The sequence below is a fragment of the Cervus canadensis genome, chromosome 23 (assembly GCF_019320065.1).
Source record: "Cervus canadensis isolate Bull #8, Minnesota chromosome 23, ASM1932006v1, whole genome shotgun sequence".
Lineage (NCBI taxonomy): Eukaryota > Metazoa > Chordata > Mammalia > Artiodactyla > Cervidae > Cervus > Cervus canadensis.
The window spans coordinates 5,966,755-6,038,329 of record NC_057408.1 but is presented as its reverse complement, the minus strand read 5'-3'; the positions used below and the strand labels follow the sequence as shown (position 1 = coordinate 6,038,329).

General features: G+C 44.7%; 1 protein-coding gene and 1 non-coding gene across 6 annotated transcripts; one reads left to right on the top strand and one right to left on the bottom strand.

Annotated features, from left to right (window-relative positions):
• Positions 1 to 28,858: 28,858 nt before the first annotated feature.
• MRO (maestro) lies at positions 28,859 to 68,699 on the top strand. Of its 5 annotated transcripts, none has more exons than XM_043443896.1 (8): positions 28,859 to 28,914; positions 45,074 to 45,194; positions 49,565 to 49,683; positions 58,619 to 58,721; positions 59,985 to 60,131; positions 61,180 to 61,362; positions 65,037 to 65,192; positions 66,832 to 68,699. In XM_043443896.1, the coding sequence occupies exons 4-8, from the start codon at positions 58,623 to 58,625 to the stop codon at positions 67,036 to 67,038; spliced, it is 792 nt and encodes a 263-aa protein (XP_043299831.1). In that variant the 5' UTR covers positions 28,859 to 28,914; positions 45,074 to 45,194; positions 49,565 to 49,683; positions 58,619 to 58,622; the 3' UTR covers positions 67,039 to 68,699. The 5 variants fall into 5 exon arrangements, with proteins under 5 accessions (XP_043299831.1, XP_043299833.1, XP_043299835.1 ...); XM_043443898.1 differs by lacking the exon at positions 28,859 to 28,914 and having other exon boundaries at positions 45,079 to 45,194; positions 66,832 to 66,939; positions 67,528 to 68,699; XM_043443900.1 differs by lacking the exons at positions 28,859 to 28,914; positions 65,037 to 65,192 and having other exon boundaries at positions 45,094 to 45,194; positions 66,832 to 66,939; positions 67,528 to 68,699.
• LOC122425957 lies at positions 37,346 to 37,451 on the bottom strand. The gene has a single exon (XR_006265098.1). It is a non-coding gene; the product is annotated as a U6 spliceosomal RNA (small nuclear RNA).
• Positions 68,700 to 71,575: the final 2,876 nt, after the last annotated feature.

The following is a 71,575-nucleotide window of genomic DNA, read 5'->3' as shown; positions in this document are numbered from 1 at the left end:
GAGAGTCTGGTGAAGTTTACAGACTCTTCTGAATTTTTTTTTTTAATGCATAAAATAAAATACATGGAATCACTGAAGATCTAATTATAATGAAATAAAGCTACAAAATATTTTTAAACCTCAAATTTCTGGCATAATGATACATATGCTACTTTATAATGCATTAAATAAAAACCTAGTGATAGGCTGAATAACTAGTAATGATGAGTGTAAATCGTGTTACATAGTACCTGCAATAGTTGGAAGGTGGTACAGAAATTCATGGTTTCTATAATCCTAGCAGTTTGTTACCTACGTCCATAATTGAAGAGAATGCTAAATTCCAGGTAGAGTTTACTGAAATGAATAAACTTTTCTCAGTCCGAGTTCACATACTCTCTGTACTAGGCTGTTTTTGTCCGAGTTCAGCTAAGAACCTCGTTCCACCTGTTGGCAATTTATGAGTTCAACTCTCACTACTGGAAAATAGTCTTCTGTAGCAATTTCTTTCATCAGAGCTCCAATTTCACGGTTATGTTGAGACATTCTCTGTCAAAAGGTCTTCCGTGACTTTCAGTAAATTTCCCTCCGTTTTCACCTGTTGAGCGTTGCTTGAGACACTGTTGCCTGGGATTTCCCTCACTCTGGTGATTCAGCCTTATGGCACAAAAGCAGATTTACCTGGCTAGCATTGTAGGGGTTGCTTTCAGGTTGAAACTTGGGTAGATTTCCCAGCCTCCAAGGTGTATAATTTAGAAAACTCCTGTTAGTCATCTTCTGATCCTTCTTAAGAGGCATTTGTTCACGTCTCTCCCTGTTGCCAGAGGCACATACTGTTAGACATGTTAAGAAAGTAATGTATTCTCTACGTTCTTACTCATGGAGTAAAACTGCTCTAGAATACATTTTTTAAAGAGTCCATGAAGATATTTTTAAAAAGCATTTAAAATTTTTTTCTCTTGGTAGAAGAATGTATGTTAGCACCTTTTGTGGAAAAAAAAAAAGAATTTATGTTTTTAGATTTCATTCACAATTTCTGAATAGACATGAAAAGCCACCAGAGTCCTTATGTAAGTCTGGGGAAGGAAGAGAATGTTATTTTATGCCAGCTGTGAAAATAGCATTCAATAAACATTATGCTAACAGCAAGAAATGGGAAACTGAACTCTCTGTCATGAATTCAACCTATTCTGTACTTCTAAGGGCAGAAAGAGAAGGGAGAAGAAAACGTGAGAAGGAGTCTACTGGAGCTCCTTTTACTTTATCCAAATAGGGGAGCTAGACTCGCCTCCATGCTGCTAAGCTCTTTCAAGAAACAGCCCACGTCTCTGCTCTCTTCTGGGAAATCATTCCCGTCTTCATTTCATAAATCTGGCTTCCATTGCCACAATGTTTTTTAAAACTGTGTAGAACTTCCTCCTTTTAGAGGAATTCACCGCCGCCCCTTTTTTTTAAGTCCTCAACTTCCTCATTCTTTCAGCAAAATATGACCCAGTGGACTTGTCCTTCCTTCTTGAAACTCTTTTTTTTTTTAACGTCCCTGGCACAGTAATCCTCTGGATCTCTGGCCTTGCCTTTGCTATCTCCTCTCCCTCCTGCCCCTCAATGAAGGTTGACCCCCAAAGCTCAATCTTAAATCATCATCATTGAGATGATGCACAGATCTGGATCCTACGATGAATTCCCACTTCTGGTCCTGTTCTTTTCCCCTCAAGAGGCTCCATTCATTCAGTAAACATTTTTTCTTGAGTGCTTGCATGCGTGCTCAGTTGCTAAGTGACATCTGACTCTCTGTGATCCCATGGACTGGGAAAAAACCCTGATGCTGGGAAAGATTGAGGGCAGGAGGATAAGGGGACAGCAGAGGATGAGATGGTTGGATGGCATCACCAATTCAATGGACACGAGTTTGAGCAAGCTCAGGGAGACAGTGAAGGACAAGGAAGCCTGGTGTGCTGCAGTCCATGGGGTCACAAAGAGTCAGAGATGACTGAGCAACTGAACAACAACCATGTATAATGGGGACACAGAGAGGACACACCTAACCCATGTGGGATAAGGGTGAGGAAACATTAATTTCATTTGATTGTGTCGTATTCTTTTTTATTCCAGTGTTACTGAGATATAATTGACACAGAGCATTGCGTAAGTTCAAGGGGTTCAGCATAAGGACCAGACTTATGTACATTATGAAACGGTTACCGCAATAAATTTAATGATCATCCATCATCTCATATAGAGATTAAATTAAAGGAAAGCATTCATTTTAATTCAAACATTAATTGGCATTCATCCAACAAACTGTAGCAAGAAACAAACCATAGCCAGGCCCTACTACGTGCTGGATATCAAGTCAGGCACTAAGGCTTCAAGACAAGCCTAGTCCTTGCCTCTGTGGAGCTTGCAATCTACCAAGTGGGAGAAACAGGCCTTAGACAAGTCATACAATTTTATACCTGAGACATTTTCTCCAAAGAGAGAAGCATAAAGTGACAGAGAGTGTTTAAGACGGGGAGGTGAACTGGCTTAGAAATCCATGAAGGGACTTCCCTAACGGTCCAGTGGTTGACTCCATGCTCCCAATGCAGGGGGCACAGGTTCCAGCCCTGGTTGGGAAACTCAGCTCCCTCATGCCACACAGTGTGGCCCCCCAAAATGAAAAAGAATCAGTGAAGGCTTTCCTGGGGAAATAAACATTTATGCTGAGGCCTGAAGCAGAGTAGAAAATGGGCAAAGTGAAGAAAGAGTATTCAGGGTGTATGATGACCCAGCAGAAGGAGACTTTTGAGGAAGGACTATTTGGTTGATACCAAGATGATGAGCTGAGGACAGACCCAACATGATTTGCAGGACTTTGAAGTTAAATAATTTAGCCTTTAAATTTTTAAAGACAAATTACTATTTAAAAACAAAGATCAACCAACCAACAGTTTTTAAACAGCTGATTGACAAGATCAGATTTCCATTCCAAAAAGGTCAGTTTGACCCTTACTGCTGCTGCTGCTAAGTCACTTCAGTCGTGTCCGACTATGTGCAACCCCATAGACGGCAGCCCACCAGGCTCCCCTGTCCCTGGGATTCTCCAGGCAAGAACACTGGAGTGGGTTGCCATTTTCTTCTCTAATGACAGAAAGTGAAGTCGCTCAGTCGTGTCTGACTCTTAGCAGCCCCATGGACTGCAGCCCACCAGGCTCCACCATCCATAGCATTCTCCAGGCAAGAGTACTGGAGTGGGTTGCCATTGACTACAGAATAAGAAATTGAGGGAGGCAGGAACCAGCAAGGAGAGAGACTATTAACAGTCTTCTAGATTGTTCCTGGAGAACTGTTCAGATTGAGATGTGTGTTGGAGGGAGAAACTCTAAAGTCTGGAGGTTGGATGTGCTGGTAAAGGAGAGGTGTACATAGAAAACTTCACAGGAGAATCTGCTTCGACAAGAAGTTAGGGGAACAAGACCTGGAAGAGCTAGAATATTGCGGGGGCAGAGTGGGATGTGGACAGGGTGCCGTGATTCTGGAGGTGAAAAACTGAAAGAGGAGCCCAAGCTCTGGTCCTCTTTGAAGAAAGAATTCAGCAAAGAGACTAAAATTATGAAAATGATAAAAGCACTTATTACAGGCAAAGTATGTGTGGAAGAAGCGACGTACGTGTGGGAAAAAACAAAATACATGTGGAAGAGCACACAAGTGAGCTTGGAGTGAGCTGCCCACAATAAGGTTGGCTTAGGTTGTTTATATAGGGGGCAGTTTTCTGGGTGTTTTTCTAGCCAGTCATCTCCAGGTTTGGCCCTGGTGTGAGCAGGCATCTGTCAGCCAAGGTGGCTTCCAGTTGGCATCGTCCCCCTCCTTTAGGAACTTCCCCTAGACTGAGGGCTTCTCTGCACAAGGGTCAGGCAGGGAAACCCACAAGAATGCACGCAGTCAGGGCCAGTGCTCCTGCTGGTGTCCCATCCTGAAGCACCAGCGGCTGCTCAGCCTCAGGCCTGTCCGTCTCCTACCCCAGCAGGACTGGGCCACCCGCGAGTCCAGTCTGGCTCTGACAGTGGGGATGGAGCAGCCTGGGGACCAGTGACTGGAGGGTGGAGACACCTCTCTGCCTGCCTCAACACTTGTCATGCCTCACGACTCCAGCATCTTCTGAGTGCTGGGGAAGGGTTTCGGGGGGAGGCATCTGCCCTGAGTTTGTCTGCTTGCCGTGAGTTTTAAATGAGTAGCCTTAGTTCCAAGGGGCTATGAAGGAGGAAAGGTTTTCCAGGCAGAGGAAATAAAAGATGAGAAACAGCATGCATGCGGTTCTTTACCACTAGCACCACCTGGGAAGCCCAAGAAATAGCATAGCTCGAGCAATTCAGAATTGCTGGAGCAGGCGACAGGATGGGGAGGGGCAAGAGATGATGCCGGGGAGGAGGCAGGGCCGGAGGAGGGAAGGACAGGAGCGAGCCACCGAAGGCTTTATTACAGGAAGGGAGAGACATGGGTTTGAGTGGACCACTTAGGCAGCTGTGTGAGTTTAAGGGGGGCAAGAAGAAACAGAACATTGAGGAGGTTATGGAATCGCCAGGGGCAACCGAATGGCGGCCTAAACTGGGACCATGGAGCAGAGATGGAGCAGAAGGGAGGGAGGATCTGAAGAGATATCTGAGAGGCAAAGAAGCCATTGAGAGGAGGAGCCTGCAGGCTTCTGGATGAGCTAATGGGCTTAGGTGGAGCCTGGTGGAGCCAAAGAATGCAGGGTTAGAAGCAGGCTGAGGAGGAAAGATGACAAGTCCAGTTTGTAGCCTGTTCAATTTGTGAGCCACCGCCCTGGAGATTTCCAGCAAGCAACTGAAGAGAAAAACATGTCTGAAGTTCAGTAGAAAGATACAAGTTTGGGTGTCACCATAAGAGTTTACTGGGGCTTCCCAGGTGGCGCTAGTGTTAAAGAACCCTCCTGTCAATGCAGGAGACTGAAGAGATGCATGTTTGATCCCCGGGTCAGGAAGATCCACTGGAGGAGGGCATGGTAACCCACTCCAGTATTCTTGCCTGGAGAATGCCATGGACAGAGGAGCCTGGCGGGCTACAGGTTCATAGGGTTGCAAAGAGTCAGATACGACTGGATGCAACTTAGCTTGGTATGGCAGCAGGTAAGAGTTTACTACTAGAAAATTGAAAAGCCTCCTCTCAAGTGGGTTTAGTAGAATGGTGGGCCCAGGCTAGAACCCCAGGCTCAGCGTTCATGCAATGTCTCCAGCTCCACATCCGCCCTCTAGACTCTTCGCTGAGGCTACTGCTGGGATTTCCGGTCCCCCCCCTCCCCCTCGCCCCCCTGGTCCCCCTCCTCCCTTAACAGCTGGATTCCTGCTGGCTTCTGCCAGTGAGACCACTAAAGGGAGACAGGGAGGCCTGAAGGGAGCAGAATGGACTTTCTTCCTGCTTGTAATTGTTAACATTGTCTCTCAAGTCTCAGCACTGAGCAGCTCTGGTGAGGGTCCAGGTACCAGCTGGACTGCATGGAAGGGGCCCTCTGAGAACTTCTAGTTGCCCCTTGGGGATGTGGGGGAGGGGACATTTCCCCTTACTCTTCTTGTGCACTTTTGGCTGGCCCAATAATTAAAATGGATATAACACAGTTTAACAGGAGAAAAAAAAAAAACAACACAGGTTCAATTTATACATGGAGGTCTTATAGACACGGTCAAAGCACTTTTATACTTTTTAGAGAAATGATAAATGTGTGAAGAATTGACAGGACAAAGAAACCTAGACTTTAGGTACGTAATTAGTGAAGAATCTAAACAGAGTTTGGGCTTGGGGTAGTACATTAAAGAAGTAACAAGGTTTGTGTGTATAGAACTGTCTGCCTGAATTCCCAACTCTGGCAACAAGGGTGTCCTTCTCCTTCCAGGTGCAAGGAGGGAACTTTTCACAGGGGAGATTCATTTCCTGCTTTTAGGGAGGAGCGTCCAAGTGTCTCTCTCTCATAGGCTGTTCCTTTCCTGTTTTGGCCACACCTTGGAGCAGGCAGGATTTAGTACCCTGACCGGGGAACGAACCCGCAAGCGGTGGAAGCATGAATCTTAACCACTGGAGCACCAGGGACGTCCCCATAGGCTGTTTCTTAAGTAATTTTGATTCAAAATAATATGCCATGGTGGCAAATTTTGGGGAGGCCCACCCTGAGCCCCAGCGATGATGAGAGTTCACCTCATCTCTTCCTTTGTTCCCCAGTTCTGGGAGTGGGAGTGGTTTCCTATGGCTACTGAGCTGGGCTACCTTGACATCCCCCTTCACATCTTCTCAACTTTCCATTGACTGTGTAACCGACCATCTTTCTGCATCAAAGACCCTCTCTTTGAAAGGCAGTTTCTATTTTTCTGAATGGACCCTGATAGGTGCAGACCCCGTAGGGCAGGCAGAGGGAGAACCAGAGAGGAAATGGAGAAAGAAGGATACAAAGAGAACTGGATGTGAAAACAAGGATGGTGTCTCACAGAAGCAGTGCAGCAGAGAGCCTCAGGAAGGAGGAAAACGACAGGCTTTAAAAATGGAGCAGATGATCTGATCTAACAATCCCACTTCTCTGGGTATCCAAAAGAATGGAAAGCAGGGTCTCTGAGAGATATTTTTGTACCTGTATTTGCAACAAACAGTAATCTAAGGTGGAAGCAACTGAAATGTCCATCAACAGATGAATGGATCAAGAAAATGTGGTCTCTCCATACAATGAAATGGTGTGCTGTGCTGGGCTGTTGCTCAGTCGTGTCTAACTCTTTGCGACCCCATGGACCATAGCCCACCAGGCTCCTCTGTCTATGGGGATTCTCCAGGCAAGAATGCTGGAGTGGGTTTCCATGTCCTCCTCCAGGGGATCTTCCCAACCCAGGGATTTAAGCCAGGTCTCCTACATTGCAGGCAGATTCTTCACCATCTGAGCCACCAGGGAAGCCCACAATGAAATGGTAGTCAGCCTTAAATAGAAAAGAAATTTTGACCCATGCTATAGGATGGATGAACTCTGAGAACATTGTGCTAAGTGAAATAAGTCACACACACACAGAGACACAGACACTTATATACGTTATCTAGAGTTGCCAGATTTAAAGAAATAAAGTGGAATGGTGGTTGCCAGAGGCTGAGGGGAATGGGGAGTTGTTTCACTGTTACAGAGTTTCAGTTTTACAAAATGGTTGCACAATGCATATACTTAACACTACTGAACACTAAAGATGGTAAGACAGTACATTTTATGTTATGAGTGTTTTGCCACACCCCGACACAGAATAGAGCAGAGAGGTCCGGGAAGATAAAAACTCTCTCAGTTCAGACCGTTGTTTTATGAGCTGGTTGGAGGTGAAAGTCAGGCTGCAGCGGGTTGAGGGGCAAGTGTGAAGTGAGGAAGTGGAGACTGACTCTCGAGCAGTCTGAGTGAGCAGCGGAGAAGTTGGGCAACAGCTAAGGGGACAAGTGAGGGCAGGGGAGGTCTAGGAGGAGAAGCTGGAGCAGGTTTAGAAGCTGAAGGAAAAGAGTCGGCTGAGGAAGAGAGATGACGTGTAGCCTGCGTGGGAGCAGAGGAGGCTGGGGCCTGGCCTTGGGCAGAAGGGACAGTCCATTCTCTGTGGTGGGAGGAAACACAGTAAAGAAGGGAGTGTGTGTTGATTCATTTCTAGACGGGAGGGTGACAGGGAGAGCATGCGTGGCGCTCCTAAGGTTTTCTCTGTAACAGGAGGCAAGAGAGAAGGAGGGCTTCCTTGGTGACTCAGTGGTAAAGAATCCGCCTGCCAATGTAGGAGACTTGGGTTCGATCTCTGGGTGAGGAAGAGCCCCTGGAGAAGGAAATCGCAACCCGCTCCAGTTACTCTTGCCTGGGAAATCCCATGGACAGAGGAGCCTGGTGGGCTACAGTCCAATGGGTCACAAAAGAGTTTGAAACAACTTAGTGGCTAAATAACAACAGTTGACAGGGAAACCAGGCAGGGAAAGGATTGAGGAGGTACTTGCTGAGGGCCCAGCTGAAGCTGGAGGATTTGTAAGTGTTCTCTGCAAGATTGAGACATTTTTCTCTAGTAATTAAGTAAGCAGGAAGGCAGATTGTAACACTGAGCTAGGCTTGAAGTGTTGTTTGAGATGCCACAGAGGAAGAGGGTGCAAGGGAATAAAAGGTGCTGGTAACAGCAGGATCTAAATGATCAGCCAAGAAGTCTGGGGTCATTTGAGGAGATGGAGGAGCCAAGAAGAGTAAAAGAAAAGAAATCAGGAAGATCAAGGGATCAATGTTTCCAGAAAGTCAAAGCATATGTAATGGGACATTACTTTGCCAACAAAGGTCCATCTAGTCAAAGCTATGGTTTTTCTAGTAGTCATGTATGGATGTGAGAGTTGGACCATAAAGAAAGCTGAGCACCAAAGAAGTGATGCTTTTGAACTGTGGTGTTGGAGAAGACTCTTGAGAGTCCCTTGGACTGCAAGGAGAGCCAACCAGTCCATTCTAAATGAAATCAGTCCTGAATATTCATTGGAAGAACTGATGCTGAAGCTGAAACTCCAATACATTGTCCACCTGATGTTAAGAACTGACTCATTAGAAAAGACCCTGATCCTGGGAAAGATTGAAGGCAGGAGGAAAAGGGGACAACAGAGGATGAGATGGTTGGATGGCATCCTTGACTTAATGGACATGAGTTTGAGCAAGCGCCAGGAGTTGGTGATGGACAGGGAAGCCTGGCGTGCAGCAGTCCATGGGGTCACAAAGAGTTGAACATGACTGAGCAACTGAACTGAGCTGAATGGGAATGAGAAAACTGCAAACCCGGGAGGCTCAGCAGTCATGGGCAACAGGTAGGGTAACTGGGTGGAGCAGCTGCTTGAAATGGCTGAATCCAGTGTGACCTGGGGAAGAGGTGCAGTGGAGGCCCGGACTCTGGGGAAGGACTGCGTTTAAGTGAGTGGGGATGGAAAGCAAGACTGTGAGCCAGGTCAGCACTGAACATCTATCTCCAGGATGTCCCATCATGGCTCACATTCATGGATCCAGAATCAAACCCAGCCTATGTCCCTTCTGTGGGCTGCTCCTCCAGCTGTGCCGTTTCTGTAAATCCCGCTTCTCTAGATCCATAATGTCTTTTTATAAAAATTTATTTTTTTTGTTTACTTTTGGCTGTACTGGGTCTTTGCTTCTGTGCATGTGAGGGCTTTCTCTAGTTGCCATGCGTGGGCTTCTTATATTACTGAGAATGGGCTCTAGGGTGCGTGGGTTTCAGTAGTCACAGCACACAGCCTCAGTAGTTGTGGCATGTGGACTCCAGATTGCTCAGTAGTTGTGGCACATGGATCTAGTTGCCATGAGGCATGTGGGATCTTCTGGGATCAAGGATAGAACCTGTGTCCTCTGCTGGCAGGCAGATGCTTCATCACTGGACCACCAGGGAAGTCCCATAGATCCATAATGTCTTGAAAAAAACCTGAAACTCGGAGTTAAGACATTTAGATTCAAATTCTATCATTTCCTAGCCATGGACCATGGTGATTTCCTCAATATCTCTTATAAAACTTCTTTCTTCAGGGTTGTTCTGAAGAGCAAATTAAATGGGCATGTGAAAGCACCTACCCAAGTATAAAACCAGAAATATAATCAATGCTCAGTAGATAACAGTGGAGTCTGAATATGATATTTCCTCCATCTCCTATAATCCAGTTATCACCGAGACTCAATTCTTTCTCTTTATATTGCCTTCTCTAGCCTTCAGGAATTGCCACAACTCCTACCTGGTCACAATTCTGTCTCCCTTCTCTTCCAGAGCTCCTCCATCTCACTAATGGTTGTCTAATTTATCTTTCAAAAACAACACTTTTGTCACATTATGCCCCCATGTCAGGGTAGTGGGAAGAAGCAATGAACTTCAAGTCATAAGTCTAGAAAATATTTTGTTATTTTTAGATTCTTCATCTTTCTGGAATCCAGGCAGTCACAGAGTAAAGCCGGCAACCAGCAGCAAGCCAGTACAAATTACAGGAGCCTAAAGGCGCAGAAGGGGGCTTGTCAAGATTTGTTCAAGGACTTTATTGATGGAGTGGGGTCCTGAAATATTTTATTCACCTGTAGATGAACCTGCTCACCATCCTTTTATCTCACACAACTCTTAAGGTACTTACTGTGAAGATCAGATGAGATAAGGGAGGTTTTGTAAAAGTCTGAAGTCCAGTATTTTCTGCCCTCTTCCCCTTTCCCGTATCAAGATCAGATTTTATAGCCCAACTCTCCAGACTTTCCATAAGTGGAGCTCATTTTGTTTCATCCCCACTTTGTTAATTTTTTTCAACTGTGTTAGTCTTAGTTTCCCTTTATACTTCGCACAGATGCAACAAAGTCATGCACTCGGAATATCTGATCAAGTGAAGGGACTGCTCCAGATTGCAGCATTAGGGTTAGAAGGGGAACCGTGGTTCCCTCAGTGGCTGAGGAGCAGCTAACACCCAGCTCCTCTGAATGCCGGGCCAGAACTCACCCAGGAGGTACCGCACTGCTGGGACAGTCGTCTGCCCGCTAGATACCTTTCTTTAGTGTCATGTGCAAGATGCTGGTCAAATCACCTTGTTTATCAGTTGGCACCTTCATCAGCTGCTTCATCAGCTGGCACACCAGGGAGCTCCGCAAGAACCTTTCCTTCAACCTTGCAAAGTTCTAAATCTAATCTCATCCCTCATTTGCTGGGACCTTGAATTTGTTCCTTATCTGTCTGGTTTCCTTTCTTCCTCTGACTCAGGGAATGCAAAAGAACTGTGTAAAATGCCAGATAAGCATACAGTTATCAGGAATAGAACATACTTGGATTTATCATTAAGTTTATCTTTGTATAGATTAACCTTTGAACTGAGAGTACAGTTATATGAGAAATGATTAACATAATTCCTGGCAAAGCTATTTATTGATACACAAAGTTGTGGACGAAACTCAACACTGGTGTATTAAAGGAGTTAACAAATAGTGTTTAAGGAAATTTATGTAAGGAGATGTGTTAGATGTTGAAAGACATAAAAATCATGGACTTCCCCTGGTGGTCCAGTGGTTGGAACTCTGCTCCCAATGCAGGGGTCCCGGTTACATCCCTGGTCGGAAACCCTGGATCCTGATCCCCAACTAAGGATCCTGCATAAGGCAGCGAGGATCCCACCTGCCAAAACTGGGACCTGGCGCAGTCAAATAAATTCTTAAAAAATCAATAGTACTTCCTTGGGCCTTTGGAGTTTGTGGTTTGGAAGAGGAAACAGGATGTGAATACGCTGCTGCTGCTGCTGCTAAGTCGCTTCCGTCGTGTCCGACTCTGTGCGACCCCACAGACGGCAGCCCACCAGGCTCCCCCGTCCCTGGGATTCTCCAGGCAAGAACACTGGAGTGGGCTGCCATTTCCTTCTCCAATGCATGAAAGGAAAAGTGGACGTGAAGTCGCCCAGTCGTGTCCCCCTCCTAGCGACCCCATGGACTGCAGCCTACCAGACTCTTCCATCCATGGGATTTTCCAGGCAAGAGGACTGGAGTGGGGTGCCATTGCCTTCTCTGGTGAACATGTCACTGTGATACAAAGAGCAGGTGAGGGCTCTGGAGAAGGTGTGTGGAGGTGCTGTGAGCACAGAGTACGGAGAAAGCATCTCAGGTGGTGAAAATCAAGGGAGGCTTGGGAAGGAGCGTCATTGTTTCTGAGCCTTGAAGGATTGCCCAGGTTTGTCTTTTAAATAGACTGTTTATTTTAGAGTAGTTTCAGGTTCACAGCAAAGCAGAGAGGAGGGTACAATGTTTCCATACACTGTGACCCCACACTTGGCACAGCACACACAGGTTCAACCCCACCCCAGAGCGGTCCATTTGTTGCAACTGATGAACCAAAGTCAGTACATCATTATCACCTAAAGTCCATAGTTTACGTTAAGGTTCACTCTTGGTGTACATTCTATGGGTTTGTGCAAATGGATAACATATATCCACGGTTATGATGTTATGCAGAGTTACTTTTGTTGCTGAATTGAACTTGGGTCCACTTGCCCATCGTGCACCAAAGCCAGTTGACTGACACCACGTTGTGGTGAAGGAAAGTACAGTGTTTATTGCACACACCAAACAGGGAGAATGCGTAATTAAGATCCGAGTACCTTGCTCAACCATTTTGGTGCAGTAGACCCATTAAAAGAAGGAGGAAGAGTGACAACCCAAACTTCAATAAATCTTGGGAAAACAGATCTCATTCCCTGAGGAATTCAGGAAAATAAGTCTGAGATTCAATCTGGACCTGGTGTTTCTGGGGAAATTTTGTTGTAGCCAGGTAGTCAGTTGCCTAATTTTATCTAAACTAGCTTTTAACTTCTTAAGTGGTATTATACACATAACAGAAGTTATGGCCATTACACATATGTCTTATTTTTATGCTGAAATCTAATCTAAAGCAAAAAATTTAATAATTACACGAGGAGACCTTGAGACCATAAGGTTTCATTTCAGCTGCCAGCTGCCAGGGGACACTGCTTGAAAGCAACTGGTAGTGTGCCCAAGTCCAACAGAGTTCAGAAAATTCAAGTCCTCAGCAATACAATGTGTCCAAAATCTTATCCACAGTGGCCACACAGCCCCACTTTGGATGCCTGAACCACAGCCACTCCATTTTGACTTTCAAATGCGTTCCCTTCCTCAAGAGCCAAAGCAGATGTACAAAGCATGATCAGTGGGCACCAAACAGGCTACTCTGGTCATTATTAAGTTCAAGTTAAATTAGAAGGACTTCCCTATACTTCAGAATGTGAGTTTTTCTCCTATCATTTCCCCTTTTGTTTGCAAATCTTTCAATATTTATCCCTTGACCCCAGGGTGATTACTTCCTGTCCCGTGTCCATCCTATCCCTCGGTGCTAAGTAGGCCTTCTCTGTGTGTGTGTTTACACACACATACACATTTGTGTAATTATCCACTTTAGGGGAAAACTAATCAGACATTGTGAAGAACCTCAGAGGTATGCTAATTTAGAGGCTATGCATGTTATCAGTCGTACCTGATTATAGCACCAATATTTTACATAGGCAGACGCTTTACCGTCTGAGCCACCAGGGAATCTCACATGGGCTTTTAGCAGTGGACTTAAAGCAAGCGATGATACATGTCATGAGTAGTACATACTCTGTGACTGGAGAATTTTCTTTTCATCCTAAACACTGGGGGCAACAGTAAGATTAGAAGTAAAGCAATACCACTCAATGTTACAGGGAGACAAACATTTGTTAAACAGTTCGATTGAGTTAGGAGGATGGGTCTTACAGGCCTGGTCTGGGTTTCGGTTTCAACTCCCTACCACTGCTATCTTCTTCTTGCTCTGATATGGGTGTCATTTCAGGTCAGCAGTCCTTTCTATAGACCAGTCCAGGGCAGAGGCCCTTTCAAACTGGGAATTCACAATAAGCTAGTTAAGAGTACCCAGTTGTTGTTGTTGTTGTTGAGTAGCTAAGTCATGACTGACTCTTTTGCGACACCATGGTCTGTAGCCTGCCAGGCTTCTCTGTCCACAGGTTTCTCCACGCAAAAACAGTGGAGTGGTTGCCATTTCCTTCTCCCAGTAAGGGTCTTTAGCTAGGATGGAGACAGTTCTTCAAATTATGCCCTTTCCAGTATGCATAATCTCCTGGTTGCAGGTTGTGGGGCATCTGATTTTTATCCAAAGATAGATCATTGTGATAAGCTTCAGAAACAAATTTGGAAACAAATTATCTTTTAATAATTCAATTAAACTTTACAATTGTGTAACATAACAAAGAATTAGCTCGGAGGTGAGTCTTAGATATGGACCTCAACTAAGAAAACTAGAATTTAATATCCTTTGAAACAATCTTTTCCTCTCTAAAATTGCCTTCATTTTTTGCCAAATATAGCCAAATTAAGATTAATTTGTTTGCTCAGACTGAACTTTTAAAAGGCCTCTCAAAAGCCATGCCAAGGGCTTTGCCTCCAGGTTCTATAGATTTGGGTGAATTCATCTCTTTTCAGGGTCTCCCAAATCTCTTGAGATTCCTTCAGCTGTCAGGCAGTGACCTTTCTTATTCACCTTAAGGCTGCTGGGAACCTAAGTTTCCAATTTCTGGAGGGATGGGTACACAGAAAAGATAAATGTCTCAATTTTACCTACAAAGTTACAATTTACCAAGTTGCTGTGAGTCATAATGAGTTTGAGGGAAGAGGTTTCCTTATATCTGGAAAACATATTAAAAGCCAGTAATATTTCACAACCCCACTGGTAGGAGAGAAAGGACCCCCCTAGCCAGGGCCCAAACCAAGATTCCCTGGTTATGAATAAAGTTGCTATAGAACACCCATGTGCGGGGTTTTGTGTAAATGATTGCTAGGGCTTTGATAAGTAAAAATGTATTCCAGGCAGAGAGGTAGATTTGGAATCTTAGATCGTGTTCCAATAGCTGGAATGTAGACTATGAGAATGTAAGAGTGGCAGGTTGGGGCTTGGATGTGGAAGCCTAGAATACCATGCTCAGTAAGTTTGTCCTTGTTTTGTAACCAATGGAGTTGCCCAAAATTTTAGGGGAGGTCATATCTGGATGGAGAGACAGTAGTCACATAATGAAAATGTGCTTTACATTGAAACATGTGTATTATCATATGTGAAATACATCGCCAGTCCAGGTTCAATACATGAAACAGGGTGCTCCGGGCTGGTGCACTGGGATGACCCTGAGGGGAGGGATGGGATGGGGAGGGGGGTGGGAGGGAGGGCCAGGATGGGGAACACATGTACACCCACGGCTGATTCATGTGAACATATGGCAAAAACCACCACAATATTGTAAAGTAATTAGCCTCCAATTAAAATTTTTTTAAAAATCCAAAAAAAGAAAAAAAATGTGCTTTAGAAGTATCATTCTGGGATGATATCAGAGATCAAGTGACCACTTAGGAGGACAGAGGGATAAGCTAGACTAGTTCACCTATTAATATTAAGAGAACCTAAAACAGGACAATGGGGATGGAATGGAAAGGAAGGGATAGAGGACAGAGCTTGCAGTTTTGCGGGAGATGGAGGAATTATTCTAAACTTTAAGACCAGTTAGCTAAAAAAATAGACCTAAGAAAATGGAAAGTGGTCACTCTTTGGCCAGAGACATGGAACAGGAGAGTCTTAGAAATGCAAACCACCTCTTCATAGAGGACAGTGAAACAGTTCTGTGAGCCCTGTCCACTCCTGGGGTGAAGATCCAGCCAGAAGAAGGGGGTGGGTGTGAGCTTTGCCTCTAGAAACAGAGCCTGGGAACCCCCTACAGCTGTGACTTTTGAACACTGAAAACTATGCAGTGTTTATTTATAGATAGCTAGTGTTCCTGTGCAGGGAGTGGCTACCAAACTCTTCCTAGGAAAAATGATTAAGCTTTGTTTTGTTTTGTGTGGTATGAATAGTCATTATCTTTTTTTTTTTTTTTTAACTTTTATTGAGGTAGAATTGATGCTGAAGCTGAAGCTCCAATACTTTGGCCACCTGATGTGAAGAACTGACTCCTTAGAAAAGACCCTGATGCTGGGAAAGATTGAAGGTGGGAGGAGAAGGGGATAACAGAGGATGAGATGGTCGGTTGGCATCACCAACTCGATGGACATGAGTCTGAGCAAGCTCCAGGAGTTAGTGATGGCCAGGGAAGCCTGGCGTGCTGCAGTCCATGGGGTCACAAAGAGTCGGACATGACTGAGCGACGGAACTGAGTTGATTTATAATGTGTTAGCTTCAGGTATGCAGTAAAGTGGTTCAGATATATAGACAGGTAAACGTGTAGATACATATATATATATATTCGTTCTCAGATTCTTTTCCATTGTAGGTTAGTATATGATAGTGAGTATAGCTCCCTGTGCTATATGGTAGGTGTGATTTTTTTTCTTTTTTTTTTTTTTTTTTACTTAATTTTGGCTTCAGTGGCAACTTTTGCATAAGGAGGGGAACTCTGGCTTCATCCCTGGAGTTTACAGCAGAGATGGGTGGAGATCCTGGCATCTGATTAGGCCCAAGAGAGAAAGAGCCTTTAGGGCTGGTTAGTAGATAGGTCTGAAGGCTTCCTGACCTGGGAGAGTGAGGTTAAATCAAGGCTTGAGGAATCAGGAAGAAAAGCAAACGATATGTGAAAAGGCAAAAGGTTCTATTCTGGACACTTGAGTCTGGGGTGCTGGCTCTAAGAAGACCAGACCTGAACTGATGTACTCAATGGTTGGAACGAAGCTAGTGTCAAATGAACATAGCTCTGAGTTGGCAAGGATGATCACACAGCAGTGTGTGGGTGATATGCCTCTATCTAAGACAGAAGGTTCTGCCCCACCCCCCACTGACCCAGGCTAAGATGATTTATCCAGACAGTGTCCCGGGTGAGCGAAAGACAGCCTGGCATTGTAAGAACTGGCTTCGACTTTGTTGAAGAAGAAATGATTTGGCTGAACAAGATGTTCCAGTGATTTCTCTGTAGGAATGAATCTGCTCACAGACAGTTGAGAAAAATTCCTGAGTCAGTCAGTTGATTGCTCTCAGAGGAATAGTCCTTACATTCTAGGGAAGGAATTAACTTGGCTTCTCAGAGTGCAAGCCTGAGATTACCACATATACATGCCTAGCTCTCACTTCTTTCTGCTGGCAAGTCAACACATTGAGCAAGCGGACCCAACAAGCAGAAGGAGAGACAAGGGAAGGTCATGAAACAAAGTATCTCCCATAAAGAAAATGTTCCCAGCTGCATCCCTCTCCCCCCTTTCTCTGTCCCTTGTTTGTTTAGATATAATCCCTTTCTCTTATCTGTTGGCTTTTTTTTTTCCATTTATTTTTATTAGTTGGAGGCTAATTACTTTACAATATTGTAGTGGTTTTTGCCATACATTGACATGAATCAGCCATGGATTTACATGTATTCCCCATCCCGGTCCCCCCTCCCACCTCCCTCTCTACCTGATCCCTCTGGGTCTTCCCAGTGCACCAGGCCCGAGCACTTGCCTCATGCATCCAACCTGGGCTGGTGATCTGTTTCACCCTAGATAATATACATGTTTCGATGCTGTTCTCTCGAAACATCCTACCCTCGCCTTCTCCCACAGAGTCCAAAAGTCTGTTCTGTACATCTGTGTCTCTTTTTCTGTTTTGCATATAGGGTTATCGTTACCATCTTTCTAAATTCCATATATATGTGTTAGTATACTGTAATGGTCTTTATCTTTCTGGCTTACTTCACTCTCTGTTGGCTTTTTAACCCAGCTCTCTTTCCTTTTCTGCTTCTACACTTTCTCTTGAATACTCCCTTAGAGGACCTCTCCAGGTAGAAAATCCTTTCCTTTAACTTACAGACTTAAAGTTTTGTTAGTTTTTTTTTTTCCTTCTTCCCTTGCTTCATTCTTCCTTGAGTTTACTGAGAATCCATTTCTTGTAGGATCTTCTGCTAAATGTGCCTAGCTACACATGAAGTCCAAAGACTATTCTCAACACCGAGGACTTTACAACTGAATAGAGCAAGCAATATTTTTTTACATCTTTTACTATAATATTCAGGTAGCACTAGTGGTAAAGAACCTGCCGGCTAATGCAGGAAACTTAAGAGATGCAGTTTCGATTGCTGGGTTGGGAAGGTCCCCTGGAGGAGGGCATGGCAACCCATTCCAGTATTCTTGCCTGGACAATCCCATGGACAGAGGAGCCTGGTGGGCTACAGTCCATGGGGTCACACAGAATCAGACGTGACTGAGCACCTTGCATAGCACAGCACTATAACACTAAATGCAAAGTTGGAAGAAACTGAAAAGTGAGATAAAATAGTATGAAACAAGACAGGAAGTTCAAAAAAGGGCAGATTGCTTCTGGCTGTGTTATGCCCGATGTCCGAATCCCAGAGTGGGAAGAGAGAAGGCCTCCAAGACAATGCAACTCGCAGGAAGGGAAGTTTATTACTGACTCGAGCCAGGACTCTCCGCCCGCAACCAACTCAGTGGTGTGAGTCAGAGAGCCCCGAGCCCAAGCTGTTACACAAATTTATAGGGTGAGAAGCGGATTGGTTACACGTTTGCAAAGCAATTTCATTGGTCAATACTTTCGCGCGCGCGGGACTTTCCTGGGGGTTTCCGCCCCGTTCCTAATTTCCTAATTGACAAACATCGGTGAAAGCTAATTGGTCCTAATTGGCAAACAGTGGTCATTGTTAAGCAAAAGCTACCTGATAGTAGGAAGGCCTACTCCTAATCTAAGTTGCCTTACTTCTGCTCGCCTCACAGCTGGAAGGGGTGGGGAAGACTTCTTGAAGGGGGAGGACATTTGCATTAAGCCTTGAAAATTAGAGACAAGTGAAACATGTACTGTGTAGATTATAAAAAGCTATGGAAAATTCTTCAAGAGATGGGAATCCCAGGCCACCTTACCTGCCTCCTGAGAATTCTGTATGCTGGTCAAGAAGCAACAGTTAGAACTGGTCATGGAACAACAGACTGGTTCTAAATCGAGAAAGTACGTCAAGGCTGTATATTGTCACTCTGCTTATTTAACTTATATGCAGAGTACATCATGCAAAATGCTGGGCTGGATGAAGCACAAGCTTGAATCAAGATTGCCGGGAGGAATAGCAATAACCTCAGATATGCAGATGACACCACCCTTATGGCAGAAAGTGAAGAGGAACTAAAGAGCCTCTTGATGAAAGTGAAAGAGGAGAGTGAAAAAGCTGGCTTAAAACTAAATATTCAAAAAACAAAGATCATGGCATCTAGTTCTGTCACTTCATGGCAGATAGATGTGGAAACAATGCAAACAGTGAGAGACTATTTTTTGGGCTCCAAAATCCCTGCAGATGGTGACTGCAGCCATGAAATTAAAAGACACTTGCTCTTTGGAAGAAAAGCTGTGACCAACCTAGACAGCATATTAAAAAGCAGAGACATTACTTTGCTGACAAAGGTCCGTCTAATCAAAGCTATCATTTTCCCAGTAGTTGTGTATGGTTGTGAGAGTTGGACTATAAAAAAAGAATTGATGCTTTTAAACTGTGGTGTTGGAGAAGACTCTTGAGTCCCTTGGACTGCAAGGAGATCCAACCAGTCCATCCTAAAGGAAATCAATCCTGAATATTCATTGGAAGGACTGATGCTGAAGCTGAAACTCCGATACTTTGGCCACCTGATGCAAAGAACTGACTCATTGGAAAAGACCCTGATGCTGGGAAAGATTGAAGGCAGGAGGAGAAGGAGACGACAGGGGATGAGATGGCTGGATGGCATCACCGACTCGATGGACATGAGTTTGAGTAAACTCCGGGAGTTGGTGATGGACAGGGAGGCCTGGTGTGCTGCGTGGGGTTCATGGGGTCTCAGAGTCAGACACGACTGAGCACTGAGCGACTGAACTGAACTGAACTGAACCTTACTTCTTGTTTTATTGAAACATTGTTGACTTATAACATCATATTAGTTTCAAGTGTGAGCACAGTGATTCAGTATTTTTACAGAGTTTACTCTGTAAAAGAGGTTTACTCTCTTTAAACCTATCACAATGGAGAAGGAAATGGCAACCCACTCCAGTATTCTTGCCTGGGAAATCCCATGGACAGAGAAGCCTGGCCGTCTACAGTCTATGGGGTCATGAAGAGCTAGACATGACTGAGCGACTGAACAACAAATTTTTTTTTTTACTCTGAAAGATAATGTCATGTTTTTCAAAGGTGCTTTTGTAGCTGGAGGGGTGGTTTGATGCCTTTCAAATCTGAACACGTAATGCACGTCTCAGCTCCTCCTGGAACCCCATCCCTTCATCACATGCAAGTGTCCAGGCTGCCAGCGGCCACTGGGGCTGGAATGCAATCTCCACTGTCTCCGCTTATGCTGGTGGACAGAATACACCCTCCTTTTTTTCTATATCAGCTGCAGTTTAGAAAGAAATTAGTTTCCAGTGGCTACTGTAACAGGACCTTAATTATGGACTTTGCGAGGCAGTAATCTACTCATTATAGCTAAAAAAAAAAAAAAAAAAGTATCACAGGGTAGTGGCTGTAATTCCTTGTTCTGTATTCTTGTTGCTTATCTATTTATATACAGTAGTTTATATCACTTAATCCATACTCCTAATTTGCCTTTCCCTCATTCTCTCTTCCCTTTGGTAACCACTAATTTTTTCCTATGTCTGTGAGCCTATTTTGCATATACAATTGTTTGTATTATTTTTTTAGATTCCACATGTAAGTGATATCATGCAGTATTTTATTTCACTAAGTTTAATAGTCTCAGATTTATCCATGTTGCTGCAAAGGCATTGTTTCATTTTTTATGGCTGAGTGATATTCCATTGTGTATATGTTAGGTTGGTGCAAAAATAATTTCAGTTTTGCATTGTTGAACTTTGCCATTAGATACTGGAATACTTTCTTAAATAAATGTGGTTGTGTTATACATCATTTTAATGCACATTTTTTGCTTTATGTTTTTTTGCTAATGAATTATTACTTGCTGTTTCTTTTATATATATATATTAGACTATGGAAATGGTGTTAGACAAAAAGAAAATTCGAGCGATTTTTTTATTCAAGTTCAAAATGGGTCATAAAGCAGCGGAGACAACTCACAACATCAACTATGCATTTGACTCAAGAACTGTTAAGAAATATACAGTGCAGTGGTGGTTCAAGAAGTTTGGCAAAGGAGACGAGAGCCTTGAAGATGAGGAGGCCGGCCATTGGAAGTTGACAATGACCAAGTGCAAACAGTCAATGAAGGTGGTCCTCTCACAACTACACAAGAGGTTGCTGAAGAACTCAACATCGACCATCCCATGGTCATTTAGCATTTGAAGCAAATTGGAAAGGTGAAAAAGCTCCATAAGTAGGTGCTGCATGAGCTGGCCACAAATCAAAAAAATTGTCATTTTGAAGTGTCATCTTCTCTTATTCTATGCAACAGCAACAGACCATTTCTGGACTGGATTGTTATATGCAACAAAAAGCAGATTTTATATGACAACCAGTGGCCACCAGCTCAGTGGTTAGACCAAGAAGAAGCACCAAAGCACTTCCCAAAGCCAAGCTTACGCCAAAAACAGTCACGGGCACTGTTTGATGGTCTGCTGTTGGTCTGATCCACTACAGCTTTCTGAATCCCGGCGAGATCATTACATTTGAGAAGTATATTCAGCAAATGGGTGAGCTTCACCAAAGACTGCAAGGTCTGCAGCCAGCATTGGTCAACAGATAGGGCCCAATTCTTCTCCATGACAATTCCCAACTGCACGTTGCAAATCAGTGTTTCAAAAATTGAATAAATTGGGCTACAAGGTTTGCCTCATCTGCCATATTTACCTGACCTCTTGCCCACTGACCACCACTTCTTCAAGCATTTCAACAACTTTTTTCAGAGAAAATGCTTCCACATTTTCCACACAGAAAATACTTTCCAAGAGTTCATTGAATCTTGAAACATGGATTTTTTTGCTGCAGGAATAAACAAACTTATTTCTTGTTGGCAAAAATGTGTTGATTGTAATAGTTCCTATTTTGATTAATAAAGTGTATTTGAGCCTAGTTATAATGATTTTAAATTCAGGTTCAAAACCATAATTACTTTTGCACCAGGGTTATACCATATCTTTATCCATTCATCTGTTGATGGGCATTTGGGTTGCTTCCGTACCTTGGCTGTTGTAAATAGTGCAGCTATAAACATTGGGGTGGAGAAGGAAATGGCAACCCACTCCAGTATTCTTGCCTGGAGAATCCCATGGACAGAGGAACTTGGCAGGCTATAGTTCATGGGGTTGCAAAGAGTTGGACACGACTGAGCCGACTGTCACTCATAAACATTGGGGTGAAATATGTCGTTTGGTTCTTCCATTTAATACATATTCCAATGCCAAAATTTTATATTTTCTATTTATAGATGATGAAATGGTGGACTTACTTGTGCCCTTATGTGCAGATGGGGAAGCTGGATTTAATACATCCTAGGTCACACAGAGGAAAAGAAATGATGTCAGGATGATAACAGATATCAGTCTGTGACTAAGTTTTCATCAGTCTGTGGTGAAATGAGACAAAGAGGTTGCAATGTGTTTTTAAAAATAAAGTAAATGTTTTAAACATAAGGTTTATCTTTTATCCGGAGACTAAGTTTTTGGCTTTAAAATGTCTTCTTAAAATCATATGATGGTAATGATTGGCAGCATGGTGTTGCTTGAAATAAAAAAACCTCCTTCCTTATCAAAGTAAATAGCTTCCAACCCTCTGAATATTCCATTGAAATACACTGGAGATACAGGAGTTTACTGGCCTGTGTGCTTTTAAAACTAAATGCTCAAACTAATTAACTTGCTAATTTAAGGAGCAGAAGATGATTGTCTAGCATTTGAAATAAAATAAAGCCAAAATTGAAGGGAATACAGAGATCATCTGGTTTGCACAAACTCATTTTACAGAAAAGGAATCTGAGGCCTAGAAATGTTAAGTGACTTCCGCAATGATGTGTTCTTTTATTTTTATATTTTCAAGTGGCGCTATTTATAGTTTATCTGATTTGTGTGAAAGGGTATGTGATCAAACAAAACAATGTTCTGTGGTCAGAGAGCCTCAAATTCTGTACAAAATGAAGAGGGTTTCTGGACCCAGTTCCATCCGGTGTCCTTGGAGGCTTTCCCACACCAACAAGCGAGTCGTGGATGGCAGCAGGGTGTCCCTCAATTCAGCTCAGTTCTGACACTGTCTCACCTGGAGATAGAATAAGATTCCACAGGTGAAGGGCTTAGTCCCACAAACTTGCCCCCTACTTCAGGGGCCAGGACAAAGTCCAGATTGTTACCTATGTTTCTGACTGTTTGGCCATACATCAGAGGGTCCCACAACCCCCTCCTTGGGTTCCATTAATTTGCCAGAATGGTTTACAAAACTCAGAGAAGCATTTTACTTGCTAGAGTGCCAGTTTATTATAAAAGGATATTAAAGGGCATGAACCAACAGCCAGACGAAGAAATACATCAGGAGAAGTCCTGAACAAAGGAACTTCTGTGGTTGATGTGTTTAGGGTCTGGCTCTGGGAACACGGAAGTCTTCTGGTTCCCCAACATGAAAGCTCCCCCAAAAACAATCAAGGAGCTGTCCTTTTTGGGTTTTTATGGAGACTTCATTACATTATCATGATTGACTAAATCATTGACTAAAGGCAACTGATTCAACCTCAGACCCCTCCATGTTCTCCAGAAATGAGAAACGTGGGGTGGAGATGGGGGTGGTACTGAAAGTTCCAACCCTCTAAAGGCATGGTCAGTTCTCTGGCAACCAGTCCCATGCTTGAAGGGACTCTAAATGTCAACTTCCTTAAAGTGTTTCCGGGAGCAGAAGACAAGAGACCAAATATCCCATTGCTCTTATTACTCAGGCAATTCCAAGGGTTTGGGGAGCTGTGAGCCAGGAACTGTGGATGAAGACCAAACATATATTATTCCTATAAATCACCACATTGCAGTCAACTTTAAGAAATATTTGACATCAATTCTTCTGAGTCTATACTACCATTTACAAGTACTCATGATATAATTGTGTTTTATTGTTCTGCACTCAAGAGAAGGATTGCAAGAGCTTACAAGACCAGGCAAAGTACTGACCTGTCAAAATACTCTTCCTGGGCTTTATTGCCTGTATGAACACAAAACATCCACACTACTCATTAACTCTCTGCTCCACTAATTATAGTCAAATAGGTGATATGACCTACGCTGTGGACTTCAAGGTTCGTTGGTGGTTCGTTTGGTTGGTATTTACTCCCTGCCTACTCCGTGTTACAATGCAGGATCGTTAAGACCAGCCTTGCCATCCAGAATTAGAAAGACTAGTGGAGGAATCTTGTTTGTGAAGGACTTCAAAAACCTGGTAGGGGATTACAGGCTGAAGTTGGAGGTTCCAGGGGGCCACCATTGTATGTGTTTGTGCTGAGGAATGACTCAATGAAGATGGCATCACAGGGGTTCTGGTATGGATGTATCAAGCAGATGAGATGGGGAGGAGCTTAGGGCAAGATGTGATCAGCATGTAGTTACTGAGGACCTGCCCTGGCTGAGGACTGAAGAAGGGAGGATGTGAGACTTTTCAAGGAAATAATGCTTGGAAATTGATGACTAAAGGGATTAGGGCCACAAAAGAAAGAAAAGTGAGTCAAGGGTACTTCTTTTGGAATTTTAAGTGATTAAGAAATGGGTAATGGCATTACAACAAAGCTAGGGGTGTTGGGAAAGAAACCTTTTCCCTAAGTTGAGGGGAAGAAACTCTGGGTCCTAGTACCTCTCCTTGTTGACCTGGATCTGTCTGTACATTCAGGGTTCTATATTTCAATGAGTTCATATGAAAGTCAATTAATGCTGCTAATGGTAGCTTAGTTTATTACTACTAGATAATTACATTATACAGAAGCAAACACATAATCTGCATGAAAGTTCTGGATTATCCTTTTTGATTACATCTCAAAAATAGACAAGCTCTGTCTTTGTTTTGGCTGAGGGAGAGGTATATAACTGGGCAGAGTTTGTGTCTCTTTGTAGAATCCCGGTCTTTTTCTACATTGAGGGTGGTGCACATTTCCAGTTCTATTCTTGGACCTGAAGAGCTGGAAATTTGGGTGTGGACTGGCTTGTCAAGCTAGAAGGGGCATGAATTGAAGCAGGAGTATCAGAGCAACTTTGACCATGCTCTGACTTTTGATTTAAAATTGATGGGACTTGCCTGGTTGTCCAGTGTTTAGGACTCCAAGCTTCCAATGTGGAGGGGTTCAATCCCTGGTAGGGGAACTAAGGTCTTGCTTGCCACATGGCCATAAAAAAAGTGCTACTACTGGGCCAGAGATCAGATTTTAGGACTGAAATATCTTTACACTGCAAAGCAAAGTCCAAGCAAGTGTCTATAAGCCTAACTCACTGATAAGAATTTGGCCCTAGCCTAGTTTGGCCATCAAACCAGAGCTGATTCTGGGTTTATTATGCTATTTTGCAATCCAGTACCTACCCCACCCCAGTGTGCTGTGGACAGAGTATATAAACTTGTCTCCTACCATGCTTTCTTTTATAGAAACCCCATCACCCCAGAATAATTTTACTTATTTGTTTTATAAAACAGTAGTGTACTAGGTGGGAATCTTCAAACTGCACATCTTTGAAGATAATGCTTGAAGCTTATGGGGCTAGAAGTTTGAGGGGGCTGCTAAGTGCTATGCTTGAAGTCACTTTAGTAAGGAAAAGTGACAAAATGTCTAAAGAAACTAGCGTCTTAGGGATGCACATAATTAGAAGAGAAATCCCCCTTCCTTGTATTTTAAATTGTTTTTCAACCAAAAAACTGTGTGACCCATGACATAATTTATTGTGGCATTTCCCATCATCTTTTCTAAAAAATGCGAAGAGAACTAATTGGTTTGCCTTTTCCAAGTGGGGGTATTGTGGCAGGACTTCTGAACAATGAATATCATGTTTTTTTGCTGACATCCACATTACGAACCAAACCCTAGGTGTGTGGGTAGCTTGTGCTTCAGACTTGGATGGCTCTTTACTCTCTGAGAAGGACACTTTGTACCTGCTTCTAAGGGAGGATAAACAAGATGCTTAAGCAGAAGACTGTAATACCCTGATGAACATGAGTACAAGAAGCAGATATCTAGCTCCACAATAATACAGCTGGGATAGCCATGGGATTTACTGACAGATGGAAAAATTCTTGGGAATATTAGTTCTTATTTTGGCACTTAGAAAAATGAGTATAACTGAACAGGTGGCTGTCTATCAGTATCTCAAATTCCTCCCTGGGGAGGAAGCCCTGTGGTTTTTCTCAGGTAGATTCTAGCCCTGGACTAATCTCCAGGCCTCCATTTCCTTAATTATGAATAGAGCTTTAGATCCTTCCTCTGCTGGGGGTGGTGAATGGGGAGTAATTATTAATGGGTATGGAAATTCTTTCGGGGGTGATAAAACTGTCCTATATTTGATTACAGTGATGGTTGTGAAACCGAACAGGACCCTGTGGAGCCTTCCCAGATACAAAAGCCCCTCTGTTTCTCATTTGTAGGAAAAAGGTTTTTGTTTCCCAGTACTTCCCTGAGTTCCAAAGAACAGGCACTTCTGTTACTAATTAGGAAAGTGAAGGAACACGGAGACCACAGAAAAACAGTTGAGCAAAAAAAAAAAAGAAATGACAATCATTCAGCAATGAAGTAGAGTCCTAGTTCCACCTTGAGGGGTATGCATAACAATATGGTACATATCCTTGAGCTATTATGCAGAAACTAAGATCCCCCCACCCATCCAAGTGGAGAATGGTGACTACCTACTGACCAGAAGCATGTAGACCCCAGACCAACTGGAAGAAAAAAGGTGATGGTTATCATTCCCCAAATATCACCCCATTACCTCACTACCAACCCATCAGAAGGAAGTCCACAAGCTGCAACCTTCACTCCAAATGCTGCCTTTAAAAACCTCTCCCTGGGGACTTCCTGGTGGCCCAGTGATTAAAACTCTGAGTTCCCAGTGCAGGGGGCCTAGGTTCAATCCCTGGTCAGGGAACTAGATTCCACATGCTACAACCAAGACCGGGTGCAGCTAAATAAATAAATTAATTAATTTAAAAAAACCCTCCCTGAAATTTATCTCAGGGTGCCCTACAAAAAAGCATTCAGGTTTTTGGTGCCCTACAAATAAATGCTGTACTCTCCTTCACTACAATCCAGCGTCAGCTTACTGACTTTGTTGTGTAGCAGGTGAGTGGACCAGAGTTCAGCGGTACAACTCTGTGAATGTGTTAAAAAAAAAAAACAACAACATTGAATTACACACTTCCAGTGAGTGAACTGAATTGTTGCTGAATGCAAATTCATGTGTCGGATGCACCATGAGGCCAGGCAAACCAAAATTGTTGGAGTTTGGAGAAGAGAAAGGTTTATCGCAGGGCCAAGTACGGAGAATGGGTAGCTCATGTTCAAAAACCTCAGACACCCTGATAGTTTTCCAGGAAGAGTTTTATAGGCAAAATATTCAGGGAGGGCTGCAGGGCATGTGAATTTTTCTGATTGGTTGGTCCTGAAGTAACAGAGTGGTATTCTAGGAGTCTCAACCATCAGCCCTCTGTTTCCATCCGGTCTGGGGTCTCAGCATGTGGTTACCATCCTCCACCAACTAAGGGTGGAGGCCTTAGTTTCTGTGGAAGAACTTGGAGATGTATTATATTGTTTGAGGAGGAACTCAGTTCAGTTCAGTTCAGTCAGTTCAGTCGCTCAGTCATGTCTGACTCTTTGCAACCCCATGAACTGCAGCACGCCAGGCCTCCCTGTCCATCACCAACTCCCAGAGTCCACCCAAACCCACGTCCATTGAGTCAGTGATGCCATCCAACCATCTCATCCTCTGTCTTCCCCTTCTCCTCCTGCCCCCAATCCCTCCCAGCATCAGAGTCTTTTCCAATAAGTCAGCTCTTTGAATCAGGTGACCAAAGTATTGGAGTTTCAGCTTCAACATCAGTCCTTCCAATGAACACCCAGAACTGATCTCCTTTAGGATGGACTGGTTGGATCTCCTTGCAGTCCCAGGGACTCTCAAGAGTCTTCTCCAACACCACAGTTCAGAAGTATCAGTTCTTCTGTGCTCAGCTAAGAATCCTTCCTAGAGGAGGAACTAGGACTCTGCTTTGTTGTTGTTTGGTTGCTCAGTTGTGTCTGACTCTTTGTAACCCCATGGACTGCAGCACACCAGGCCTCCCTGTCCTTCACCATCTCATGGAGTTTGCTCAAACTCATGTCCACTGAGTTGGTGATGCCATCCAACAATCTCATCCTCTCATCCCCTTCTCCTCCTGCCTTTGATCTTTCCCAGCAGCAGGGTCTTTTCCAATGAGTTGGCTATTTGCATCAGGTGGCCAAAGCATTGGAGCTTCAACTTCAGCATCAGTCCTTCCAATGAATATTCACGGTTGATCTCCTTTAGGATTGACTCATTGGATCTCCTTGCAGTCCAAGGGACTCTCAAGAGTCTTCTCCAACACCACAGTTCAAAAGGACTCTGCTTTATTGCTGCACTATTGTTTCTTGACTACTCTTCCTTTGTTTATGCATCCCCTCACTTCCCTGGTTAACAACTGTTTGAATCTGTCTTTTGGTACTCAGGGAAGGTCTAGAAGGCTGAAACCTTTTCTTTGCAAACAAGAAACAGGGGACACAGAAATTCTTTTTGTACCAGGAGGGCCCCACAGGGTCCTGCTCAGTTTCAGAATGGTACCTTTACAGGCTGAATTGTGTCCCTCTCAAAAGCCATTTGTTGAGGTCTTAACCCTCAGCCTTTCATAATGTGACTATATTTGGAGAGAGGGTCTTTAAAGAAGCAGTTCATTTAAAAAGAGGTCACTAGGATGAAGCCTAGTCCAATATGACTGGTGTCTATTTAAGAAGAGGAAATTAAGACACAGACACACAGAGGAAAGACCATGTGGAGATCCAGGGAGAAGATGGTCATCTGCAAGCCAAGGAGAGTGGCCTCAGAAAAAAACAACCCTGCTAACACCTTAATCTTAGACTTGAACCCTCCAGGTTTGTGGCAAAGTAACTCCTCGGCTTTAAGCCACCCGGTTTGTGACATTTAGTCATGGCTGCCTGCAAAGATTACTTTTAAGCATCAACTTGGCAGAACAGCCAGTGCTCATATATTTGGTTAAACACTATTTTGGACTTTTCTGTCAAAGTGTTTTTGAATGAGATGAATGTTTGAATGGTGGACTTTGAGTAAAGCTGTTTACCTTCCCTAATGTGGGTGAGTCTCATCCAATCAATCAAAGCCTTAATAGAACAAAGACTGACGTTCCTGAGCAAGGAGTTCTGCCAGAAGACCGCGTTTGGGCTGCAGTTCTTCCCCGGGTCTCCAGCCTGCTGGCCTACCCTGTCGATTTTGGACTTGCACCTCCGCAATTGTGTGAGACGATTCCTTAAATTAATCAACAAATCTCTCTCTTTCTGTCTCTCTGTCTCTTTCTCTCTCTCACACACACACGCACACACAGACACCCTTTACTGTTTCACTGGAGAACCCTAACTGATACCTTGTCCTAGCAAACTAATACAATAATACAATGAATAATACAAACTAATGCTAGTACAACAATGTAATGAATTGTATTTCGATAAGGTTGTGTAAAAAAAATCTTAGAAGCTTATACCTAAAATATTAACAATAATTTGTTGGTAGAATTTGGAGTGTTTTAGTTTTATTTTTAGTTTAACTTTTCCAGACTTGTGATTTTTTGTGACCATGTGTTATTTGTGTAATGATAATATAAGAAAAGATTTCCATTCAGCAGAAAGTTTAGAAGCTAGGTCAGAAAACACAGAACCAGAGGACATGGGAAGATAGTGGGATGCATGGTAATACCACTTATTTGAAGATTAGATGAAGCATGAATCGGATTACATCTACTACAGTGAGAAAATCTCAGCATACAACACAATTCGTTTATGAAAGAGCTATTAAGCTTGTTCTGGAATATGGGGAGTAAATGAATTTCTTTTTCCTATCAACTATTTTTCTGCCATTTTCAGTGATTCATTCAGCCAGCTAGCGAGCTTTTGCTGGGCACCAACTATATCCAAGGACCTCACTAAATACCAGAGATTGAAAGGCAAACAAAACAGGCTCACTCCAATCAAGATGTTTATGCTATGGTGGGGGAGATAATATGGTACAACGTGATAAGGGCTCCTCTAGGGTAAGAATTGTTTGTGCACATAGGACAGGCTGTCAGCCTGGGAAAGAAGGAGATGAGAGGAGGTTTTTTGAATCCTCAGCACAACCCTACAAGTTTATTATGACTCCATTCTGTAGATGAATGCACTGATGCTCGGGGCTTCTCTGGAGACTCAGCAGTAAAACAATCTGCCTGCAATGCAGAAGAGGCAGGAGACACGGGTTCGATCCCTGGGTCAGGAAGATTCCCCTGGAGGAGGAAATGGCAAGCCAGTCCGGTGTTCTTGCCTGAAACAATCCCATGGAAAGAGGAGCCTGGAAGGCTATAAGTCCATGGGGTCGCAAAGAGTTGGACAAGACTGAGTGACTATGCACGCATGTACCCTGAGGCTCAGAGAGGTTAGGTGATTTGCCCAAATGTCCCAGGAAGTAAAAGACAGGGATGTGAGCACAGTCTGACTCTGAAGTCCATGTTCTTTCCACTGTGTGATGTGCTGTGTCCCTTATGCTTTGTTATGTGTACAAGCAGACAAGTAGGATACACTGAAATACAGAAAATTTAATTTCTACTTTGAAGTAAGGACACATGTCTATGAACTCTCTATTATTTGTCTTAGTCTGAATTACCTTATCCTACTCTTTCACCAGTTCTCATAGTTGCTAATAATTGTAACAACAATAATGAACATTTTTTGTTTCCTGTTGTAACTGAAAGTGTGGTCTGGCTGCTCTCTGCTCAAAAGCCAATAGTTAGCGGAAAGGAAAGTTTGCTTTATTTTGGATGCTGGCAAACAGGGACGGCCATCCTGTCCAAAGGTTGACTCCCCACAACTAACGATCAGTGGGCTAGAGCGTTTGTAGACAGATGGAGAGGTCTCCAAGCAGAAATAGCACAGTCAGCTCTGACAGTCATCTTGAAATTGGTCATCAGCTGTCTGACCAGCGTCATCTCGATTGTTTTACATACAGTTGATTCAGTTTACATACAGTTACATTCAGTTCAGGGTCTGTTTGCTTCCATTTCTTGAGGCCAGTTCTCAGAACTGTGGCAGCTCATGTCATCTACAATCGGCCATTGCATAGTTAACTTCTCCGCCTGGTGCTGGTTTCGGTATCTATAAGACCGCTCACAGGATATGGCTCAGAATATTATCTATAGCCCTTGAGAAGGAACTAAAGGTCCTTGACTATGCTTAATGACTAAACCGTTATTATTTGGTCTCCTTTGACTGTTTTCCTTTGTTTCTGCACATTCTCACTTCCTTGATTAAACTTATTTATTGGCTAAAGTTTTTCACAGACTGTGAAGGGCAGGCAGAGGACATGGGGGCCAAGGACCACGGGGTCCTGCTCTGTTCGCCTATGAGCCAGATACTATACTCGGTACTTAAGATCGTTTCTTTTAATCTTATCCTCATAACAACCTAATGTGGTAGGTTGTGGAATTATCCTTATTTTATAGATAGAGAAACTGAGGCTTAGAAGGTTAAGTGATGTTAAGTGGCAAAGCTGGGATTTGACCCCAGATCTAGATTTAGCCATTTTGCTGCAGTGCCAAAAACCAGACAAATGACAGATTAAAAACTTGCTGGTTGCTTGCTTTTTTTAAACCAGAAGATTCTGGAATGCAATTGATCTTCCAGATCACACAGAAGTGATCAAGAATTTCTCTTCAGTTTCTGAGGAGGAGCCCCTTAAGGAAGTTTCAGTGTTCATTTTTATGTTGCTCTATTCATTAGCTGTTTACATTGGAAAGCTGGGACTCTGCGTTGCTCTAAGACACAGACAAGGCTGCTGTGATGTTTGAATTTGGGAAAAGTGAAAGTGTTAGTTGCTCAGTCGTGTCCAGCTCTTTGCGACCCCATAGACTGTAGCCTGCCAGGCTCCTCTGTCCATGGAATTCTCCAGACAAGAATACTGGAGTGGGTAGCCATCCCCTTCTCCAGGGGATCTTCCCCACCTAGGGATCGAACCCGGGTCTCCTACATTGCAGGCAGATTCTTAACCACTGAGCCACTAGTGAAAACAGAAGGCACAAAAATGGACCCTTCTGCAGATTCTGTCTGGGTAGTGGGCTCTGGTGTTCTATCCCAGTGGGGCCACATCTATGCTCCCTACAAAAGAAGCTTTGACGCTTAGATGGGAGAAGCATGCCTGACCTTCAGGGGCAGGAAAAGGGGATGTGATAAGCCCCTGCTCCAGGAAGCACTGGAACACGGGCTATGGCAGCAGCTGTGAAACCTCAGAGCTCTGGTCCTGCTGAAGGGCACTCTTTTCTGCTGTAGGGATTGCGAGGGGGCCTCTAGGATCCTCCCCCACCGCCTCCCCGGGTTGCTCAGATTATCTGTGGACCATCACGGTCTTATCCCCTCCACCGGGCTGCAAGCAGGTCAGAGGCTGAGCCTTATTGACTGCATTCATCACCAGATACCCCTGCCACAACTCCCCTCCCCCCCCAGTCTCCTCCCAACACTCCACTCTCCTCCCCTGGACCCTCAGGCAGAGAACCGAAGAATTCATGGGATGATCTAGCCCACACAGCAGGGAGACGGAAGCACAGAAGGGCAGATGGGATGGTGCAGGCCCCTGCAGGCTTGGCCCAGATCTGCAAGCTGGGTACAGCCTGTGACCGTCATCGGCACTGGGAGTTCTGGATAGTGGTGGCCCCGCCCACCGAGGGACAGGGAGGTTGCGGCTCCCGGGAAGAGAGACGCCTATGACTGCAGTGCCGGTGGGGGTGGGCGGTCATCACAGCCAGAAAAAACCAGCGCTCAGCATCCACGGCGTGAAAGAGAACGCCAGGGACAGGTACCTGTGACAACATCTATGCTCAGGGGCCAGGAACTTGTGCTGAGTGGCCGGATTGGCTGTCAGGTAGCAGTTTGGGCCAGCACAGGACAGATTAGGACCTGAAACCTCTGTTTACTTATGACCCAGGGGCTTCCCTAGTGGCTCAGATGGTAAAGCGTCTGCCTGCAGTGCGGGAGACCCGGGTTCAATCCCTGGGTCAGGAAGATCCCCTGGCGAAGGAGACGGCAACCCACTCCAGTACTCTTGCCTGGAAAATTCCATGGACGGAGGGTCCTGGTAGGCTACAGTCCATGGGGTCACAAAGAGTTGGACACGACTGAGCTTCTTTACTTACTTTCTTTCTTTCTCAGGGGCTTCCTGCTTTGTAGGATCTGTTCGGGACACTCTTTAGAGACCTTAGGGTCTATTTTATACAGCAGGTGGGGGCTGAGCCAAATTAAAGGTTATCAAGCAGTCCTGGTAAACAGAATGATTTATTCTTTAAAAAAAAAGAGCATTTACTGAAGCTGGTTAACCTTTGAAAGCCTGCTCTCATCCTTCATTTTCACAAAATTTAAATGAGGGGTTACAATGGTCGATGTCATATACACATACAGGCTTAGTGTTTGTTGAGTAAATCTACAAACACGCGTACAAATCAGGTCGATTCAACAAATATTTGCTAGATGGTTATAAATGCCTTTATGAGGATTAGAGTCTAGATCAGTGGCTTAATTTTCTCCCTGTGACACAGTGAGAAATACAGTTTATGTTGTGACCACACACACACAAGTGGGAATAAAAAGTTTCACCAGTTTTTATCTTACTTGATGAAATGCATCCTGATATTTTCCATTTTACTTTCTTCTATTCTACTTCTTTTTATAAAAGCTGATTAAGACCCACTGAACTGATTTCATGACCTGTTAATGAGTCACAATCTGCAGGTCAAAAACACTCGTTGATATAAGAAGTCACTGAATTTTAAATTTCATCCATATTTAGCTAAAAGTTGAGGGAACGGATTCAGAAGTTGGAGATCACAAGTAGACGCCTGCTCACTTGCTAGTGCTGTGTGCTCCTGTTCGTCAGGAGAGCCAAGTGACCGAAGGGAAAAAGCCAGTGATTTCCCATTGACCTTGAAGGAAAGTAGGAATTCACATTTGCCTTTTGGCTATCTTCCTATAAACCAGGGATCGTCAAGACAGACATTGACAAATGGATCTGTCATCACTGCAAACACAAAGGGTTTCCCCAACTAACAGGACTTTATTAAAGAGCTTATGACAGGGCCTACCCTGGTGATCCAGTGGCTAAGAGTGCTGGATCAATGCAGGAGGCCCAGGTTTGATCCCTGGTTAGGGAACAAGATCTCTCATGCTTCGACTAAAAAATCCTGTGTGCTTCACCTAAGACAACCAAAAAACTAAGAGTTTTGACATATGCCATTGTTAACTAAGGGAAGACACATCTGAGGAGTCCTTGAAGATACAATCAATTCAGAAAATGCTAGCTCTGGAAAAGGTCTCTGATGTTAAAGACTCAGATTCTTAAATTCTGACTCTATTTCATCAGGAACTGATGACTCTGGCCTTTCTGTCCTCCACCCTTATAGTTCTCTGGTAGACATACGACACCCAGTTTCTTATGTTATTGACTTATAAATCTGGCTCTTCTACACTATAAACTGCTTGTAGACCAAAAACATGGTTTCTTCTCCGTTTTTATATTCCCAGAATGAGACACAAAACAAGAGCTTTGTCAACGTTTGTAGAAAGATTAAATGATACTGGTTTGAACGGTATTAATAGGAAAAATACAGACAGTTAACTTATTCAGGAAAAAAAAGCCGCAAAAAAGAAAAAGTCGACTTTATGAAAATGATTTTATTTATTAAAAAAAAGCAAGTATAGCTGATTTACAATGTTGTGTTAATTTTTGCTATACAGCAAAGTGATTCAATTATATATATATATTCTTTTTCTATTCTTTTCCATTATGTTTTATCACACGTTATTGAATATAGTTCCCTGTGCTATATAGTAGGCCCTCGTTGTTTATCCATCCTGTATATAATAGTTTGCATCTACTAATTCCAAACTCCCAATACTTCCTTTCCCCATCGCACTTCCCCCTTGGCAACCACAGGTCTGTTCTCTTTATCTGTGAGTCTGTTTCCGTTTCATAGATATGTTTGGTAGTTATAGTTTGAATTTTCTGAGGACCCTCCATACTTTTTGGAAGCCCTAAAGTCAAAAGTTTCAAGCAGATAAAAATCAATAATTCTTCATTCCTATTTCCTTTAAAACAATCAACTTCCAGCTAACTAATTTAAAAATCTCCTTGATTTCAGAAACACATATACTGAGCAGTGTGAGCTTCCCCTTATTTACCTTCTGGCTATAATGTTCCCACGTTCCAGAGCAGGTCTCCTGAAGGTGCCCTGGGGCTTCCTCATTTGGAACCGCTCCTGGTTGACAAAACCTATAATTGATGGCAATTGTAAAGTCATCGTGGATTAGAGACAGTCTGTTCTGTTCTACATTCAGCAAGTGGTGCTTCTTTTGAGTTTTAAGTCTTTAAGGTGGAAGAGGATTGATGCCTGGATGTGGAGGGAGGAAGGAGGAAAAACAGATCACAGAGAATTTTAGCTAACATCTTCCAAGAAAGATAGGTGTTTCTACTCAGTATTCTGAATTTGCTGGCCTAAACTATATTACCAAAATTAAACTGCATTATATAGTCACCGCATGAAGACAAACATCTCCTCCGGTAGGCCCTTAGCGTATGGCAACAGCAAGAAGAGGGAATGACTAGTCTCGAGGCCAGTGATTGGGCAGATTCAAGCTTTGGCCCATTCAGTTAATTCTAGGATGGATTTCACAAAAGCTCAGGTGGGATCAATACCGGAATAATTGTGATAGATCAAATGCCACTGTACAGAGCGAATGCCATTAGTAAAAACTATGCTAAGGGCCCCAGCCCACTAACTCCTCCAGGACACCATCTGTTTTTTTTATTTTGTATTGGAGTACAGCTGATTAATAAAGTGACAGTTTCAGGCGGACAGCAAAGGGACCCAGCGGTACATACGCATGTATCCATTATTCCCCAAACTCCCCTCCCGTTCAGGCTGCCACATAACATTGAGCAGAGTTCCCTCTGCTGTCTAGTGGGTCTATGTTTGTTACCCACTTTAAACACAGCGCATGAAGGGCACCATCCTGAGAAGCACTCTAACTCATGTGCTTAGATGCCCGTCTGTGCTGGATGTGTGGTGTTTCCGACAATTGGAGTGGATTAGCAATACATAGAAAACGCTGCTTATAAAATTGGCTGCATCCAATTCTATTCCACAACACATTATCATCACCAGGAAAGAGAAGATCTTGCGATTGTTGCCCAATTTGAAGAGGGTCACCAGGGTGATTCTTTATTAGAAGCCATTCAGTAGTAGCCCATAGACCTTCCCCCAGTGGCCACCTCTTACACCATAAATAGAAAGCCTATTTTGTCCTAACCAATTTACTCCCTCCCTGCCACACAGAGGAAATTAGTGCTGAACAAAATGTTCATTTACTTAATCTGTTGTTGCATTTAATTAGCTGCTAGGAAAAAAAACACACACATTTTTTTTCTTTTTTAGCAAGCTAACTTTTTTTTTCCCATTTATTTTTATTAGTTGGAGGCTAATTACTTTACAATATTGTAGTGGTTTTTGTCATACATTGACATGAATCAGCCATGGATTTACATGTATTCCCCATCCCGATCCCCCCTCCCACCTCCCTCTCCATCCCATCCCTCTGGGTCTTCCCAGTGCACCAGGCCCGAGCACTTGTCTCATGCATCCTACCTGGGCTGGTGATCTGTTTCACCCTAGATAATATATATGTTTCGATGCTGTTCTCTCGAAACATCCCACCCTCGCCTTCTCCCACAGAGTCCAAAAGTCTGTTCTGTACATCTGTGTCTCTTTTTCTGTTTTGCATATAGGGTATCATTACCATCTTTCTAAATTCCATATATATGTGTTAGTATACTGTATTGGTCTTTATCTTTCTGGCTTACTTCACTCTGTATAATGGGCTCCAGTTTCATCCATCTCATTAGAACTGATTCAAATGAATTCTTTTTAATGGCTGAGTAATATTCCATGGTGTATATGTACCACAGCTTCCTTATCCATTCGTCTGCTGATGGGCATCTAGGTTGCTTCCATGTCCTGGCTATTATAAACAGTGCTGCGATGAACATTGGGGTGCACGTGTCTCTTTCAGATCTGGTTTCCTCAGTGTGTATGCCCAGAAGTGGGATTGCTGGGTCATATGGCAGTTCTATTTCCAGTTTTTTAAGAAATCTCCACACTGTTCTCCATAGTGGCTGTACTAGTTTGCATTCCCACCAACAGTGTAAGAGGGTTCCCTTTTCTCCACACCCTCTCCAGCATTTATTGCTTGTAGACTTTTGGATAGCAGCCATCCTGACTGGCATGTAATGGTACCTCATTGTGGTTTTGATTTGCATTTCTCTGATAATGAGTGATGTTGAGCATCTTTTCATGTGTTTGTTAGCCATCTGTATGTCTTCTTTGGAGAAATGTCTGTTTAGTTCTTTGGCCCATTTTTTTGATTGGGTCATTTATTTTTCTGGAATTGAGCTGCAGGAGTTGCTTGTATATTTTTGAGATTAATCCTTTGTCTGTTGCTTCGTTTGCTATTATTTTCTCCCATTCTGAGGGCTGTCTTTTCACCTTGCTTATAGTTTCCTTTGTTGTGCAAAAGCTTTTAAGTTTCATTAGGTCCCATTTGTTTAGTTTTGCTTTTATTTCCAATATTCTGGGAGGTGGGTCATAGAGGATCCTGCTGTGAAAAAATATAGAACGCTTCATGAATTTGCGTGTCATCCTTGCGCAGGGGCCATGCTAATCTCTCTGTATCGTTCCAATTTTAGTATATGTGCTGCCGAAGCAAGCGCAGCAAGCTAACTTCTTACAATTTCTATTTTGCTTCTATAGAATTAAATTCAAGTGCTGGGAATGCCTTAGATCAATGTTTGCTTTTGTTAAAGCAAAAAGAATCCCTAAAAATGTGCTGAAGATTGTAAAGAATCAGGTAAATAAAGGAATCATTTGCTAAAACGCTGGTCTATGGGACTATCTGGACTCCTCCCTAAATGCTTATGTTGAAACTTAGTTCCCAGTGTGATGGTATTTGGAGGTGTGGCCTTTGCGAGGTGACGGGGTGATGAGAGCAGAGCCCTCAGGAAAGGGGTTGGCGCCCTTACAAAGGAGAGCTGAGAGAGAACTTGCTTCTGTGTGAAAACAGCAAGAAGACAGCCAGCCGTCTGCCAACCAGGAGGCCAGCCCTCAGCAGCAACTGCCTTGGCTGGCTCCTTGGGCTTCACTGCCTCCTGTGAGCTGTGAGAACCGTGAGAAGTACAGGTGTCTGTTGTGAAGCCACGCGGTCGGTGGTATCTGTTACAGCAGCCTGAGTGGACTAAGACACACCGGTGCAACACACTGTACTGGGTCCCGAAGGTTTGGAGTGAGGTCTGCAAAGACTGGAACACAAGCCTTGCTTTCCACGGGCACCCGACCCCAGGTTGGGGAGACAGGTTCTTATGTAATAAACTGTAATACAAATACAAATAAAATGTAATACAAATAGGCTGGTGTTAATCTTGTAATAACCTATAATGGAAAAGAATCTGAAAAAGAATATACCATATATTATGGTATATAGTATATATATATATAGTATGCATGTGTGCTAAGTCACCGCAGTTGTGTCCGACTCTTTGTGACAGAGGAGCCTGGCAGGCTACAGTCCATGGGATTCTTCAGGCAGGAATACTGGAGTGGGTTGCCATGGCCTCCTCCAGGGGATCTTCCTGATTCCTGGGTTCGATCCCTGGGTCTCTTCTCTCTCCTGCATTGGCAATTGGGTTCTTTACCACTAGCGCCACCTGGGAAGCCCACTATATAGTATAGAACTCAGATCTCACAAGCTGTGGCATGACCAAAAGAAAAAAGAACCCCAAACAAAACGCTATACTTCAATTAAAAATAAAAAAAATTTTTTTTCGGGGAAAAGGAAAGACTTATTACTTACTACAAGACTCTGAAGCTGGGAAAGATTGAAGGCAAAAGGAGAAGGGGATGGCAGAAGATGAGATGGTTAGAGCATCACCAACTCAATGGACGTGAATGTGAGCAAACTCCAGGAGATGGTGAAGGACAGGGAAGCCTGGCGTGCTGCAGTCCGCAGAGGCACAGAGAGTCAGACACGACTGAGCAACTGAACAAGTAAGGAGAAGACCAGGGGTCTCTCCCAAAGCAGTGTCTCCAAAAAAATTAAAATTAGTTTTTAAAAAGTTGGCTGGTGATAAAGGCCGTTGCAGGAATGCAAGTGCGTGAGGAGAAACTGACCAGGCTCTTAGGCCTGGGAAGGACGTTCAAGGTGGGGATTGAACAAGGCCTGGAAGAAATGGTTAAACGCAGGATGGTTACTGGGAGGGTAACCTGGGCATGAGAAATAGACACCGAGTGTAAACACCTGGGGGGAGTGACTGAGATAAGCGTGAGTGTGTCAGTGAACTGGGAGAAGGGCAGCTGATGGGAGGAAAAGGCCGTGTGGGCAGCTCAGGCAGCCAGGTGGCCAGGGGATGCCGTCTGCCTTCGCTCACCCCTGGGAATGAGCGGCTCCTAGAATTTTGTCCTACTGGGTAAGTTGGCCTTACTTCAGTCCTGGCCCGAAATGCACAGGAAAAATCATCCTCATGGACGTTGGATGGAAGAGCCCGTAGCCTGCCAGCCTGTGACCTCTTAGGGGGCGGGGATCATGTCTTTGTATTTATATATTTATCTTCATCTTCCCTATGTCCTCGTGTTGAGCAGAGAGCCTGGCACAGAGGAGACTCTCAATAAATGTTTATTGAATGAATAAATATTTGTTTAATGACACAGTCGGGGGCACACAGGGCAAATGTGGTCAGCAAATAAACACTGGGCTCTAAATCATGTCTCCAAACAGAAATTCAGCAAAGTAGAAAGAGTATTTGTTACATTAATGGGTCGAAGGAAGACCTTGCCCTGGAGTTCAGTATTTAAAACTTACTTTCCAATGTGTAGAATGTGTATAACTTGTAATCAAAATCAAGGTCTGATACTCTTAACACTGGAACAAATGCATGATTCACCAAGCTCCGAAGTAGAAAAATGTTCTGTAAAAGTTTTCGCATTCAATGTGTTCTCCTCCTACATCCCAGAGAGACTTTTAAAAGAAATACAAATAGTTCTTCCTTAAAAAAAAAAAAATAGAAATGTCACTTTATTGTTAGATTTGGGGTTGCTATGTTACTTAATGATATTCAATGTCACTTCTGCTCATCCAAGAACAATCATTCTTTCCTTCTCTCTCCTTTTCTTTTTGGAATTATGTATCTGAAGCCTAAATAAATATTCATTTGGGGAGAGTGAATTCTTAGCACAAAATTTATAATAATGAATTCAGTTTTTTTTCATTCTAACGAAGTTTTAATTTCAAGAACAAATAGAGAGGAATGATTAGAATTCTCTTTTCTCCAAAGATCAAAGGGAGAAAGACAGCTCATCTGATTCTTCTACGCCCACTTTGTACTGTAAAGTGAAATGACATACAATTATCAGCTTTCTACCAGGTCCCTCAGTTTTAAATGACAGGCAACTCAGGAAGAGTTGAATTTACACCCAACAAGAACTGAATTAATAAAGTGAGCTTAATAATGCTCATGTTCTATGATTGAACGTATTTGTGGTCTAACGGACACATGAATTTAGTCTCTGTTTTCAGAGACACGAAGTGAGAGGTGAAAATGCCCTAAGAGGTGCAGAGGATTCTGTCTTTCCATTCCTCCACCAGCTTCCTGCCCACTCCCACTCCTCAGCCCCACTGCTACAAGAGAAAACACAGAACACTGGAGGCTGAGTGATACATTTATGCCCTTGACAAAGATAACCAGGGTGGTATGCTGAATTTTATAAAAAAAAATTTACCACGTGAAGCAAATCAGTTAAGTAGATTGAATATGTCAAATTTAGATGGACCAGGAGTTTGCATATTAGCTAAATCTTTGTATTGGGCTTTGTTCTCTTTTTCACTTTGTATTTCTCAAGTTACCTTAAATATTTATAAATTGAACTTCTTTTACTAAAAAAAAATTTTATCAACAATGTTTACAAACTGAAAAAAACCATAGTTTATTTTTTAAATGTATTCTATGGGAGGATGTGCACAGCAATTAAAAAATATTTCTTAGATATTTTTATGCTCAAAAGTGCAAGAATTAAAAAAGATCTGTAAGGACTTCCCTGGTGCTCCAGTGGCTAAGACTCCGCTCCCAATGCTGGGGGCTCCAGTTGCATCCCTGGTCAGGGAGTTAGAACCCACAGGCTGCAGCTGAGGATCCCATGTATGCAACTAAGACCCAGTGTAGCCAAATAAATAAATAAACATTTATAAAATAAATTAAAATTTTAAAAGACCTGTAACTTTCTATTTTGATTACCCTTGTTGATTTTTTTAATTGAAAGCAATAAATACATTTGGTAAGAAAAATTCAAACTACACAAAAAGGTATACATTTGAACTAAAAGCTTCCTTCTTCCCCCAGTTATTCTTCTCCAAAGAGACTCCTGTTGATTTCTTGAGTGTCTTGGAAGAAAAAAAGGGCTATATCAGATTTCTTCTAAAAATTTTACAACATTGAGTTATAATATATTCTCCTCTGAACCTTGCCTTTTTTACTTATTAATATATCTTGAACATTTCTTTATATCAGCACATATAGATCTACAGTGGCCAGGATTGAAAAGGTCAGTTTTCATTCCAATTCCAAAGAAAAGCAATGCCAAAGAATGCTCAAACTACTGCACAATTGCCCTCATCTCACACGCTAGCAAAGTAATGCTCAAAATTCTCCAAGCCAGACTTCAACAGTATGTGAACCGTGAACTTCCAGATGTTCAAGTTGGTTTTAGAAAAGGCAGAGGAACCAGAGATCAAATTGCCAACATCTGCTGGGTCATCGTAAAAGCAAGAGAGTTCCAGAAAAACATCTATATCTGCTTTATTGACTATGCCAAAGCCTTTGACTGTGTGGATCACCACAGTGTGGAAAATTCTTAGAGATGAGAATACCGGACTACCTGACCTGCCTCTTGAGAAATCTGTATGCAGGTCAGGAAGCAACAGTTAGATCTGGACATGGAACAACAGACTGGTTCCAAATCGGGAAAGGAGTACGTCAAGGCTGTATATTATCACTGCTTATTTAACTTAAATGCAGAGTACACCATGAGAAATGCTGGGCTGAATGAAGCACAAGCTGGAATCAAGATTTCTGGGAGAAGTATCAGTCACCTCAGATATGCAGATGACACCACCCTTATGGCAGAAAGTGAAGAAGAACTAAAGAGCCTCTTGGTGAAAATGAAAGAGGAGAGTGAAAAAGTTGACTTAAAGCTCAACATGCAGAAAACTAAGATCATGGCATCCGGTCCCATCACTTCCTGGGAAATAGATGGGGAGACAATGGAAACAGTGACAGACTTTATTTTGGGGGGCTCCAAAATCACTGCAGATGGTGACTGCAGCCATAAAATTAAAAGACTCTTACTTCTTGGAAACAAAGTTATGACCAACCCAGACAGCATATTAAAAAGCAGAGACATTACTTTGCCAACAAAGGTCTGTCTAGTCAAGGCTATGGTTTTTCCAGTAGTCATGTATGGATGTGAGAGTTGGATTATAAAGAAAGCTGAGCATCAAAGAATTGATGCTTTTGAATTGTGGTATTGGAGAAGAGTCTTGAGAGTCCCTTGGACTGCAAGGAGATCCAACCAGTTCATCCTAAGGGAAATCAGTCCTGAATATTCACTGGAAGGACTGATGCTGAAGCTGAAACTCCAATACTTTGGCCACTTGATGCGAAGAGCTGACTCATTTGAAAAGACCCTGATGCTAGGAAAGATTGAAGGTGGGAGGAGAAGGGGACGACAGAGGATGAGATGGTTGGATGGCATCACCGATTCAATGGACATGAGTTTGAGTAAACTCCGAGAGTTGGTGATGGACAGGGAAGCCTGGTGTGCTACAGTCCATGGGGTTGCAAAGGGTCGGACACGATTGATTGATTGAGCTGAACCGAACTGATAAATCTGCTTTTTTATTCCTGTAAGGTTCCCTAGAATTCCATTATATAAACGTGCCCTAAATTTTTATTTAAACTGTCCCCTACTGATGGACATCACAACAATCCTTTTGTTATTACAAAAAAAGTTTCTATCAACATTTTTAAACATATATCCTGATGTTGTTCTTCGTATGTATTTATAAGGTAACCAGGGTTAATGTGGGCATCCCAGGTGGCGCTAGTGGTAAAGAACCTTCCTGGCAATGCAGGAGACATAAGAGACGTCGGTTTGATCCCTGGATCAGGAAGATCCCTGGAGGAGAGCATAGCGACCCACTCCAGTATTCCTGCCTGAAGAATCTCCATGGACAGAGGAACCTGACAGGCTGCAGTCCATGGAATCACAAAGAGTCGGACACAACTGAAGCCATTGAACATGCATGCAGGCAGGGCCAACGTAGACAGTTGTACAGATTGTACACTACACAAAGTGACTCCTTTGTATGGGCACCAATCACTTTGTAGACGTCATAACTTTAGTTTTTAAATTTTTCATTTTATTTAAAGATTTTTTATTGGCCTATAGTTGATTTACAATGTTGGGTTAGTTTCAGGTGGATGTCACCACTGCAAATACTTATTATGATAATTTTCTGGCAGAGAAACATAAAGCGTCTTGAGGAAGAAATCCTTTTTTTCTAAGTTACAAAAAATCATCTCTGCCCTGGGTGAACAACGAGCAACTGAATTGCTGAGTCAAAGGGCACGTGGGGGCTTCCTGGTGGCTCAGTGGGAAAGAATCTGCCTGCCTGTGCAGGGGACACAGGTTTGATCCCTGGTCCAGGAACAATCTCCCATGCCTCAGAGCAACTAAGACTGTGGGCCGCAACTGTTGAGCCTGCACTCTACAGCCTGGGAGCTGCAACTACCAAAGCCCACGTGCCCTAGGGCCCGTGCTTCGCAACAAGAGAAGCCATGGCAATGAGCAGCTCATGCACCACTAACTAGGGAGTAGCCCCTGCTCCCCACAACTAGAGAAAGTCTGAGTGCAGCAGCGAAGGACCAGTACAGCCAGGGCAAAACTGGGTGATTTGCCTGCTACCTCCTTCCCCTTCCTTCCAGGGACCATCTAATGTATCGTTTCTCGAAGGAACACAGACCAGCAGGAAAGGGAAACAGCTGCTCTAGAACCTAAAAGCCTACAGATTTGATTCCTAAACAGATGTGTGTTGATCAAACTGACTTCTTTTTTTCTTCTCTGGAGGGATTAAGTGAACAATATCAGGAAAGGCGTAGGAATACTGTGATGGAGCTATGGTGGGATGTTGGTATTATGGGATCAAAGATGGAATTGTTGAAATACATCTGTTGTGGGCTATTAGAAAGAGTGCTCTAGTGCTATAATTTTCGCCAGTCTCTCAAAGAGGAGTCAACCATCCCAGTCGCAGCCTGGATCTCTTTCTTTCTTTTTCTTTTTTTTAAAAATGTTTGACCCCATCCCGTGACATGTGCGATCTTCGTTCCCCTGACCAGTATCACCAGTATCGAACTTGCAGTGGCAGACAGAGTCTTAACCCCTGGGCTGCCGGGAAAGTCCCCGAGTCTGGGTTTCTAACCCAGCCCACGTTATAGAGCACTTCTGAGTGTGGATGTATTGTTCTGATGGCCAAACTGTGACTGAGGTCTTTCTCATTGTCATCAAATGGCTACATACTCATCAGTCGGGAATTCTACAGGATTCTACTGTAAATGCAACATTGAAGGGAAAGTAAACACAATCCTAAAACCAAGTCGTTGAGGAGGAAGGAGCGTGTGTAGCGATGCCCACAGCGAACTGAAGACAGGGACAAGGGAGGTGGCGGAGGGGAGGAGAAACCAAGGTGGCAAAGGTCAAGGGTGAGAGAAGGGAAGACCGCAGAGGGTGGGAACGGCCTGTAGAGGTGAGTGCCGAACCCTTCCACGACTGTGACTGCTCAGAGCAGGAGAGGAAGCCTGGTCCATCAACCAGCTTGGAGTCTTTGGGCAAGACCCCTATTCACTCTACCAGCCCCTCAGCCTCCCTGCTGTCAGAGAGGCCTGAGAGCGATCCCTTTCCTAGGACTGTGGGAGACAACACGACGGAGAGCATGAGAACGCCTGGGGATGTGAAGAGCAGGGAGAATGTGACCTGTGATCTTGTTGGTGGGCTTGATTTTACTCTCCGGCTATCTATTGTTTCAATTCTCTGCCGCAGTGAGGCTCCTGGGGCTCTCTCCCTGGGCCCTTGCAGAAACAGGAAACGAACACAAAACTTTTCAAAGTTTGCAAAACAGCATGGCCTGTAATGAATCTCTAGCAACTATCAGGGACAGATAGCCTAAAAAGGCCTTATTATGCATTTCCCACTCATGATAAAATGTCAATCTGCTCTATGTTTCATCTTCAAGGACAAAAACGCAATTGATGGCCAGCCCCGAGCGTGTTTAAAGGACTGCGATGTTCCTGGGAGTAATCACTTCTCTTTCACCAGGATGAGTTCTGAGGAGGAGGCCTCATCACCCAGCTCAGGTAAGACAGCACGGAATATTTTCTGGATTCAACCAATTCTATTCAACACTGTCGCTCAACACAGTTCATTGATTGCTATAGATTGAACCAGTTGGGCTGAGAAATGTTTACATATTTCTAGGATTATTTTTGCAAGTAGTAGGGGTTTTGATGATGGTGTGGGGGTACGGGTGATGGTGTGGGTAATTAATGTCTCAGCTAGGAAAGATGTTTAAACTTGAACTCTTAAAAAAGGAGAAGAAGAATCGGCCTGCTAACTCAGGTTCAATCGCTGGGTCTAGAAGATCCCCTAAAGAAGGAAATGGCAACCTGCTCCAGTATTCTTGCCTGGGAAATCCCATGCATAGACAGAGGAGCCTATCCATGGGGTCATAAACAAACAAAAAACTTGAACTTCTTCTTTTTTTATTTTTATTTGCACTTATTTTATGCTGAATTTATTCCTGCACCATAAGGTTTTGCTTCCTCAGTTTCTTCTGGGGCATTGTTTTCTTCTGTGCAACCATCTGCCCTTTTTCAGTAAGGCTCACTGGCCAGTGGCTGGAGTTCATGGGGGTTAATCTGACTGTGAGCTCTGTAAACCCAGAGGCATACCCTGGGGCTTTGCTCACCTGAATGAGCTCAGCACCCAGTGAGAAGTGACATCAGATTAGTTCAGGATCACTCTCTGCGCGTTAAAGCATTTTCGGCAAACATGAAGCACTCTAGGGTCCACCAACCCTGTGCCAGCCCTCTTGGCCTGGGCGTTCGGCCACTGGGACGACGGAGGGGCACACGTTGCTTCTGCAAAGTGACATCTTTCAGAGACTTGCCGGCTTTTCAGACACGCACACTTCGATGATCTGGGCAGTGAACATGAAGATTTGAACCTCTGGATTTGCATGACTTTGTGGGTTTTCTGGGTTGAGTAGCAAACTGTTTTCCGAGATCATCTCAGGCTACTTAACAGAAAAGTTGGAACATATTCTTGCTTTCAGTACTGACAATGACTGTCAAGTGAGATAGTCAGGGAAACAGACCGCAGGGCAGCCAGATGCTGGGCTGGACAAGGAAACGGCTGAGAGCAGCTTCTTGCTCTTGGTTGGTAGAACTGGAGAGACTTCGTAGGTAGGCTCCTGCCTCCCTGTGCCTGAAGGTATTTAAAGAGGGAGAAATCCTGTGCATCTCCTTGTGCTATCTATTGTATTCAAAGATTTGAAACAAAAAGTTGCTTTTGTATTAAAATAAACCAGCTCTGTAGTAGAAAGTGAAAAGTGAAAATCGTTCAGTTGTGTCCAACACTTTGTGACCCCCATAGACTCTACAGTCCATGGAATTCTCCAGGTCAGTATACCGGAGTGGGTAGCCTTTCCCTTCTCCAGGGGATCTTCTCAACCCAGGGATCGAACCCAAGGCTAGCCTGAGGGACTGCTCTTTGTCACCTCCTCTCCTGGGCCCTTAATGACTTCTACAGACATGGAAGACCATGTCTTCTCTCTGCCCTCTGTGGTCTCCAGAGGGCACCTGGGAGCACTCTGCCTTGAAACGAGGAGCTCCGTGAGCAACTGAAGAACAAGGAAAGAATGAATGAGAAACTGGCATTCCTAATTTGTGGCTGAGCAGGCAGCTGATTAGATTTCTTTTTAGAAGTGAAAATCAAGGGAGAGTTTGGCCTGACCTGGAGGTATTTCCTGAAAGAAGATGAGAGGGAAGAAACTCAAAACCATCCCCTTTAGGCAAGTTTCCTGAAGCAACCACACACAAGTACAGAAGGAGGGTCTTCTGAACATCCTGACCCTAAAGAGGAAACCGTATTGATTGCTGCCAGCCATTTGTCCTCATGTGCCAAGTCTAAGTCGACAGTGAATTGCTGACCAATTTAGTTCTGCCTGTTGTCTTTTTCATCAGTAACAGCAGACTCAATAATTACCCTCTTTGATTTTTCCAGAGGCATCAGCCCCTGAACTTCCGACAATAAGGAAGTATTAATTGAGAGTGAAAATAGAGTTGTTAAATTATAAAATGAAATAATTACAGTATGTGAAGGATATTGTGTCATAAGTACATCAGTCTGTTGCAATCAAATTATCAAAGAGGCTTCTAATTCCCAGAAGAGCTGAGCTGTGTCCCAAGGCCATATTAGGTGAACCTTTGTTGCTTCGGCATTATGTCTTGGTCTGGATGCTTCCCAGATTTTGCTGTGTCTGGGACTCTCTGAGGTCGTTGGCTATGTCCATGCTCTTTGTGGGAAGTGTTTAACAGAGCAGAATTTGGATCAGCAAGGCTCCTGAGTACCAATTCTGGTTGTGCCCGGATTTTCTCTATGACTTGAAGCCAAACAGTCAAACTTGTCTGCCTTTTGTTTTCCCCTTTGGCAAATGAGGAACACATTAATTCTCTGCCAAATGTATCAACACCTGCATACAAAGAAACTTTAGACCTGAGGGGTTATTAATAGTCTATCTGTTGTATTTCCGTCCATGGGGGCAGGGGGGCAGGCATATTTCAGTCCTGAGTCACCCGTGAGACTTGGCAGAGAATCCTGACACTTGCAGCATAGATTTTGTTTCTCTATCTGCTTCTGTGGCCTGGCTTAATTTTATCTGCTTTTTGGTCATCCTAAGCACTGCATAGATTAGTTCAGCGCAAGGATATGACCTCCTCAATCTTATTCCCACTCTTGGCAGATAATCCAACTCTGGTCTTCCTGAGAAGATAGAGGCTGATTTGGATGAATCGAACTTGCTCATTCTTCTCATTTTCACGCTGATGCATCTCCATCTCTGTGGTTGTCTCCCAGTTTCAGATAAAAATTGAGGAGTGGGTGTCGGGAGGGTCCTCTCTCTCTCCCCTCCAGAGCCAACTCTCTCCCCTGTCCCCTTGATCCCTCCGTTCAGCTGTTCCTATCTTACTATTCACTGCTTGCACTACCTACCTCTTAGGTCTCCTTTGCAACAGTTTTGAAACACATCCAAGTTGTATTCTATTTTAAAATCACCCAGCAACACGGTAGTGCCTTTCTTGACCTTGCTGTCTCCACTAGTCTCTTTATGGCCTTCCTTTTACAGTAAGATGCCTTCATTCCCCTCTCTCTTCCCCAGCTCTGTAGTCTAGCTTCTTTTCCCTGTTGAAACTGCATTTTCAGAGGTCATCTGGGTGCCCGTGTATGCCCGAAGAGGCTTTTGTTTTAGCCTCATTCTTATTTTCTCAAGGCATCCGTTTTCTCTCCCTCTGCTTTGTCTTCCAAACTTCCACTCTGATATACTTCAGTTTATATTTGCCCACCTGTCACCCAGTTAGATTTCCCAAACTTGCCCACTGCCCAGTATCATGGCTAAGGGTCTAAGCTCTGACATAAGCCCACTTGTGGTTGAATTCTAACTCTGCCACTAATTAACCATTCGACCTTGAGCAAGGTCATCTCTGTGCTTCAATTTCCCCATTATGAAAATTAAGAGAACTAACCTAAGAATCAAACAAGATGGTCTATGCACTATCTACCCCAGTGTTTGGCACTCAGAAATATTCCATAAACATTACCTATTAGCATAACCAGAAGCTCCTGGAACTTTAAAAAAAATAGAACTTTTTCCTTTTTCCCACACATTGCCCAAGTTACCCAACACACACTCAGACAGTAAATAATTATCAACAAATAGATGTATGCACTTGGGTGGAGAGTCCAGGGAAGAAAGAATGATGGAAGGGAGGCTCTTAAATTGCACAAGGACTTTTTATACACAGGCTTTTTTGCTTGACTTGGTTTTCCCAATAAATCATTTACATTATTGAGAATTCAAATCAGTCCTTTCAGGACCTGTTTGCTGGGCAGGAAGCGACATCAACGGTCATCGCTCTGGCTGGTGGTGCAGCAGTCAGTCACAATGAAGCCTCCGCTTGGCCGGGAACACAGTGTCCCGTCCTGAGATTCAAAACTATTCCAACTGGATTAGGGAGGGAAGCGCCGCAGGGCCTGCCGTTCGCAGGGGCTCCCTGGAACCGGTCCACTGAGCGATGCCGCCATCTAGCGTCCGCCCCCGGGATCGCGGCTGGGCAGGGCCCTCATTCCGCGCAGGCGAAGGAGCCTCAGAATTGCAGTCCTTTCTTTAGAAACTGTGGGTGGGACTCGGAGTGAGGGGCGAATAAGAGGCAAACACGGCACAGAGAGGTGGGAAAACACCTCATCCCGGTCTGGGGAAGGAAAGGATACAAGGGGGCTTGTGTCCACCTAGGACAGGGCTGTGGTTATCAGAGGTCGGCCCCCTCCCCCACTTCAAGCCCATCTAAACTTTGATTTGTGTTGTTTTCCCTCATCTGAGACTTTCCAGCACTCTGCGCTGACCCGTTATCCTGAACAGACCCTGCTTCTCGTTTCCTTTCTTCTATGTTAGGAATTCAGGGCTGGGAAAATTGAGCCGAGTCATCCCATCTGGCGGCTACCCCGGGAACAGCAGCTCTGCGCGGTGACCGGGGCTCCGGCCGCACCTGCCGCATCGCCACGTGACCGCAGGTAAGGGCCGGCTCCCGGCTGGGGCCACCGGGCTGCGGCTGGAGGAGGCCACGGTCCACTTGCATCCCCAGACCTTTCTGGAATGTCACTTGGGTCACCGCATCAGAGAGTTGATATTCCCTTTGTAAAACTGTAGCAGGCGATTTGATGAAGACTTTTTTCTTTTCTTTTCACAAACTATGCTAATCTATCTATGACCAATAGATTTTGATTATTATATTAAGATCATTGTATTAAGAGCTTTAGATGAGGGTGGGGCTGAAAAGATACCGATGCTTCAAACTCAAGTGTCTCTGTGGTGTGTCCTTACCTGGCCAGCACTCAGGACATCGTCTAGGAGCTGGATACAGGCTTAGAACACAGTCATGGGAAGTGTAGTTTTGGCGTCTGAAACTCCTCTCTGCTAGTAGCTATTTTACTTTGAGTTGTTTATGGCCTAACCAGCTGGCTCAGTGGTAACGAATCTGTCTGCTGTGCAGGAGATGCGGGAGACCGGGTTCGATCCCTGGGTGGGGAAGATCTGCTGGAGGAGGAAATAGCAACCCACTCCAGTATCCTTTCCTGGAGAATCCCATTAACATAATAATCCCTGGTGGACTACAGTCCATAGGGTCGCAGAGTCCGACATGACTGAAGTGACTAAGCCTGCACACATAGACATGGGTTGTTTATATTACTCTAAACTTCAGTTTCTCCTCTAAAGTGGGCATAAGTAAACCCATCTGTCAAAATTATTGTAAAGGTTAAATGAAATAAAACGAAGACTTCTTATTTGAGAGATTGGGAATGGATTTTAGAGAGCTTATGGTTGAAGGAGTGAATTACTGATATAAAACATGATATTGATATAAAACATGACATCAAATATTTTATCTTAAAAGGTAGAATTTCCCAGTTTTTAATGTGGGGCCATGGCCTTTTCTTTGAACGTAGAATCCTCCAGGGGGTGTTTTTTGAGCTTTTTTGCATAAACCACATGCATAACACTGCATCTGTGAGGTCTAGGTTGGGTTTCTTTCAATGTAGTGAGCAATTAAAGACAGCTGGGAAGACTCAGGTAAAATAACTTTCTGTACGAACATTCCAATTCCAGTAAATCATTACAGATTATTAACACTGTTTTCAAACTTCTGTCCACCCACACAAATCTTAATTGGACAGCCATTTTTTTTTAGCCGCTTCCCCATTGTTGAAACCTCCCAACATATTCAATTTTGTTTTCACAGAAACAACTCCCTTTCTCATATTTCATCAGTTTCTGTAATAGTTAAAATTCACAGTTACAGTAACAAGTACAGCTGTTATAAACTGATTCTTGGTAAGCATATGAGGACTAATGCAGCAGAAGTTAAGTGAGAACTATGAGCCGCAAGCACTGGTGTGTATGTACCATTCGCAGAGGGCCTGCAGAATATGGTTAACCTGGCAAGTCGGTTCAGTAGAGGTCAGCTAAACAGCCTCTCCTGCAATGTATACAAAGTGCTAAATATAGTGCCTAGCATACACAAGTGTCCAGTTGTGGTAGCTACTAATATTATTATTATCATTAATAACTTCAGTGTTGGAAGGATTGTTGCAAACCTACCAATTTCTTTCCCTCTCCCTCATTTAACAGATAAGAATTTTGGTCTTCATAATATAGCTTTTAGTTTTAATGAGTTAAAAGATTATTGATTATAAACCTAACATTTTGAGTCAGAAGGAATTAAATTTGCAGAGGCATTTGGGAGTCAGCCTAAAGGGCAAAACTCATCTAAGTCATGTCTGTTCAGGAAGACCAGGTAAGAACACAACGGGGCCATGAAGACAAGCTTCAGGGTCGCTGTGACGGTGAAACTGTCCCCATCGGGGGCAGGTCATCAGCACAGAGGGAAGGACATTCCAGACGGGGAAGAATTCACTGAAGAAGGTGCACAGGGGTCAACAAAACTCCAAGCAGAGCCTGGCCTTAGGCTCAAGGCGTTCAGGTGTCCTCCAGACTGAGAGGACTCAGTCATGCTAGAAAAGGCATCTGAGTCACCCAGTAGAAGAACCCAACTCTCGTAGTGAAGAATGGCTGTTTGGGGCCAGTGGGCTTATGAGTGGAATTATGAACACCTATGGAGAAGGAAATGGCAACCCACTCCGGTATTCTTGCCTGGGAAATCCCATGGACAGAGGGGCCTGGTGGGCTATGGTCCATGGGGTTCCAAAGAGTTAGACGTGACTTAACAATTAAATCGGAGAAGGAAATGGCAACCCACACTCCAATATTTTTGCCTGGAGAATCCTGTGGACAGAGGAGCCTGGTAGACTGCTCTCCCTGGGGCCACACAGAGTTGGACACGACTGAAGCGATTTAGCATGCATGCATGCGTGAACACCTAAGTCTTCAAATCCACACACTCTGTTTCTTCATAGTTTGTTTATAACATTCCTCTTGGAGATTCTGTCTTGCAGCAGGTGGAGATGGTCCTTTTGTTTGATTGGTTTGGGTTGAAAGGGCTTAATTTGCAGAGAGGAGGAGGGAGGCAGGCAGCAAGGCAGGTGGGTGAAGGGAGGCGTTTGAGAGGCCACAAGCTCGGGAGACAAAACTCAGGTGAAGGGCTCAGCAGCCCCAAAGTAACTTTTACGTTTGTTGTATTTTTTAAAACAAACCTTTAAGAATAGTATCCAAAAAAAAAAAAAAAAAAAGAATAGTATCCAAGAGGTATGTCCAAATCACAGCCTGTACAGCTTGGCCTGATTTTAATTTTATTTTGAAAGAGAAATTCAATGTGCAGCCTTAAGTGAGTGGAGTTTGCCACTTCTGGAGTTGGTTAACTTCCTCCTGAATATCCCAGAGGTTCTTCTACGCCAGCTGTGTGGACCGTCACCAGGCATCTTGTAAACGCAATCAGGCCCTCCGCTCCCTGGGACTCTGATCCCGTAATTATGGAGCAGGCCTGGCACTTCTAACAAGCACTCTGGGGCATTCCGACATAGGAGGCCCAGCCAATACGGTGAGAAATGCTTTGCTTTCTCCACCCCAAAGATGGAGATGAGCCCTGACACCTTGAGATTAAACAAGATCACAGTTTTTCTCTTCTGCTGGGGAGATGGGAGTTGGTGAGCTACTGTGGGGCCCTGTGTTTTTCTAAACACAACTGAATCCCCCAAGCAGGGTCCTCAACCTCACATACTTTGCTCAGCTTGAGAGCCTTCCATGGCCTTAAATTCTATTAGGTGTGCCTCTTAAGAAATGACAAGGCTGGGACTTCCCTGGTGGTCCGGTGGCTAAGAGTCTGCCTGCCAGTGCAGGGAAAACGGGTTCGATCCCTGGTCCGGGAGGATCCCACCTACCATGGGGCAACTAAGCCTGTGTGCCAACAACTTTTGTGTTTGTGTACTGTGTTCTAAAGCCCAGAAATCAAAACTACTGAAGCCCATGCAGCCTAGGGCCCTCTGGCCGCAACTAGAGAGTAGGCTCTGCTCACGGCAACTGGAGAAAACCTGCCTGCAACAACAAAGACCCAGTGTAGCCAAAAATAAATAAATAGATAAATTTCTAAGAAAGAGGTGAGGTCTTTCCCTTCTGAGGCCTGGGGAAGCGGCCTGGGTGGTGAAAGCCCTCAGCTGTGCTGTGCCAATCCTGCAAGAGAGGCCAGAGTGAAGACCAGGGAAGCAGGTTGGCTTTCCTTCCTTCGGGCATGATTTTCTTATGCCTCGGAACAGGGACACCAGCTGTTTATTACTGAGGCCTGTGCTCTCCTTGGGGAGTGACCACCAGCTCAAGGGAACTTTCTTCTTCTAAGCTCCGCATACCCACGGCTCAGCGCCCGTCAGCTCCGATCCAAAGCATTCAGCCTGAGGAGTGGCAGGTTCCTTTGATACAAAAGGTTGTGTCCAGAAATTCAGCAGAAAGGAACAACAAAGCATTTTTTTTTTTTTTTTGGCTCAGTGCAAATTTTTAAATCCCTTCATTCTGGAAGGGGATGATGTAGTAATACTGTGTGTGTGTGTTTTTTTTTTTAAAGGCCCAGGATCTCAAAGTGTGGCGGTGTCTGGACTGGGACCATCCCAGCATCACTTGAGAGCTGGTTACAAATGCAGATCGATGGGTCCTGCTTCAGGTGTACGGAATCAGAACCCTGGGGACGAGCTCTGGGAATCTGTATTTTAACAGGTCCTCCAGGTGATTCCGATGTGCACTTAGGTGTGAGAACCACTGGCTCAGGGTGAAGTGTATGGGAACACCTTTATTCAAGAAACAAAAACCATCTTGCTAGGGGACTTCCCTGGTGGTCCAGTGGTTAAGACTCCACTCTTGCAATGCAGCTGGTGTGGGTTTGATCCCTGGTCAGGGAACTAAGATCCCACATGCCACGTTGCCGTAAAAAACAAAAAAATCTTGCTAGTTAGTGGGAGTGCAGTGTTCAGGGGTGGGGGGGGTGGGTGGGGGTTTGGGGTCCCTCATTGCAGTGGTGAGGGGAGGTGTGCTGTCCAGGGATGAAGAAGCAATAGAGACAGGGATTATAGGGTGAAGAGGTGTCTTCATGGGTCTCCTGAGTGTCTTCTGACTAAGAGAGCATTACTGAAACCAGCTTGGGTTGGGGTAGGGGGGCAAAGATGATGGAGAAACCAAATCCCCATGTACCTTCAGGTCATAGAGTCAAATGTTCTGAAGCACAGCTGTTTAACAGGACTGGGTTCTAAGCAGTCACCTGCATTAAATAAATTCAGAACTCTAGCAAAATTAGCAGGGCCAACTTGTCCTGGCTTGCCCAGGACTTTTCGGCTCTTAGCTCTGAAAGTCCCATGTCCCAGGAAACCCATCAGGGCCAAGCCCCAGTGTGATTTTTTTGCACACCACCAATCTATTCTCCAGTTCCTCAGTAGGTGCTGACTGGGTGCCCCACAATTCATTTCCGTTTAGATCAGTTCAGTTCAACTCAGACACTATCTACTTAGAGAGATAGCATCAGATCCCACAGGTTAAGGGCGCAGTCCCCATACTTTAGAGGCCAATCCCAAGTCCAGGTTGTCACCAGCGCTTGTGACCAGCCAGCTGTAGACTGAGGGTTCCCATAGCCCACCCCTTGGGTTTGATTAATTTGCTAGAGCAGCTCATAAAACTCAGAGGAACATTTTACTTCCTGAATCACGGGTTTATTATAAAAGGATATAACTAAGAAACGGCCAGACGGAAGAGGTGCACAGGGCAAGACGTGGAGAAAGGGCAAGGAGCTCCCTGCCTCTCCAAGTACACAGCCCTCCCTAAAGCTCCATGCGGTCCCCAGTTTGGAAGCTCTCCATCCTTTGGGTGTTTTGTGGAGGCCTCTTTACCCAGGCACGGTTGATCAAATCATTCACACTGGTTACTGAACTCAATCTCTAGCCCTCTCCTCCCAGGAGAAGAGGCTGAGACTGAAAGTTCCAGCCCTCTGATCACTGGATTGGTTCCCCTGACAACCAGCCCCCACCTTTAGATGACTTAGGGCCACCTCATTAGCATGAGAGAAGATGCTTTTATGGTTCTAATCATTTAGGGAATTCCCAGGGTTTTAGGACCTCTGTGCCAGGAATGGGGCCAAGACCAAATATATTTTTTTTCTTATAAATCATAATATCACCAGGGCAAAACAAGATGATTGGTCACTAGACTATTCAGTAACTGCATATTGGAATTACCTGGTGAGTTTTTTAAAAATACTCATTCCCAGGCCCACCTCCAGAGATGATGGTAAACTTGATCTGGGGTGTAGCTGCTGCTGCTAAGTCGCTTCAGTCGTGTCCGACTCTGTGCGACCCCACAGACGGCAGCCCACCAGGCTCCCCCGTCCCTGGGATTCTCCAGGCAAGAACACTGGAGTGGGTTGCCATTTCCTTCTCCAGTGCATTAAAGTGAAAAGTGAAAGTGAAGTCGCTCAGTCATGTCTGACTCTTAGCGACCCCATGGACTGCAGCCTACCAGGCTCCTCCGTCCATGGGATTTTCCAGGCAAGAGCACTGGAGTGGGGTGCCATTGCCTTCTCCACTGGGTGTAGACAGGGCGTTAAATGTTTCAAAGTTCCTTAGGTGATTCCAACATGAGCAGGGTTGAGAACCACTCTAGCTCCATGCCTGTCAATTCTACTAAAATTTTTTTTAAAAACCAAAACAAAGCTTAATGGTTTTGACGAAGCTGAACCCCAACTGCACACTATACACAAAAATTGACTCAAAGTGGATGAACAGTCTAAGAGTTAAAACCATAAAAATCTTAGAAAACATAGGGGTAAATATTTGTGGCTGGATTTGGTAGTGAATTCTTAGATATGTCACTTGAAAGCCTGAGTAACAATGACAACAAAAATGGATAGACTTTGTTAAAACTAAAAACTATTGTGCATAAAAACATTATCAAGAAAATAAAAAAGACAAAGTACTGAGTGGGAAAAGTATTTGTGAATCAAATATCCAATAAGGGTCTTCGCTGCACTAAGTCGCATCAGTCGAGTGTGACTCTGTGACCCCATGGACTGTACCCACCAGGCTCCTCTGTCCATGGGATTCTCCAAGCAAGAATACTGGAGGGGGTTGCCATGCCCTCCACTAGAGGATCTTCCCAACCCAGGGATCGAACCCAGGTTTCTTAGGTCTCCTAGTTTGGCAGGCGGGTTCTTTACCACTGCACCACCTGGGGAGCCCTTGGTAAGGGTCTAGTATCCAGAGTGTGGGGCTTCCCTGGTGGCTCAGATGGTAAAGAATCCGCCTGCAATGTGGGAGACCCAGGTTCAATCCCTGGGTTGCAAAGATCCAAGGAGGACATGGCAACTCACTCCAGTTTTCTTGTCTGGAGAATCCCCATGGACAGAGGGCCTGGCAGGTTACAGTCCCTGGGATCACAAAGAGTCGGACACCATTGAGCCACTAGGCACACGCATGCACTCATCCAGAATATGTAAAGAGCTCTACAACTAAAGAACAAAAAGGTAGACCAACTCAATTAAAAAATAGGCAAAGGATTTTAATAGACATTTCTCTGATAAAGGTATGCAAACTACAGACAAACATACTAAAAGATACCAGTAGTCATTTAAAAAGTGCTAATCAAACCCAGAAGGGCAACCCACTTCACACCCACTAGGATGAATGTAATAATAATTTTTAAAAACTGGAAACTAAGCTTTTGGTGATGTGGGAAGATTGGAACTCTTGCACATTATAGCCACTGTGGAAAACAGTTTGGCAGTTCCTCCAAAAGTTAAACATAGACTCACCATGGTGATGGTTTAGTCACTAAGTCATGTCTAACTCTTGTGACCCCCATGGACTGTAGCCTGCCAGGCTCTTCTGTACATGGGATTCTCCAGGTAAGAATACTGGAGTGGGTTGCCATTTCCTTCTCTGGGGGATCTCCGCGACCCAGGAGTCAAACTCAAGTCTCCTACATTGCTGGTAGATTCTTTACCGACTGAGCTACGAGGGAAGCCCATATAGAATCACTCAGCAATGATTCAGCAATTCCAATGACTCAGCAATTCCACTCCTGGGTACATATGCAAAGAATTGAAAGCAAACGCTCAAACACTTGTACACCATTGTTCATAGAAGTGCTATTCGAAGTACCCAGGAGGTGAAAACAACCCAGTGTCCATCAAAAGATGAAATGTGGTCTTTCCATACCATGAAATATTACCTAGACATGAACAGGAATAAAGTACCAGTATGTGCGATAACGTGGATAAACCTCAAAAACATCATGCCAAGAGAAAGAAGCCAGACCCAAAAGGCCATAGTATTGTTTGATTCCATTTACATTAAATATCCAAAATTAGGTAAATTCGTAGAGACAGAAATCCAATTAATGGTTGCCAGGACTGGGCGGGGAGGGTAGAATGGTGATTTCTTAATGGGTATGGGATTTTCTTTGATGAAAACGTTTTAGGACCTGATAAAGTTGGTGGTTGCACAACGTTATTAAAATAGTTAATTGTATGTTACATGGATTTCATCTAAAAAGAAATCAATGGTTCACTCATATACGAATTAAAACTAAATTAAATTTAATTACATAATTAAACTAATCAAATTTAACTTAATATTACAATTAAAACTATAAACTCTCTAGTCAGTCCTTCACAGCTGGCCTTAAACTACTTCCTGATGCCTTATCTTTTACCACTTTCCTGTTTTAATTGTTATTATTACCTTTCCTATGAAACATACTACATGGAATCCCGCTGGAATCTCGATGCATACAGTATGCTTCAGCCTTTCCTTTAAAGCTCTCTTGCATGCAGTGGGACGTCTCTACCAGCACTTCTAGCACATAGCCTTTTCTTATCTCCTGTAGCTTTCAACTTTGCATCTTTGCTCTCAAAGCGTGGTACTCGGGATTGGCAGCCTTGATGTTACCTGGGAGCTTATAAGAAAGGCAGGAAACCCCACCCCAGACCCACTGAGTCTGAATCCGCATTTTAACAAGTTCCTCTGATAACTCACGTCTGATAACTCACGTCTGAGAAGCACTGGTTTACACCAGTGGGTCTCAAATCAGGCTGCAGATCAGAATCACTTTGCAAGCTGTCTTTATTTATAATGTATTGGCTTGGTCAAAAAGTTCGTTTGGGTTTTTGGCCAACCCGATATATTTTAAATAATATACACACGTGGTAAAATTGCAAGCTGTATAGAAACAAAGCAGAACAAAGAGCTTGGCTTAGCACCTGGTTCTTCAAGGAATAAGCCCTAACCCACTGCGGGCTTTGACCGAGGGTGCACTCCCAGAGGTGGGATGTCACTGTGGTTTTGATCTGTATTTCCCTGATGATTTGTAATGCTGGTGTTGCTCTTTATCTTCTGATGTGACTGGTCCATCTCCTTGGTGACAGCTTCCCCAGGACAAACCTCAAGGATGCTTCTTCTATAAAGAAGCACCTGGCACTGGGCTTTGAGTGTCTGTGGCTCATATGATGATTTGTTCTTTTTTTAGTTCCATGGACCAAACACCAGGAAGAATGCTGGGCCAGCCCCTTTCCAGCCCCACCACCCAGCCCAAGAAGAAAAGCACGTCAGTGATGTCTTTCTTTTCCAAGGTCTGAGACAAATTATTATGAACAAATGGCCTGTATCAGCAGCCACTTTGTGATATATGTGCTTGTGGGTTCTTTCCATTCCTCCTACTGAGGTGCCTCTTCTGAAAAAAGTTTGATGGCAGCTCTTAACACAAATGAATTGTTTATATGATAACAAGAAGATGAGTTGGGAAGAATTTAGCTTGCTGTGAACTTAATGATAATACTATAGAATGAACTGCAATGAATATTCAGAAATACTGATGAGCCTTGGTAATCACACAAACACCAAATAGGGCTGTCGGTCTCGTCTCCAGCCCCATCCCACACCCTCTACTAAGGATAATTAGGATCTTTTCTGGATCTTGCCTGAATCTTGCATTGTCTTGGTTCTGACTCCAACACATTGCCGTGTTCTGTGATGCCCAGGACAACACACCCTTCTTGGTATCAGGGCTCAAATCTCTAGTATCCCATCTCTTGCCCTACAGTTAGAGTTTAGACCTTGAAGTCCAGATTTCTGCATCAGCCACATAGTGCTTCCCAATATGCATTATTTATGCATTTCTTTCCCTAATCTTCATTGCTCAGATGCTCACATTCTGGGGTAGGACATGCTGAAATGCTTGTCGATGTGCTTTGCTAATTGTGTCAAAGGCTCTTGAGAGGTAGAGTGAAATGAGCACTGAGAATTGACCCTGGGATTTAGACCTACTGGGGACAGAGAGTGGGGGAAGGGGTATGGGTGCCATCAGCCTGATGGGTGAAGGTTCAAGAAATAATGGAGAAGAGGAGCTGGAGAAAGTGAGTATAGACACGTTTTTCAAGGTTTAGCTATAAGGTGGAGCAGAAAAACAAGGAAGAGCTGTGGGAGAAAGAAGGTCAAGGAAACCCTTCTTTGGGATTTAGAGAACACAGCTTCCCCTGTCCTATTAAAGACATTGGGCTTCTCAGATCACATGAACACTCCTAAAGCCCCGTTGTCTCAGCTCTGTCACATCCACAGCTGCCCAGACACCCCTCTCTGTAATCCCCCCAAACCTACCTCAACATGAGCTCTGCATCATTTTTCTCCACCCCCTTTTCTCTTCCTCCATTCTTTCCTCCAATACATAGATTAAACAATATATTCCCAGCAAAAACCAGGTGTCTTTAGGCAGAGAAAGGAGGAGTAAAATCAAGCAGCAAAACAGGTTTTTCTTATAGGGAGGGATTAGGGTTGGTGATGGGTAGGATGTCACTCTGAACACTCCCAAATCAATGTATTTTTGACCCACCACCTAGGTCTCTTGGAACCTGAGGCTTCAGAAGCAGGAACCTCTGAAGAATGTGTTTTTCATCTTGGCAGAGACAGCCCGGGACCCCAGTGTTAAAAAGCGTCATATGGTGATGAGAGGCCTGGGAACCATGGCCTGTGAGACCCCGGACAAGGTAGGAAGGACAGGGGGTGCTTGGCCAGCCCTCGTGGCCTGGATTTCCACAGTGGCCCAGGACTGGGGGTCCACTGCTGTGTAATGGATCTCCATGGGCTGGCATTCATATCTTGCCATTTTCTTGGGTCAGGAGTCCAGGTACAGTTCAGCTGGGTCCTCTGCCCAGGGGCCTGCAAGGCGGCCATCAAGATGTGGGCCAGATTGTATTCCTTTCTGAAGTTCAGAGTCATCTTCCAAGCTTTGGGAGCTGTTGGAAGAATTCAGTTCTTTCCGGTTGTAGAACTAAGGTCCCTCTTTCTTTGCTGACTGGCCATCCTCGGCTCCCAGAAGCTGCCCTCACACAGCATGGCAGCTTAGTTCTTCATGGTCAGCAGGAGAGTGTCTCCCCATCCTGTCTGCCTTGGGATCTAAGGGAACCATGGAACGACATCCATCACCACCGTGACGTTTGAGAGGTCAGAAGCTCTCAGAGTCACTGGCTCCTCCCACCCTCAAGGGCAGGAGACTGTCCAGAGGCTCATGTGACTCCGTTGGTGTCAGCTCAGGGTCGTGATTCCTCAGTATCATCAGCCTTGGGATACAGAACCGCAGGCAAGGTTAACACACGGCTGGACATCACCCTCTGGTGAATTTAATTTTTCTAAGAATTTATGTTTGTTTAGGAAAAGATGTTTTCCCCACTTCTTCCTTCAGCATCTGTTAACTTCAGTGCCATTTCGTCTCATCCCCTGTCAAAGTCCCCGATAGGCCACCGGTCCCTAGGTCACCCAGCCCACCACCCTCCATTACGTGCCCTCCCCAGCCTCACCCACCCACAGGGCCAGGCTCCAGACTGCTCTTTCCATTCTTCCAAGGCCGAACTGGGCTCTTGGGTCAGATTATTGAAAGCATTTGTTATTTTGCTGAGAGTTATTGCATCCCGTGCTGAAGAAAGCTACGACCTCTTAGTCCAAGCCCAGGTTATTGGATGATTAGAGGTGGAGTTGCTTTCCAAGCCATGCGGAGCGATTGCTGTGCTGCTAACGCTTTCCAAACCTTGCTAACAGGTGAGAAAGTATAAGAAGATTATCCTAGATCTGCTGGTGCACGGTCTGTATGACCCAGTGAGCTCTGAAGTCATCCATGAAAGCATGAAGACCCTGACCATCATCCTGGGCAAGATGCAGGGGAAAGCCTTGGGTTCCTTCTTCATAGACATCACCCTCCAGACCCGGACTCTGCTCGATGATGTAAGTGAGACGACGCGGGAAGATTCCAGGTTCTTAAAGTCACATGTGAGCCCCCGGTGACGCGTTGCTCAGGAAACAAGGCCTCTGTTATTCACTAGTTATTAAGAAATTGTGGCTCAGCTGGTAAAGAATCTGCCTGCCATGTGGGAGACCTGGGTTCGATCCCTGGATTGGGAAGATGCCCTGGAGAAGGGAAAGGCTACTCACTCCAGTATTCTGGCCTGGAGAATTCCATGGACTGTATAGTCCATGGGATTGCAAAGAGTCAGACATGACTGAGTGGCTTTCACTTTCAACTTTCTTGTTGAGAGACTGGTACTGTGCTGGGGGTTATGGAAGACATATAAAGATATGTAGGATTCCATCACCACCCATCAAGGAGTGTTTGTCGTAATAGAACCGTGAGTGTATACACACTTAATGATGATGATGCCCACGTGCATTCAATGGTTTCTTACAAATGTGATGATCAGAGTAGCTCCTGTTTAGTGAGCTCCTACTGTGTGCAGACATGTTGCCAGGCAGTGAGCATGGATCGTCTCATCTTCACGATAACCCAGTGAGGCAGGCGCTGTTACCTTCACTTTATAGAGGAAGAAACCAAGGCCCCGAAAGGTTAAATAACTTGCCCAGGGATCATGGAGCGAGTCAGTGGGTATGAAACTAGGCCCTCTACTCAGGGCCTGCACTCTTTTTTTCTGTTTTTTAAAAAAACTTTTTTTAATTGAATTCTGTTTTTATTGAGGTATAGTTGATTTACAATACTAGCTTCAGATACGCAGCATAGTTATTCAGTATTTTTACAGTTTACACTCCATTAAAAGTTGTTACAAGATAATGGTTTTAATTCTTAGTACAATATATCCTTGTTGCTTATCTATTTATTTTAATTTTTAAAATTGATTTTTAATTGGAGGACACTTGCTTTACAATCAGGGCCTGCCCTCTTAACTGCTGGGTGACAAGGCAGGCTGAACAAAAAGTGCCTAGACACAGAATGTGAGGGCTCGGGAGCTGATCAGTTAGCTTACCGTAGTTACACACAGAGAGAGAGAGAAAGGCAAGACCTGTAGACAGGGAACAGACCTTGCATTTACTCACAGAGCATCTTGCATGAGTTACGCACAGCTGATTCCCCAGGAGTAACTTGGTGAGAGCCGGGTGACTGCACCCCACGGGAGGAAGAGAAACCCGTAAAGTATGGGGCTTGAAGCTTATGAGTAGCTGCTGGGACATTTGCCTCCCCTCCTGCTCAGGGAGACAGAGAGGCCTGTGCTCTGGGATGTGAACCAGGGCTCTCTGGGGTGGGGAGGGAGGTCTCCGCTCCACCTCCCTGGAATATTAAGCAGATATCTCCAGGGAGGTGTCTCTAAGTCTCTCTGGAGGTGCCATCTTAGTCGCCAGGGCTTGTTTGCCATGCGATCTTGAGGGGTGGGGGGGTGGGGCACAGCATAAGCCTTTGTTTTAGAATTCCAGGCATGAGAGTCCCTGAAAGGAGTGTTCAGCCTTAGGGAAGAAGGGAGGGATATTTTAAATAGGACCGGGGATCGGGGCATCAATCCTAATTTATCAAGTCTCGGGAATGTCATTGAGCACACGTGAGCGTCAACGTCATCAGTGTATATATATATATATATATATATATACGCAGGGCTCCATTACAGTGAACCCTCCTGGGTGGGGCGGACGGGGGTGATGGAATCCTGTGTGTGTGTACGCGGTGGGCAAAGATGGGTCTTGAAAGAGGGAGGATTCTTTGTGCACATCAGCAACCAAGGTTCCGGCAAACTGGATTTCCTCCAGAGGAGAGGAGCAGTTAGGCATTAAGGTTGTGGGTTGGGTGGGAGGGCGGTTACGAGGACTTGGAGGAGGAGGAGCCGGGAAGGACAAGGACTTCGAGGGCCTCAGGGGAAACTCCTCAGTCCCCTTTCCAAGCGCATTTGCTTTCGGGGGTATTGCTGCAGACCCTCCCGTGGGAGTGTTGTGTAATACATGAAATAAACGCTTAAGGACACTGAATCTGAGAGCTGAAAAATGGAATTCCAAAAAGTTTCTGGCCCCACGTTTCTTGGTTAAGGGAGTATGAGCTCTTTTTATCAGCTCCATCTTGTGACTGAGGAAACTGAGGCTGCGGGGGTCAAGGAACTTACCCCAGGTCTGGCTTTAAGGAGTAAAGAGGTAACCCATTTTCCCATGCAATCATTTTTTAAAGCCTGGTAGACTGTGAGTTTTGATCAGAGAGCCCTGTCGTGGTGAAACCTGGGGATACTCGTGGGGAGCTCTGACAGTTCGTAACTCTGTCAGAGCATCCTTCCCTGCCTGCCTGTGGGGTGTCCCCGTCAGATGACTGTCAGACCTGGGGGAACAGACATCCCCTTACACACCTCTGTACATCTCATAGCACTAGGGTAGTGCTTCAGGTAGAGTCAGGACTCAATGAGCACTAGCTGAATTGAATTAAACACACACACACACTGGTAGAACAGTGGAGAAAGTGCAACATTAAAGCAATTTCTGTATGTGTCACACGTGCTAAACACTGTTTCACAAGAGATCATTGGTGTCCAGTCTTGCTGAATGTCTGTGGCCCCCCAGTTCTAGGTGAGGAGGCCTGTCCCAGTCCGGTTCCCTCTGGTTGACCTGGAGCTGGTGAGGATCAGGAAACATTGATTTATTCCTTCACCATGAGTCAGGAGACTGGGTTACCACTCTGGTTCTCTGTTCCCTCATCCTGTGACTCTGGGCAAATCCCGATGTCTCCTCACCTAGGCAGGGAAATGCTTGGACCAGACAGCTCCCTGGGGAGATGGAGAAAGGACTGAAGCTGCTGACCTGCAGTCAGGGACACACCAGGCAATCAGATCCAGAGCTGGAGAGCTGGCAGAATGTCAGGAAGGAAACAATGGCTTCTGCTGCATGTGGGAGAATTCAGACCAAAGTAAAGAGAGATGGCCTGGCAAAAGTGCTGGGAGTATTAACAGGGAGTGGGTCATATGACACAGCACCCCCCCCCCCAAAAAAAAACCCTCGTTTTGGATTGACATGGAAAAGAGCTCCCAGAGAGAGTGATGAAAAATCAAGGTGCCTAACAGTGGAATGGTCCATGTCCATTTGTGAAAAATGTGGGAAAGGGCTATATAATAATATATATTTTATTTTTTCCTTCTTAATTTTCCAGAGGGCTGCATACAAAATATATGACTTTGTGGGGAGGGAACTTTGGTGGCAGGTAGAGAAGTGTAGGAAGGAGACATACTTTTTTTCTTTTTTATAAACCTTTTTGGTTTATTTTGAATTGATAAAACCTGGGTCTCCTGCATTGCAGGCACATTCTTTACCATCTGAGCCACCAGGGAACCCCATAATACTTGGTTATTTTGAATTTCAAACCCTGTAAACATCGTCAATCTCCAAAATGTTAAATAATGAAGAAAAATTCTGGGGACCTGGGAGTAGCCACAGGGATGCCCGCGTCTAACCCCGAGTCTGCTGGAGGAGAGCCTCAGCGCAGACTCAGGGGGTCTCCTCTCCATCCCCCAGCCCAGCCGGCCGAGTGCTGAGACAGAGGTCAGGGCCCACCTGGAACGTGCAGGGAATAGGGCCTCACTGTCCCGTGATGCAGCTCTTTGTGGTACTGACCGGGGCTTGTTGTTCTGTTCACGGGGGACCCGCAGGAGAATGACGGCCTGAGATACTCGGCCTTTGTCTTGTTTGGGCAACTGGCTGCCCTTGCTGGACGGAAGTGGAAGAGGTTCTTTACCCGTCAGGTGAAGCAGACTCAAGACTCCCTCCTGACCCACTTACAGGACAGGAATCCCCAGGTGGCCACGGTAAGTCTGAGCCTCTCTGGGCAACCGCCTGGAACCATGTAGCGGGAAGGCAGCCCTGCTGAGTCGGGATGCCAGTTCCGTCGTGGACGCTCAGAGGAACATCCGTGTGAGTCCTGGAGAAAGTGCCTCTCTGATGGCTGATTGATTCCTCTCTGAGCAGGGGTGTTCTTTTCCATCTGTTCCTGCCCTGCCTGCCTGGTCCCGGCCCCTGTCAATGCCAGATACAGTCAGGTTGATGGAGAGGGGGCAGGGAGGTGCTGGCTGACTCTCTGGGGCAGCAGCTCCTCTCAGAGGAGATTTGTTCACTCCCAGTTAGCTTTTGTCATCGCACCTGGTTCAGATTTGGCTTCTTAGCTTCCTATGAAAAGTGAGAAGTGTGTTAATGGCTCAGTTGTGTGTGACTCTTTGTGACTCCATGGACTGTAGCCCACCAGGCTCCTCTGTCCATGAGATTCTCCAGGCAAGAATACTGGAGTGGGTTGCCATTCCCTTCTCCAGGGGATCTCCCCGACCCAGGGATTAAACCCGAGTCTCCTGCATTGCAGGCTGATTCTTTACTGTCTGAGCCACGAAACTTTTGTTTCATTCTTGGAGAAAATGTGTCCTAATGAGATTGGCTGGACCTCAGGGCTGCTTTAGAGCAGGTGAGAATTTCAAAACCATCAGGAGCAAGTGAAAGTGAAAGTTGCTCAGTCGTGTCTGACTCTTTGTCAGACCCCATGGACTACAGAGTCCATGGAATTCTCCAGGCCAGAATACTGGAGTGGGTAGCCATTCCCTTCTCCAGGGGGTCTTCCAACGCAGGGATCGAGCCCAGGTCTCCCGCATTGCAGGCGGATTCTTTACCACCTGAGCTATCAGGGAAGTCCAGCAAAGGGTTCCACTAAATCACTGATCTTCTTTAAGGCGGTGCATGAAGGAAGGAGAGGGAGAGAGAGAGATTGAGATTGAAATTGAATTTAGGAATCTAGCACAACTTTTTAAAATAGTTTTTTTTTTTTTTAACTTTTTATTTTGTGTTAGAGTATCACCGATTAACAATGTTGTGACAGTTTCAGGTGAATAGTGAAGGGACTCAGCCATACATACACATGTATCCATTCTCCCCCAAACTCCCCTCCCATCCAGGCTGCCCCGTAACATTGAGCAGAGTTCCATGAGCTGTACAGTAGGTTCTTGTTGGTTATCCATTTAAATAGAGCAGTCCACTACTTTTGATGAGACAGGAAGGGTTGTGGTAAACTCTAGCTTTGCCCTCCCCACCAGTCCGAAGTTATAGACATGGTCGTTGCATAAGCATAAATCCTCTCAAAGTTATGTGCCAACCTGGATGGGAAGAATTTGGGGGAGAATGCGTACATGTATACGAATGGCTGAGTCCCTTCTCCATTCATCTGAAGCTATCACAACATTGTTCATCAGTTATACCCCAATACAAAATAAAAAGCTTAAAGTTTGAAAAAATAAAATAAAAAACATAAGCATAAATCCTTTAAGATTCAAATCTTCAAACTTCCTGGAAGTGACTTTCACACACCCAGTGGTCCCCAGACCACAGGTTGGTGCATTCCTCCTCCTTGCTTGGGATTATAAAACTCTCATGTTTTTGACCATAACGTGGTAGTATTATTTCTCTCAGGCCTGCCAAACAACTTTTCGAGCCTGTTCTCCATATCTGAGACAAAGCAAGGACTACAGCTTCCAGAATGAGGAGGATCAAAGGAACCCGAAACTCTGCCGGCAGCTGGTGAGTGAGCGAGGGCAGGAGTCGTTCTTCCAATCCCTGCGCGGCCGGTGCCGCGTTAAGGCGGAAGGTGGTCGGCACGCCAGGGAGTCACCCCCGTAAACAACTCAGGCCGAGAATGTTTCAACTGTAATTGACCCACAACGCAATGTAAATGGCAAGACGCCCAGAGGACTGTGCACAAAATACAAGGGCAGTTCCTGTTTAGATCTCTGTGTGTGTATTAGGTCGCTTAAGTTGTGTCCGACCCCTTGTGACCCTATGGACTGTAGCCCGCCAGGCTCCTCTGTCCATGGGATCCTCCAGGCAAGAATACTGGAGTGGATTGCCATGCCCTCCTCCAGGGGATCTTCCTGACCCAGGAATGGAACCTGCGTTATGTTATGTCTCCTGCAGTAGCAGGCGGGTTCTTTACCACTAGCACCACCTGTCTTAGATCTCTGGGTGAATGCAAGTGATGATTCCTCCTCCTCTGAGAACCTGAAAGTTGTTTATCCTCAAGCTCAGCCTTTGATGACCATCAACTCATTCTAGAGTAGAGGAGGTTTGCCGGATCCTTCCCTCACGTGTCCCTTTGCCAATTTCTTTCAGAGCCACTACCATCCCGAGCTCCTGCAGTTCTTCTATGCAAATAAAATCCTGTAAACACAGAGCGGCAGGGAGGTGGGTCCAGTGAGCGCATGGCTGGGGGCTGATATTTCCCCTCTTTTAACCCTTTGGATGTTCTGTTGCCTCTGGTGATTGTGGTAGAAAATGGAATGTTGGGAGAGCAATTGATGGCAAACTTAAGGCTGTGGAATTGTATAGTTGCATCGAAACTAAATTCTAAATAGCTTATGTCTCATTTTCTTCCACACAAGTTTGATGACAAGGTGCATCCTTTCTTTAAAACATTTAAAGTGTATGTGGATTCAGTGCTTTTTTCTCAGCATTTTTCTTCTTAAGGATATCTCTGTTGCCAACCTTTCTTTTTAATTTTTAAGGCTTAGGAGAACATTACCTGAAGTTTTTTTTGTTTTTTTCTTTTTTTGTTTTTTTTTGCTATTGATCCTTTGCCATTTGTTATTAATACCTTTTTCTGGTGAGACCTATTTAAAGTTGGCCAAGGTACCAAGAAGTTAGCGTGGAGGGCAATTTCTAGTTCATCGTCATCAACAGTCAGTATCTCCAAGATCATTCCAAACAATAGTTAATAAAGAGGAAAAAAATCAATGAAGCATGTGTTGAAAAACCTTGAGCTAATGGTAATATGTGGAATACTAATAATGAATAATGTGTATTGAGCATATTTATAGTTCACTGGGCACTCTCTAAGCACTTTGCAAGTATTATTTAATACTCACAACAAGCCGTGAGAAAGGTACTGTTAGTACCCTCGTTTTATAGGTGAGAAAACTAAAGTGAAAGTCACTCAGTCATGTCTGACTCTTTGCAACCCTGTGGACTATAGCCTGCCAGGCTCCTCTGTCCATGGACTTCTCCAGACCAGAATACTGGAGTGGGTAGCCGTTTCCTTCCCTAGGAGATCTTCCCCACCTGGGGACCAAACCCAGGTCTACCCGCATTGCAGGTGGATTCTTTACCATCTGAGCCACCAAGGAAGCCCAAGAAAACTAAGGCACAGGGAAATTAACTTGCCCAAGATTTCCCAGTAATTAATCGAACTGGAATTCAAATCCTGACTACGGGAGCCTACATTCAGTCAGCACACTGCCTTGTTATGGAATAACTGATGGATGGTTAGAAATGTAGAAAAAATAAAATGTAGAAATGTAGAAAAATAAAACTAATTTAAAAAAACCACCACTGCTGCTCTTCTGTTTGATTCAGTTAACTTTTGCTTTTATGTGTACTGATGATACATTTTTATTCATCATCTCTTGGCTACTGTGTCAGTTTTCTGGTGATCAATCCTATTTATAAGTGGGGTCACATTAGTCTTATAATGAGTTAAGTTTCACAGTCCCTTTTGTAAAAAATCTTATAAATTTATAAAAAGGAAAAAGTCGTATAAATTTTATAAAAAGGAAAATCTCACAGTCCCTCCCACCTTCCTTCCAGCCAATGTCTTCTCAGTCTTCTCCTGGAAATCCTGGTATTTACTGCTCATCTTGGTGTTTGGGTCATACCTGGACCAACTATGTCCAGTCTTGAAAATGGAAAACACAAGAAGGTCACAGATGCTACAGAGGGATCGTGATGTCAGTCTGAGCACCAGGAGCTCAGTTTTCTGTCCTCTCTCTCCAAAGACAGGACCGCATAACGCAGACTAGGGGGTGAGACGTGTCCTGGGAGAGACAGGCTGTGGGAGGGGGCAGAAGGGACGGCTGGAGCCAGGCGTGAGTGGGCTTGCTTTCTTCTTGTCTTGACGCTTGGGTACTAGACAGCAGGGCCTCTAGGGAGTCATCCAGACTCGGGACTGAGCTGGTGAGATGATTCTGAGCCGAGCCCTCTTCCTTCTCAGATGGTGGCCTGTTCAAAACTAAGCTGCAAGGTTGGTTCAGAACTACTGCGGTTCTAGTCAGTGACCAGAGACTGTGTGAGAAATGACCACATTCAAACAGATGGGGGTGGAGGCGGGCAGGCAGTTTCCACACCCGGAAGCACAAACATCTGTGCACGTAAGGCCCCTCGGTTGATTAAAGTTGTGGAAGATGCTGTAGAATCACTTTAAGATTTGTGGTATATCGTTACTTTGGTGTCCTCCAGGGGATCAGGCCTCCTGTCCTTGGGTGACTCTCTGCCCTCAGGGCTGGCTTCAGGACCTGCTTTAGCCAGTAGCAGGTGTTGGCAGGGCCACGTGCCGGTTCTAGCTATGCTTTAAGAGCCCCAGCAGCTTCCTGGTTTGCGGTCTGGGTGAAGCCAGCTGCCGCATCAACAGCCAGACTACCAGGAAGGAAGAAGAACTGCTGAAGTCTCTGTTTTGGAAGGAAGACCAAGGTAACCACACGGAGATGGCACGTGGAGGAGAACTGAGGACCCCTATTATGGGGTTCCCCCTCTCAAGAAGGTTGTCCTCTTGCTCTCTGGATAGGTCCTGCTTGGCCAGTCCCTGCTTCACTCACATGACTATACAATCCTCTTAATTATAAGGCTTAATTATTCCCTGGTAACTGATGAGGCCACCTGATGTCAATTCCCCCCTATAAATGGTAGCCTCCTCCTTCCCGGAGTGGAGAAGGGGGCTGCTGGCATGTCCCGCCTGCCCTCTGCCACACATGCTGGGTTGTTGCTCCAGGAGCCTTTGTGTAAGATCCCCCGTCTAAGAAACCGTAGACGTCCCATTGCCATCTCTGGGCTTTTTCTTTACTGTCTCTGGCCTCAAGGCTGGGCAACTACAAAGCTCACAGGCCTTCAAGGTGCAGGCCACCCCAGCCCTTGGTGAGGTCTGAGACCCAGAGGTATGACACAAGTTGGCCGTTCTAGCCAGACCCCAGTCAATCAAGCTACCCCAGCTAGTACCACACGGAAAAGCCCCACTTCTCTCCATCAAGACCATCCCAAATTGCAGAATTGCGAGTAAGGAATCAAGTGAGTGGGGTTTCCCAGGTGGTGCTAGTGCTGAAGAACCCATCTACCAATGCAGAGGTATATGAGAGTTGAGTTTGATCCCTGGGTTGGGAAGATCTCCTGGAGGAAGGCGTGGCAACCCACTCCAGCATTCTTGCCTGGAGAATCCAACGGACAGAGGAGCCTGGCGGGTTAGAGTCCATGGGGTCGCAAAGAGTCGGACACGACTGAATCAGTTTAGCACACAATCAGGTGAGTGTTGTTTTTTAGTCACTGAATTTTGGGACAGCTTGTTACTCAGCAAAAAATATAAATAAATAAATTCTTGTCATTAGTGTTGCCTTTTAGCTGGTTTTGTCCTGCTCTTGATAAGGTGTCTTTGAGTTTAACCTATCCTTCTAGAAAGTTAAGTCATCATGGAATTCCATGATGGTGAGAGCAAGGGCCCATGAGTTGTTTTTCTGTCTCTATCTGATGTTGTCTATGAAAAGGAAACGGGCTTCCCTTGTGGTTCAGCTGGTAAAGAATCTGCCTGCAGTGCAGGAGACCTGGATTCAATCCCTGGGCTGGGAAGATCCCCTGCAGAAGGGAAAGGCTACCCACTCCAGTATTCTGGCCTGGAGAATCCCATGAAGGAGTCTATGGGATCACAAAGAGTCAGACACGACTGAGCTTGCACTTCACTTCACTTCGTGATAAGGAAACATTTGGTGAATGACTGAGTAGTTCCAAACTAGTGGGAATGGAGTCCAAACTCTGCCATCCCGGGCTCTCAGCCATGGGCTCACACGCTTCCTTTCCAGCCTCTTCTGTTCCTCTCTCTGCTTCCGTTCAGTTTGGCTCCTCTCTTCCCTACACACTGCCTGGGCTCCTGGGCTCCCTGCCTCTGCTAGGTCTGTTCCTCCTGCTTCAGATCCCCTCCCCCACTCACCCGGGCACACTTACCCGTACACGCATGCACATCTCACGTGTGTCTCCTGTCCGTCCTCCAAGACCTGGGCAGATGCCTGATCCCCTCCGTCAGGGAAGAACTCCCCTCTCTGAATGCCCAGAGCATTCCAGCCACCTTATGCCACCTAACATGTTCTGCCTCATTGGGAACTTTTAACCTATAGGTCTGAAACTGCTC

Excerpts from the sequence above, each read along its gene's own strand:
- MRO (XM_043443896.1), top strand. The coding sequence starts at position 58,623 with ATGGACCAAACACCAGGAAGAATGCTGGGCCAGCCCCTTTCCAGCCCC. Across the intron at positions 58,722-59,984 it reads TGATGTCTTTCTTTTCCAAG|GTCTCTTGGAACCTGAGGCT; the intron begins GTCTGAGACAAA and ends CCCACCACCTAG. Across the intron at positions 60,132-61,179 it reads CCTGTGAGACCCCGGACAAG|GTGAGAAAGTATAAGAAGAT; the intron begins GTAGGAAGGACA and ends CCTTGCTAACAG.